This window comes from Lolium rigidum, chromosome 4 (assembly GCF_022539505.1).
Source record: "Lolium rigidum isolate FL_2022 chromosome 4, APGP_CSIRO_Lrig_0.1, whole genome shotgun sequence".
Classification (NCBI taxonomy): Eukaryota; Viridiplantae; Streptophyta; class Magnoliopsida; order Poales; family Poaceae; genus Lolium; species Lolium rigidum.
This window is the reverse complement of record NC_061511.1, coordinates 205553932-205619688: the sequence shown is the minus strand read 5'-3', so window position 1 is coordinate 205619688 and position 65757 is coordinate 205553932. Positions and strand designations below refer to the sequence as shown.

At 45.6% G+C, this 65757-nt stretch overlaps 1 protein-coding gene across 1 annotated transcript; it reads left to right on the top strand.

The window, feature by feature from the left end:
• The first annotated feature begins 17246 nt into the window (after positions 1-17246).
• LOC124650422 lies at positions 17247-18548 on the top strand. The gene is made up of 4 exons (XM_047189951.1): positions 17247-17293; positions 17399-17556; positions 17976-18157; positions 18256-18548. Exons 2-4 carry the CDS (start codon positions 17443-17445, stop codon positions 18395-18397), a joined length of 438 nt encoding a protein of 145 aa, XP_047045907.1. The 5' UTR covers positions 17247-17293; positions 17399-17442; the 3' UTR covers positions 18398-18548.
• The last annotated feature ends 47209 nt before the right edge of the window (positions 18549-65757 follow it).

Below are 65757 nucleotides of genomic sequence, written 5' to 3'. Positions count from 1 at the left end.
CGGGGTATCATCTAGTATATATATATAGAGAGAGAGAGTTGTGAAATCCATGTAATTATCCGGTATATTAGTCCTTGTGTAATTCTCCTGTATGAAACACATGGTGCCCTGGGGACGAAGCAAATCGGAATGGAGGAAGGCGATGGACATAGAGATTGGAGCATCGCGTCGCGTGCGGCCGGCGGTTAGGGTGGTCGCTTGTTGGCTGTCTGTCGACGCGCCGCCGCCGCCAGAGGAGGGGGCACGCTTGAGGCTTTGTGGCAAGACCAGCAGCCGCTCGTGTAGCTGGGCAGAGCGCAACCCGGAGGCTGCCTCCAACTTTGACTAACATTATTTCGCGCGCTAAATGAATGATCCATTACGACATTATTACTTCATTTCCATAACATAAAAACGTTTTGGCAAACAAATTTAGTTTGCAAAAACATTTTACTACATTAATTAAAACAATAAAGGTCATAACGAATTTTCTTAAATCGATTTTCTTAGTCCACTGCCTACTTGATATGTCTCCAACGTATCTATAATTTCTTATGTTCCATGCTTGTTTTATGACAATACCTACATGTTTTATACACATTATATGTCATATTTATGCATTTTCTGGAACTAACCTATTAACAAGATGCCGAAGTGCCGGTTCTCGTTTTCTCGCTGTTTTTGGTTTCGAAATCCTAGTAACGAAATATTCTCGGAATCGGACGAAATCAATGCCCGGGTTCCTATTTTCCCCGGAACCATCCGGAACACCCGAGAGCCGCCGGAGGGGAGCCCTCGGGGCCCCACACCATACCCCGGCGCGGCCGGAGGGGGCCGCGCCGCCCTATGGTGTGGCCCCTCCGAAGCCCTCTGCCGCCGCCTCTTCGCCTATATAAAGCCCCTGGATCGAAAACCCCGATACGTTCGACGAAAACCACGAAACCTTCCGGAGCCGCCGTCATCGCGAAGCCAAGATCCGGGGGACAGGAGTCTCCGTTCCGGCACCCTGCCGGAGCGGGGAAGTGCCCCCGGAAGGCTTCTCCATCGACACCGCCGCCATCTCCACCGCCATCTTCATCACCGCTCGTTGCTCCCATGAGGAGGGAGTAGTTCTCCATCGAGGCTCGGGGCTGTACCGGTAGCTATGTGGTTCATCTCTCTCCTATGTAGTTCAATACAATAATCTCATGAGCTGCCTTACATGATTGAGATTCATATGATGATGCTTGTAATCTAGATGTCGTTATGCTAGTCAAGTGGGTTTTACTTATGTGATCTCCGGAGACTCCTTGTCCCACGTGTGTAAAGGTGACAGTGTGTGCACCGTGTGGGTCTCTTAGGCTATATTTCACGAAGTACTTATTCACTGTTATGAAGAGCGTAGTGAAGTGCTTATTTATATCTCTTTATGATTGCAATGTGCATCGTATCACAATTTATCTATGTGCTACTCTAGTGATGTGTTATTAAAGTAGTTTTATTCCTCCCGCATGTGTGCAAAGGTGACGAGTGTGTGCACCGTGTTAGTACTTGGTTTATGCTATGATCATGATCTCTTGTAGATTGCGAAGTTAACTATTGCTATGATAATATTGATGTGATCTATTCCTCCTACATATGCATGAAGGTGACAAGTGTGCATGCTATGCTAGTACTTGGTTTAGTCTTTTGATCTATCTTACACTAAAGGTTACTTAAACATGAGCATTATTGTGGAGCTTGTTAACTCCGGCATTGAGGGTTCGTGTAATCCTACGCAATGTGTTCATCATCCAACAAAAGTGTAGAGTATGCATTTATCTATTCCGTTATGTGATCAATGTTGAGAGTGTCCACTAGTGAAAGTCTAATCCCTAGGCCTTGTTCCTAAATATCGCTATCGCTACTTGTTTACTTGTTTTATCGCGTTACTACTGCTGCAATACTACCACCATCAACTACACGCCAGCAAGCTATTTTCTGGCACCGTTGCTACTGCTCATACATATTCATACCACCTGTATTTCACTATCTCTTCGCTGAACTAGTGCACCTATTTGGTGTGTTGGGGACACAAGAGACTTCTTGCTTTGTGGTTGCAGGGTTGCATGAGAGGGATATCTTTGACCTCTTCCTCCCTGAGTTCGATAAACCTTGGGTGATCCACTTAAGGGAAAACTTGCTGCTCGTTCTACAAACCTCTACTCTTGGAGGCCCAACACCGTCTACAGGAAAGGAGGGGGAACGTAGACATCAAGCTATTTTCCGGCGCCGTTGCCGGGAGGAAAGGTAAAAGGTACTCACACTCCGGATCTCGGCTACCAAGCTATTTTCGCCGTTGTAAGTACTCGAAGCTATTTCCTTTAGATCCTGCAATTGCATCTTTTTGTTTCTTGTTTACACTAGTAAGGCATAATGGAAAACAACAAAAATATGAGAGATCTTTATGAACTTTATCTTGAATTAGGACATGATGTGTTTGAAGAGAGAATTAAAAAACCCATGGAACTTTATATGCATGCTAATGGGAATGTTATTAATATGAATGCTTTGAACACTATTGTTGCTAATGCTATGGAAAATTCTAAGCTTGGGGAAGCTGGTTTTGATGAGCATGATCTTTTTAGTCCCCCAAGCATTGAGGAGAAAATTTACTTTGATGATACTTTGCCTCCTATTTATGATGATTATAATGATAGTAGTCTTTTGTTACCACCTGTTATGGAGGAGAAATTTGATTATGATTACAATATGCCTCCTATATTTGATAGCTACTTTGTTGAATTTGCTCCCACTACAACTAATAAAATTGATTATGCTTATGTTGGGAGTAGTAATAATTTTATGCATGAGACTCATGATAAGGATGTTTCATTTGATAGTTATATTGTTGAGTTTGCTCATGATGCTACTGAAAGTTATTATGAGAGAGGAAAATATGGTTGTAGAAATTTTCATGTTACTAAAACACCTCTCTATATGCTGAAATTTTTGAAGTTACACTTATTTTATCTTCCTATGCTTGTTACTTTGCTCTTCATGAACTTGTTTATTTACAAGATTCCTATGCATAGGAAGCATGTTAGACTTAAATGTGTTTTGAATTTGCCTCTTGATGCTCTCTTTTGCTTCAACTACTATTTCTTGCGAGTGCATCATTAAAGCTGCTGAGCCCATCTTAATGGCTATAAAGAAAGAACTTCTTGGGAGATAACCCATGTGTTTTTTTACTACAGTACTTTGTTTTATATTTGTGTCTTGGAAGTTGTTTACTACTGTAGCAACCTCTTCTTATCATGTTTTTGTGCCAAGTAAAGTCTCTATGGTAAAGTTGATGCTAGATTTGGATTGCTGCGCATAAACAGCATTGCTGTCTGTCACGAATCTGGGTCTAATTCTCTGCAGGTAACTCAGAAAATTATGCCAATTTACGTGAGTGATCCTCAGATATGTACGCAACTTTCATTAGTTTTGAGTTTTTCCATTTGAGCAAGTCTGGTGCCATTTTAAAATTCGTCTTTACGGACTGTTCTGTTTTTGACAGATTCTGCCTTTTATTTCGCATTGCTTCTTTCGCTGTGTTGGGTGGATTTCTTTGTTCCATTACCTTCCAGTAGCTTTGAGCAATGTCCAGAAGTGTTAAGAATGATTGTGTCACCTCTGAACATGTGAGTTTTTGATTATGCACTAACCCTCTAATGAGTTTGCTTAAAGTTTGGTGTGGAGGAAGTTTTCAAGGGTCAAGAGAGGAGGATGATATACTATGATCAAGAAGAGTGAAGAGTCTAAGCTTGGGGATGCCCCGTGGTTCATCCCTGCATATTTCAAGAAGACTCAAGCATCTAAGCTTGGGGATGCCCAAGGCATCCCCTTCTTCATCGACAACTTATCAGGTTCCTTCTCTTGAAACTATATTTTTATTCGGTCACATCTTATGTACTTTACTTGGAGCGTCTGTTTGTTTTTATTTTTGCTTTGCTTGAATAAGTTCATCCTTGTGTGGGAGAGAGACACGCTCCGCTGGTTCGTATGAACACATGTGTTCTTAGCTTTTAATGTTCATGGCGAAGGTTGCAAACTGCTTCGTTCATTGTTATTCGGTTGGTTAAGGAAATGTTGCATGTGGTAGTGGTATAATGAAACACTTGCATAATCTTGTAGATCATTGAGCTTTGATAACTTGATTCTTTGCAAATGTTTTGAGGTATTTAGATGGTAAAACTTGTTGGTTGAATAAGTTAAAATTAGTAGTGGATTGTTGTCTTTAAGCTTGTGCCGTACTACAAACTCTATTTAAATAGTTGAAGGCGTAGTTGGACTTGATAGCTTTCCATGTCTAAAGGTTTATCGTAATGACTAAGTTGTGCTGAAGGTCGGTAAAATTTTAAATTATGTTCTTAATGTTGAACTCTGCTAGATGTTTGCAATAAGCTTGTGAGTTCTTTTTGACTAATGTTAAGCTACGGTTTTTGGCACTTCCACCATCCATATTTGCTAGCCTCTTCGGTACTGTGCATTGCCTTTTGCTCACATTGAGAATTGTGCATACTTCGCCTGTACATCCAAACCCGTGGGAGGACTTCCTCTTGTTCTCCTGCACATAAGCCCATACATCTCCTCAAAACAGCCACCATACCTACCTACCACAAGCATTTCCATAGCTGTTCCGAGATATATTGCCATGCAACATCCATTTTACATTACATGCCATGTTGTCATTTATTATTTGTATATTGCTTTGCATGATTCTATACGAGCTGACGTGTGGTTTACCCATGTTACGCTAGATCATTGCACATCCTGCTACACTGGCAGAGGCATACAGTTTCATACTTCATGTTTTATTCATTATGAGTTATTTGTACCAAAAAGTGTGTTGTCATATTAGGATGTTGCCCCTAAAAGTGAAAAGAGCCGTGGAGGCCATCAAAAAGAAAAAAAAAAGAGAAAAGAAAAAAAAAGAGAAGAAGAAAGAAAGAAAAAGAAAAAAAAAAAGAAAGAAAGAAAAAGAAAAAAAAAGAGAATAAAGAAAAAGGGGGCAGCATTACTATCTTTTATCCACACTTGTGCTCATGTTTTAGCACCTGCATATTCATAGTCATCATTTGTGCTCATGTTTAGCACCTACACTCCATATGAGAGAGTTTTCATGTTTTACTAGTATAACTATGTGGGGAATTTACACTATAGAACTTGGGTTGTATATTCCAATGATGAGCCTCCTCAAAAGTGCTCTAGGTCTTCGTGAGCAACCAAGTTGGATGCACCCCCACTAGTTCCATTGGAGAGCTTTCATACACATATAGCTCTATGTGCATCCGTTGCATGGCAATCACTACTCCTTGCATAGCTTCGATTATAAGACTTCCTCTTGTCTAGTAATCATTTACAGCTTTGTAAGACTTTCTCTCATTGGCCTTCCAAACCCCCATTAACGTTCTTTATGCCATAACATCCTGGTGCTAATACCAAATGCTTGCGCTCACCGGTTGAGTAGACTTCGAAACAGCTTGATTCATGACGTTCATGTTTATGTTTACTTGACTGAATCCTTCTTATGTTGTGAAAATTTACTTGATGCTTGGAATGAAGGATAGAACTTCTATGCTGAATACTTAACACATCTTTAATGAACTTTGTGCGGTTTCATGTCTTTGAAGCAATAGTTCATGAAAACTTCTAGCTTGTTTAACTCTTGCATTATCATCTCTTATATCAATATAGACATTTGCTTTGAGTGATTTGATCTCAGTTCACATGCTTTACATCATTATTGGATCAAGATTATGTTGGTAGCATGTCACTTAAGAAATTATCTTTGTTATCGTTTTACTCGCTCGGGACGAGCAGAACTAAGCTTGGGGATGCTGATACGTCTCCAACGTATCTATAATTTCTTATGTTCCATGCTTGTTTTATGACAATACCTACATGTTTTATACACATTATATGTCATATTTATGCATTTTCTGGAACTAACCTATTAACAAGATGCCGAAGTGCCGGTTCTCGTTTTCTGCTGTTTTTGGTTTCGAAATCCTAGTAACGAAATATTCTCGGAATCGGACGAAATCAATGCCCGGGTTCCTATTTTCCCCGGAACCATCCAGAACACCCGAGAGCCGCCGAGAGGGAGCCCTGGGGGCCCCACACCATACCCGGCGCGGCCAAGGGGGGGGCCGCGCCGCCCTATGGTGTGGCCCCTCCAGAAGCCCTCCTGCGCCGCCTCTTCGCCTATATAAAGCCCCTGGATCGAAAACCCTGATACGTTCGACGAAAACCACAGAAACCTTCCAGAGCCGCCGTCATCGCGAAGCCAAGATCTGGGGGACAGGAGTCTCTGTTCCGGCACCCTGCCGGAGCGGGGAAGTGCCCCCGGAAGGCTTCTCCATCGACACCGCTGCCATCTCCACCGCCATCTTCATCACCGCTGCTGCTCCCATGAGGAGGGAGTAGTTCTCCATCGAGGCTCGGGGCTGTACCGGTAGCTATGTGGTTCATCTCTCTCCTATGTAGTTCAATACAATAATCTCATGAGCTGCCTTACATGATTGAGATTCATATGATGATGCTTGTAATCTAGATGTCGTTATGCTAGTAAAGTGGGTTTTACTTATGTGATCTCCGGAGACTCCTTGTCCCACGTGTGTAAAGGTGACAGTGTGTGCACCGTGTGGGTCTCTTAGGCTATATTTCACGAAGTACTTATTCACTGTTATGAAGAGCGTAGTGAAGTGCTTATTTATATCTCTTTATGATTGCAATGTGCATCGTATCACAATTTATCTATGTGCTACTCTAGTGATGTGTTATTAAAGTAGTTTTATTCCTCCCTGCATGTGTGCAAAGGTGACGAGTGTGTGCACCGTGTTAGTACTTGGTTTATGCTATGATCATGATATCTTGTAGATTGCGAAGTTAACTATTGCTATGATAATATTGATGTGATCTATTCCTCCTACATATGCATGAAGGTGACGAAGTGTGCATGCTATGCTAGTACTTGGTTTAGTCTTTTGATCTATCTTACACTAAAGGTTACTTAAACATGAGCATTATTGTGGAGCTTGTTAACTCCGGCATTGAGGGTTCGTGTAATCCTACGCAATGTGTTCATCATCCAACAAAAGTGTAGAGTATGCATTTATCTATTCTCGTTATGTGATCAATGTTGAGAGTGTCCACTAGTGAAAGTGTAATCCCTAGGCCTTGTTCCTAAATATCGCTATCGCTACTTGTTTACTCGTTTTACTCGCGTTACTACTGCTGCAATACTACCACCATCAACTACACGCCGACAAGCTATTTTCCGGCACCGTTGCTACTCTGCTCATACATATTCATACCACCTGTATTTCACTATCTCTTCGCTGAACTAGTGCACCTATTTGGTGTATTGGGGACACAAGAGATTTCTTGCTTTGTGGTTGCAGGGTTGCATGAGAGGGATATCTTTGACCTCTTCCTCCCTGAGTTCGATAAACCTTGGGTGATCCACTTAAGGGAAAACTTGCTGCTGTTCTACAAACCTCTACTCTTGGAGGCCCAACACTGTCTACAGGAAAGGAGGGGGAACGTAGACATCACTACTCTAGACCAACAAATTGTTACACCACTATTAAGTAATTCATACATCTAAATAGCAAATGTATGGATGGAGTAGCTTTTTTCCCAGAGAGGTAGATGATATTCCTACTTTTAATAAAGTTGATTTTCAAAGGGCAATTTGCTAGTTTTTTTTTTCTTTTCGATAAAAGGACTATATTAGAACAGCGAAACACCTTTTCGATAAAGGAATGTATTTGTGTCGGGAAGATACCAATTACACCTAGCATCTGCAGCAACACAATACTCTAATTGTTGTACACATGCAAACAACCCGAAAAATAAGAAGGAGCAAAAAGAATAAAAATTCCCACTATAGAGTTCCAAGCCTTGTACCAACAACACAAACATCACCATGATAATATCTGAAGTCCAAGCTCTCCGAAAATGACGAGTTCTTCAAAAGTAATGCTTTCAAGAAAGAAACAGTGCACAACCTCTGTTATCGCATGATCATAGATCTTAAATTTTCACCCTAACACAATATTTAAATGCATAGAATTGGCCTTGGAATCACACGATCTGGAATTTGGAGCCCATTTCCACCGTTTTGGAATGGCCCAAGTATTAGAGCCTTGAAACTTGACCCAATTCCGAGCTCTCCACCCGCGCGTGTAACCTCCGCCTACGAGTTTATGAGCCCGTGACCTTGGAAACGCACGGAAACGCTTCCGCAACTCCGTCTATCACTTCGTCTCAAGAGAGCAGTGAAGCCTCGCTGGCGAGTCTTCCTCACCCTCTCGGTGGTACCTGATGGCGGAGGCTCCGGTAAGCCACTTCCTTCCCTTATCTTTCTCATCCCACCCCCACCTTATCTCCCCATCCCCACCTTCTCTCCCCATCCCCGCCCCTAACCCTAGATGCGACTGGCCTAGAGGGTGGAACGGTTGAGGTAGGGGTCACGACGGTGGGAGGTGGCCTTCTCCCTATCCCCCCTCCTTCTTCTCCATGGTCGTCGCTCGTCTCCTGCCTCGAGGGAACAGGTCGATCCCGGTCACTACTAGACGATTCCGGCAACCGCCCCCACCTGCAACGATGACTGGTGGGCGGACTTCTTCCAGGCGCAGTACGACGCCAACATGGCTAGCACCGACGGCCTCGTCGGCAAGACCAACACGTGGAACATGGAAGAGCGCCTCCGTTTCCGGGGAGTTCCCGGTCGCACCCTCCCGGACGTCGTCGACGGCATCCACAACGGCGCCCCTAGGTTAGAAATGCCGCCTTCTCTGCCGTCATATCTTCATGCTCCGGTGGCAGCTGAGGAGGACGGGCTCATCCCCCTCGCAGTCACCTTCTTCAGGCCCGGCGTGGTCGGTGCCTTCCTTGCACCGCGCTACACACTACACTATGCCGAAGCGCGAGGTCAAGGAGGAGCACGAGTGCGCGGTGTCGCCCGTGATTCGGAGGCGCGGCAGCAGCGGCGGCGGAATCACCATCCGTGAACCAGCGCGGCAGCAATAGAGGCGCCCCAGCGCCCTCCTCGTTTCGAAGCCGGAGGTGAAAGAGGAGCAGGACGACGAGGAGGCAGTTAAGATGGTGGAGTACGTGCATCGGCAGCGTCTCATCGTAAGCAGCGGCGACCCCGAGGACTGCCTAGGGCTAAACACGACGTTCATGGCGTCGTTGAACGACAAGGACACCTAGAGGGGCGGCATCGATGATGCGATCGCCATGTCCATCCGTGATGCCGGAATGCCACTCGTCGATCTTACCAACGACGGTGAATTTGGGGCCAACGGCGCGGTGAAGGACAAGCCCATCGATGAGCCCAACGAGCACGACAAGTAGGACGTCGTCGATGATAACATGTACAACTTCCATTAGTACTACGACCTCTCTTGGGGCCGGAAGTACTACTAATTTCATCGAATTTCGTTCAAATCCATGTAATATATAGCAAGTTTGAATGAATTCGACTGTTTTTTTATTAAATTTTAAAAATACTACATTTCTGTTTGGGAGACACGACTAGGTAACCAAACGTGGCACGAAATAAGCATCCCCGTCAGCTGTCCACTGAGCATTTAAGGTTGTTCGGGTGAATACCAGGTCCGCTAATGCACTCAAAAGTAACCGAATTCTGATCCATGGATGGCGGGCATGCCATCCTCGTCCCACTGAGTATCAGCTAAGAACAACAAGAAATGACAGTGATAAATAACAGGCTGAAAGTCAAATAGCATCTCACAACAACAAACAAGAAATGCCAATGATAAATAAGACTACTCATAATGGGAGTATCATAGCTAGTATCATACACTGCATGCATGCAAAAAGCTGATGTGTCACACCAATTAATGATAAAAGAGATGATAGTAGTATCATAGGTAGATACCGTATCATAGCACGTAGTACTAGAAAAATTAATACCAAATAAATCTTGTACACACATTTGTATTGAGATTCTAAAAATCATTAAATACATGTAACATATGATACTATTACATGATACTATGCATTGTGAAGATAGTATCTTACACTAGTATCATATGCATGATACTACTATATGATACTCTCCATTGTGACTAGTCTAACAGGCTGAAAGCCGAATAGCATCACAGACGACACAATCCTCAACAATCATAAATAACAGGCTGAAAGCCAGATACTAACATCACTGGACGACACGATACCCAGCAATCATAAATAATAGGCTAAAAGCCAAATACTAGCATCACGAGACGACACAATCCACAACAGTCATAAATAACAGGCTGAAAGCCAAATATACCCCTCAACAGAGTCAAATCGCATGATTCTAAGTACTCACTCGTCCATCCAACTGACAAGCGCAGCTATAAACGAAAACCTCAGCCGAATATACCCCTCGCACACACCAACCCACTCTGACCAGTAAAATAATGAGGACAACAAAGACCACAAGGCACTTGTTGATGAGCATCCTCACATGGGTGGTGTTTGTGGGGATGATGAAGCGCGCCTGCCAAATAAGTACATGAGTACATAAATCCTTCTCGTAGTCGCGATATGTGGTATAATCCATGTGAAGATTCCTCTTGAAGATATGTAAGGAGGCCAGTCTGGTGCCCTGCTCCACCAGAAGAAGCCCTTGGATGTGGACGTGCTTCGCCGACCCTCCTTGCAAGGTTCATGAACAGCAAGAGGACCGTCAGTCCTAAACATTACTCCTTTTCCTCTTCGTCTCCTCATCAAGCACGCAAATGTAGATCCTGCCATTGGATGTGGACGTACTTTGCTGAAATGTGAGCGCGTGCTAATTACTGGCCAGTCTGCTTGTATGCAGTCTGCTTGTATGCTGCTAATTTGTATGTGAGTTTGTGCTAATTAATTTTCGGCTCTGTCATCATCAAGCATGCCAATTTAGATGCTGCTGCCCTGCTTTATAAAATTGAATCCTGTTTTTGTGTGCCACTATATGGTAGCTAAAACAAATTATCTTTTAATTCTCTGTTTGTGATACTGCTGACCATAGTCTGCTTGTTAGCACAATGAAACATTAATATCTCCCATTTTATATGCATATATATTAGTTTTGCACATTAAATGTGAATTATGTGAAATCTTTTGACTTTCAGGCAGAGTATGTGCTGATCGAGGAAGCCCGTTATTCCGAGCTGATGAAAGCTGCTAAGTCGGCTAAAGAGGTCGATATGATCGATGTAAGTATGCTCAAAAGTTTCAAGATACTCGCCTACTCAAGGGACAAGCTTCATGTTAAGCTTGGATACTGGGATACCTTCGTCTTGGCAACAAAGGTTCCTTTCTCATTTACTACCAGCAGCCATGGAAATATAACTTTGTACTAAGCTTTTATACTTTCCTACAAATTCTCGCATTTTATAGTAACGAGTATATTTTATAATTTTTATTTTGCATAGTTAACCACTTAGAAATCACTAAATATGTTTTGTTGCACTATTTTCATACCGATATAATGGAAATCATTGAAACATACACATTCTTTATGCTAGATTTAAATTATATTACGTTGTAGCATCCTTGTTACATATTTGCAATGTAAATCATTTAATACACTCGCAGTTTGTGCTAGATTTAATTATATTTTTATGAACTACGTTCACACCTATGTGCTTGGCAAACCCTCACAATAAAAGATACTTGTGCTTGAAAAACTTAAAACAGAAGTATCGAATATGTAAATTTGTATAATTTATAACTAAGGAAGTTAACATGGAAGCATAAGTGTTGAAGATATTTGTGTTTTTATGCGAAAGGGAGATATTTGTGCTTGGGAAATTAAAAATAAAAGTACCAAATATATAAATTTATACAAATTTCGGACTAATGAAATTGACACGAAAACTTAAGAGTAGAAGCAACGTTGCATCAGCTTTCTATAACAAAAATAATTAATAAGGAAAAAGGACAAAGAGATGGGATTTGCACTCTGAACCAAATGAGTCAAGCCAACTGAGCTACTCATTCGTTATGACATGATATTTTACTTTTATTATATGTTCCTTAGAACATTTCATATATCAGTAGATTTCTCAAAATATTTGGGTATTCAACTGAATACCCTTGAATTGAAGTCGTCCTGCCCCTGCGTATAGAGACAACTTCTCTCTTTTCATCTTTTGCAAGCTAGTTTGAGGCGTAGTAGCTAGTAGCTTACAATGCAATGCAAGTCGGCGGGGGTAGGCAGCACTCTCCCCGTAAAGGATTTTTTTTTGGGAGGGACTTAATTTTTAGTCTTTTGCCTCCCAACCCCTCATTATTTCTCTTTTACCCTTTTTAGGCTACTTAAGGCACTGGCTTGGTTCGTTTGTTCCTAGTGCCAAATACGTTAGCGTCATGCACCCCTCCCTATTTAGACTGGAGAACAGCCGATATAAATTCAGTTATTACTAGTTTAAAGGGATTTCGTTGTTTGTTGGACAATGCCTCCTACCAGCAACGAAGCCTGAACAATAAAGTTATCAAGGTGGCATCCCTCAACGTGACCAAGGCGGCTCGAAATCGAAATAAAAAGTCAAGTAGTTAGAAATCATGGCTAAAAGTAATAAAAAAGAAACATTTATTATCAAGAGAGGCTAACATCGGGGACCTATCAACTAGGAGCCTAAATGGCTTGATAGGGAAACGTCAACCAGTTTGAAACAGAGGGCGCAACCGAAGAATAGCGTCAGAGACGCTGCCATCATGGCTCCACAGTACTGGGGGTGCCGAATTGGGTTGACTTGGCACGCGCCGCGCACCTGAAAAGTCATTATCTAGTACGTATCTTACGGCCATGCGAGATGTTTTTCCCAAATCCATCACGCTAAATGGCGTCAAAACCGAGATTTTTTTGCGATCTACCAAGAAAAGAGCAAAAATCGCCGGGATGGTTCATGATCGACCACATTCGGCTCTGAAATTAGTCGCCTATGGCAAAAACAAATTGTAGTGATCCTCCTCGGTTTAATGTAGAGTCAAATAAAATGAGAACTTTGAATCTATGGTCTTGAAGCAAGATGACATAGCTAGGTTTGTTGTCATGTGAGCTCACCAACTTATTTATTAAGGTGCTACGCTGCTCGGCTCATATATCTTAGTCTAAGAGTTCTAATTTTGTGTCTCTAGTTCCTCCTCTTCTATCCCATAAACTATATTATATTCTATTCATTCGATGCCTCCGAAGATATCTAACTCTGAATAGTAGACTCTTCTCCTTCAGGTTCGTCAGTAGTTTCCTCCTCATTCTTATCATACTCTAAGTAAGGATTAAGAAGTAATAGATTGCGTACACTAGCATACTAGTTGTCTGATGTGTATAGCCGTGGATCAGGAGATCCTAGCCATGTGGAGGTTTTTGATAATGGGTTTTAAGAAAAGATAAGTTTTAAATTAAAAGAAACTATGTCTGTTGGTCCCGATGGGTTGTTAGAACTTCACTGAGTCCATTTCCCTTCGCGGTCATAGTTATTTACCTAGGAACGAGGAGTATCATGACACGTGCTCTGCACTCTCGAGATGTGTCTACTTATTCCACAAAACGATTTTACGCCTTGGGACTCAACTGACAGTATGTCCCCGTTCACACAATCCAAAATGGTGTGAGTCGTAATTAAAAGACAAGACAATCACTGCCCTTCTCCGCGACCGTTCATTCCACTCAGTGAAAAAGTTTCAGTTGAGAAACAGATAGCTCGATTTTATGAAGTGTTTTCCTAGGTGTTTTTATTGAGTTTTATTTGGTTTCAATGGTTTTCGCTTTGAACTAACGCAATAAGACAATAGTGTCAGTTGATCCTGGAATGCATGAGACTAATTACCCTACAGAGGTTACTCGCCTACTTGTATCACAATAAGAGGGGTTGTAGTTATATACTTATTTCATTCGTCATTACTCCATGAGGCACACGCACTATCACCATGGACCGAGTCTCTTCCCTTCTAACCTCTTTTTTGCAGGAAATTCCAACCAAACTTCATTGCTTCATTTATGTTATTTACTTTCTATTTTACACTAAATACTTTTTCTAGCAAATAATTTCTCATTTCACCACTTTCACCTCTAATATGTGTGGTCAATTCACTCAAGACTAGTGGCACCTTTGGTGCGATCGAATCGCCTATAAGAAGAAATTTCTTATGCTCTTTTTAAGCTATTTTCTGATGCCATTGCCAGACCATCAAGCTATTTTCTGATGAACCTGCGGTCTTGCAGGCCATCAAGCTATTCTCTGATGTCATTGCCGGATAGCTAAGAGTTTTAAGTGTTGTTTCTTGACACAAGTGTTGGGACCGCCAATGCTCATTGTTCATGATAGAGGGTCGAATCCCTCGGGTAAGACTTATTTGCCAGGACATTTGGAGCGAGTGCCTGATGAAAGACGTCAGGAGTTCATGGAAATTTTTCTGAAACTATTCCGTTGTTCCTTGAAGGGCAAGGCTCTTGCCTGGTTGCGTCACTACCACATAGATATAAAGTGATTGGAACAAGTATGTTGCTTTCTTTTTGCAGTAGTTTACCCTTTACGGGATGATGATGCAAGCTAGGAAGGATATAGAAAATTTCATTCAGAAGATCAAGGGAAAGTTTTGCCCAAACTTGAGGGAGGTTTAAAGATCTCAATAAATGTGTCCCCAGTGATGGCTATTCAGAATATGTTATTTAGCATCTATTATATAATTGTTTGAATGATGATTCTAAATAGTTATTCAAAATATGTTATTTAGCATCTATTATATAATGGTTTGAATGATGATTCTAAATAGTTACTCCATGTAAGTGTCGGATTCGGCTAGCAAAGGAAACTATGCACGTGATGTTGTCGTGTTTCAAGCTAGCAATTTAGATAGGGTCATAATTAACGGGCTTAACGAGCTGCTCCCGAGGCTCGTCAGCTCGCTCGTTTAGCTCATTGATGATATCATGCTAAAATCGATGTTTGGTTATGTTCGTTACTCTAAGAACCGAGCTTAACAAGTCAAGCTGACAAACGCTGATTTAGTTTTTCGACCTTCGAGCTTTAAGTCTAGCCCTACTAGCGACTGAGAAGTTAGGCTGGTGCCAACGTGGTCGATAGCGGGGGCGCTATCGCCCGTGGCGGGGCGGGAGGCGGGCGGGAGTGGGGCGGGAGGGCTGCGCGGGGCGACGGGGCTGGCGCCGGGCGGTACCGCCCGCTGGCGCCCGGCTACCGCCCGCGCTGGGGGCGACAGCGGGGCGAGAGGCGGGGCGGCGCGGTGGCAGAGTGGGGCGAGAGGCGGGGCGAGAGTGAAGGGCTGAGGTGGCGCCCTCTGATTGGTCGTTGGGGTAGCCGTTGGGGTAGCCGTTGGTGGTTCAAAAAATCCGAAAAAACCCCAAAAATTCATCCTCACCCCCTATAAATACCCCCATTTCTTCCACTCTCATTCCACACCTCACTTCATCTCCTCCACTCTCCATTTCCACTCCTCTCAACGCCATGTCTTCGTCTAGCAGTAGTTCGAGCGACGGAATGGAGGGTGAAATGATCGCTGCATTCCAGGCGGAGTATGAGGAGGAGATGCTCAACGAGGAGCCGGAGCCAAGACGGCGGCGACGCCGCCGAGAGTTCATCAGGCGTGATCGTCTGGGTGCCCACGATCGGCTGTTCGAGGACTACTTCGCCGACGACTGCAATTACCCTCCGAGCTACTTTCGGCGAAGGTACCGGATGAGACGATCCCTCTTTCTCGCGCATTGTGGATAGATTGGGTGAATACTCTCCGTATTTCACCCAAAGAAATGATGCTCTCAACCGTGCTGGTTTTTCTCCCCGCAAAAGTGTACTTGCGGCTTTGCGTCCGTTAGCTTATGGAGCCGTCTGCAGATACAATAGATGAGTGGCTTAAGTTAGCTAGACAAACTTCATCAGATTGTCTAGATAGATTACTGTGAAGGCATCATTGACTGTTACGGGGAGACGTTTTGCCGTCGACCCACTCGTCGAGGATACTCGGCGTACGTTAGCGAAAGACGAGGAGCGTGGCTTTCCGGGCATGTTAGGGAGCATCGATTGCATGCATTGGCAGTGGAGGAACTGCCCAGTGGCTCATGCTGGTCAATTCACAAGGGGAGACATCAAGCACCCTACCATAATCTTAGAAGCCGTTGCGTCGTATGACCGTTGGATCTGGCATGACTTTTTTGGAGGGGCCGGGTCCAACAACGACATCAATGTACTCAACCAGTCGCCGTTGTTCACTGATGTGCTTAGGGGAGAAGCACCCGTAGTGAACTTCACGGTGAATGGACACGAGTACAACTATGGTTACTACCTTGCCGACGACATCTACCCCTCCTGGCCGGTGTTCATGAAAGGTGTTACTCTTCCACAAAGTGAAAAGCAGCGAGTGTTCACTGCTGCTCAAGCAGCTTGGCGCAAAGATGTCGAGTGTGCCTTTGGAGTGCTGAAGTCCAGGTTCAACATTCTAGCAGTTCCGGGACGCTCCTACTCGAAGCGTACTCTTGGGTTGATCATGCGTGCATGTGTCATTCTGCACAACATGATCATCGACGATGAGCGTGGTACAAATTTGGAGAACGTCTATGAGACAGTTGAGTCCAATGTCGGCCCTGCAATACACAACCATGCACCATCAAGCCTAGCAGCCAGGATTCAGATGGACAACGAAATGAGGGACTCACCGATGTATACACAGCTCCAGCATGATTTGATTGAGCATGTGTGGAATAATGCCTAGATTATGTAATTTTTTCAATATTTTATGTAATCTTTTCAAATTTTTATGTAATTTTTTTTATGATGTAATCGGTAACAATTTTAGTTCAATAAAATAATTTCCTTGCATTATTTTAAATGTTGTAATCTTAAAAAGAAATGCTGATGTAGAGGAGAGAGAAAAGCTGATGTGGAGGAGAGAAAAGTGAGAGTGGGGACTATAGCCCATGCACTGGCACCGTGAGGTGAGAGTGGGGTGAGAGTGAGGAAAAAAGCTGACGCGGCGGGTGAGAGTGAGGCTATGCATTGGCACCAGCCTTACGCGTTACTTAGCCATGCTTCGCGTGAAGCGTCAAATAAGGTTCACCCACCACACTCTTGTGGGCCGCCCGGGCCAGGTTCATGGGCTAAATGCAACGCGCCCCGCGCGCGCTTTTTGAAGGAAAAAAATGGCAATTTGGCATTTTCAAAGTGTGGAGAACTGGGCCGGGCTGGGCCGGGCCGCTCGCGCATCGACAAGGAAGGAAGGGGAATTTTTCTGCGTATTCATGCCAGAGTCGGACGGCGGCGAGGACGAACCCTAACTCTCATACAAGGTGGTAACGATTCTCGATCGATCTCCCGATTTGGTGGACTCCGAGTGCCGTCGATCGCCTCGCGCGCGCACATATAAGGCTAACCCCTCCCCTCCGTGCCTACAGACACCTACGAACGCAAGGCGCGGCGAGGATCCGTAGAATCAGCCATGTCAGCGGCCCTTCGACACGCGGCGAGGAGGATTGGCGGCCGCGCGCTGCAGCACCCGCCGGTGGAGGTGCAGCGGCGGCTCTTCAGCGCCGGACGAAGCAGCGACGCCAAGGTATGATTTTTTTTCCTTTACTGTTGTTCGCTTGAACCAGAACAAAAGAACTAGCCGGAAAATCTGCGGATTTGTTTTCAGACGGACTGCTTAGTTTAGGGCACACATATGTACACGGATTAAAAATCATCATGTATTAGATTTGTCAGAATTGTACTCCCTCCCCATAAAATAGATGTCTTAGATTTGTCAAAATTTGGAAACAGTGTCTATATACATCCAAATTTTGACAAATCTAATACATCTATGTATGGACAGAGGTAGTAGTTGTATTAGGCAATATTTTAAATTCTACAATCTTATTTTTGTGTCATGTGTTTCACCAGATCTTTAGAATATCCCAACATCCATGAATCTTCTTGTAGTATTTGTTATCTGAATTTTAAACTCATTTTGTGCTAATGCATGAGCTGCTGCAGGGCCTTGCCGTTGACGGGGAAAAGGATTTGGTAGCGAAAGTCAAGAAGATGAAAGAGGAGATGTACAGTGTTCTCTACGAGTGTCAGGAGAAGAAGATTTTTCATGGCACAGCGCGAGAGAATGCTGAGCTGCTGGAGGATCTTTCTGGGCAAGTCGAGCCTAGAACCAATGACTTCCGCTGGTATAGCCTCCAACATCTACACCTTGCACTCTCTTTTTTCCTTTATATCTATGTCAGATTGTATGGTTTTAATTCTTATTATGCCATCTGACATGTAGGCGCACACACCGGATAGGAAAAATGCTCAGTGATTCTATCATGTTGGCAGGGGTGTTTTCTGTCAACTATGTGGTTTTGGATAAGCTCATAGGTCCATACCCGAAAGAAAGGGGTAAGATCGAGCCATCTCTGGAGGCATAGGAAGGGAAACCGCGATGATGTTGGTGCTTTCTATTGTCTGACAACGTCATAATCGTCCAAATCCGGTATATTAGTCCTTGTGTAATTCTCTAGTATGAAACACATGGGCTCATCAGAATAGATATATGAAGAATACTGGGGGAGCAGTTGATTGATTGTTGCAGGGCACTCTGGGTTACAACGACTCTAGCCTATTTATTGGAAACAAAAAGGGGGCGATAGACATCATCTTGGTTGGTAGCTGCGAGAATAGCTTCCTCTCGGCTTCGGACACATCGTGCCTCTGGAGAGAGCACATGACGACTAGTCCTTGCAGGCTTTCTGTACATCCATACAACGTTGGCCATCTTGCTCGCGTGAGCTCCAGCGGTGTGTTCCTTTGGACCAGAGCTTGAACCAACAAATATCTGAAACTATCAGTTCTGTTCCAAGCCGTGCTCTCTGGTGGCTTTCTAACTCGCGAGTCGTTGCCAGCTGTGTTTCAACTTTCAAGCAGTTGTGCTGCTCGGGATTCGGGAACATGTTTGTTTCAAGAATGAGTGCTTGTTCATTATCCTGCCTAAGTTTTGTTTCTAGGGCAGTTGTCAGAAAAATGCTCTGAGATCAACAACTTGAGACCATTGATCACCTAATGGTCCAATAGCCTATTGCTTAGTAAATCTTGTTGAAGCAAAGTCAACGACATCACCATGCTAAATCTGGTTGAAGGAACATAAAAGAGCGTTGCAGGAACAGAAAAGATCACTCTTCAAGAGATCCACTCAGGACAACTTCATGAAGAGATCCACTCCGAGTGAAAAAACAACAACAAAAACAAGTGATGTTGGTAATACAAGTCTTCAAAAGATAGCAATTTTACCCTTTTGTTTCTGTAGTCACTCTGTGTTACTCCTTCAGTCACATAATATAAGATGATACCACAACCAATATGCAATGTAGTAACATCTTATATTATGGGACAGATGGAGTAGCATTTGATTATCAGCATAAAGCTAGAGTAGGCATAGATAGAGCCTAAAGAAACATATACGATAATCCAGCGACACAAGTTGGCTGGATGTGCAGTTAGAAAACGCAGCTTCAGAGGTACAGCAGCATACAAGATAGGCAATCTAGAGCTCACACATTCATTTGTTCAGATGCAATCAAATAGATAGATGGAATAACATACACAGCACCACAGGGATATCAGTCAAGTTCTAGCTGACATAGCATAAATAATCCCAGAGACAGCAGTCAAATTCTAGCCAACACAGAATAAACAATCCCAAGCAGCAAGTTCTAGCTAACAGATGATAAACAATCCCAGAAATTAAGACAAACGATTACGGGAAAACAATCTGATGTTGGTAATCAAGCATGAGCCACCTTCTCTTGTGCAGCAGCCACTTGTTGCTGACTTCTCTTGTTACAAGCATCGTTGAATAAGTGCAGCTCAATCATAACAAGACCAACTAGGAGGGTACCAGTGAGGGGAATGGATGATTTTACCACATCCTGAAACACTTCGAATCTCCGCGTCTTGCGCCTACAGGTGGCAGGTGAAATGAGATTACAAGAATGGATCAACTACTGTCAAGTCAAAACACATCACAGGACTGCATAGGTTTGAGAGTGTACCAACCACTGAGAGTCATTTGGCCTCGGCTTGATTTGCACAGAAAGAATCTTCAGCAGATGTATGTTCTGACGGTCAGTAGTCCCTGACTTGGCTAGCAGATCATACAACTCCTCCTTCTTCAGTAGGATTACCTCCTTTGCTTTGGCCAGGGTTTCAGGTGGTTCACAACGAACATACTGGATAGAAATACAAAACCAGGGTATCACACATGACGCGCTACTAATCACACCAACATTCACGTCGAGACACGGAAAATTGTAGGTTTTGGACGTTTACCCGCTTCGTGGTGCTCATGAACCTTGCAAGACAGGCGCCCGAGGCCTGTGATCGCTGGATCAGGGCACCGGCAGCCGGCGCTCGCTGGAGCAGGGGGCGGACCCAGCAAGCCTCCTCGCACCGGATCGAACAACCGCGGCCATCTCCTCCGGTCTGCAAAATTGAGGGATTTAGGGGAAGCAACACACCGGCGACGGGGGAAAAAGACCGGAGCAAGTATCGACGGCGAGCGTACCTTGCTGATCTGGGTATCCGCAATGCGCGCTCTTAGGGCAGACGCAACACTACAGGGTGAATATCGTAGCAGTTATGCTATTTCCGGCTGAACCTAGCAGTTATAAAATTAAACAAATTTCAAACAACACAAATTTTAGTAGACCAATAATTAATTTATAACATTAAACAAATTATAGAAATAACTACTACTTCTTCTTCTTGGACGGCCCTGAAGCGTCATCGTGTTGGCGACACTTCCTACTCATCACCTCTTCGGATGAATTGCTCGCCGACGCCTCCAACAAGCCCATCTTCCCCTCCGACGAGTCGTCCTTCCGCCTTCGCTTAGGCTTTCTTCTTCTTTGCTGCCTCCTCCACCTCAAGCCGTGCCCACCTAGCATCTTCATCCTCCTCCTCCTCCTCCTGGCCGTCGGCTATGGCATCATGCGCCTCATGGTCGTCGGCATTGGCGTCGCTCAATGGAGTGTTTGAGCTACTCGGCATCGGAGCCCTTTCCCACCAATGCCGCCATCCTGGTGACTTACCCTCGCTATCGTAGTCAGATAGCAACGAAAGGTTGCTCATGGCGTCGACCTCTCGTCGATGGTAGAGATGATGGTGGAAGCCAGTGGGAGATTGGAAGCACGGCTGGTGCGTACGACTTTTATATCAACACGGCCAGAAGCTGAGAAGGCGCCGCATAAATCGAAGAGGGCGGTGGTTGCTCTTCCGTGGTGGTTTCTGTGATGGGGAAGACGCCTCGATCGTCGCGTTTGCCCTTCCGGCGTTTGCTCTTCCGCGGCGGTTACACACCGAGTCTCACCGAGGAATTGGGTTCAACCTAAGTTCTTGGGCCACACCATGAGAATCATTTCGTGCCCAAATATTTTTATACGAGTATAATACTTTTTTTTCGAGAGTACGTAATTGCGTACCTTTGTTTTATAGAAGGCAGAACAAGGTTTACAGAAAGGTCATCAGCGGTCACCGGCTACGAGTATAATACTTAATCATCTTTTTTCCAAGAGGATTCTTTTTTTTTCAATATCTAAAACTACCACGAATTTTGGAGGATGCATAGCACCTACTCTCTACAGTCGAATTTAATCGACGCGGAGGGAGAGCTGCTCGTGCGTGTGCTTAGGCGGGTGGGTGCGCCAATTTATTAGGGCCGGAGGTAGCCTGTACCAAAAATTCACGTGCCCTATATAAACGTGTGAGGTTATACATGCCCTAACCCTAAGGAACCTAGATCCGCGAGGTATACGCTCGCCGTCGATGTTTCCTTTCCTGCCCCGTCGTCGCCCGTGTTGCTTCCCCCTAACCTCTCAATTTTGCAGACCGGAGGAGATCGATGGCCGCGATTGTTCGATCCGGTGCGAGGAGGCTTGCTGGGTCCGCCCTGCTACAGCGAGCGCCGGCGGCCGGTGCCGTGCTCCAGCGATCGCAGGCCTCGTGTGTGGATGCGCTGCGCCGCCCCTTCCTTGCAAGGCTCATGAGCAGCTCTCGAAGCAGGTAAACGTCCAAAACCGACTCTTTTTGTCGTCTCTCGACGGGACGTGAAATGTTGGTGTGATTAGTATCCTCGTTTTCTACGTGTTTCCAGCACGAGGACGAAATCCAGGAGAGGAAGGAGGAGCTGTACGATCTGATATCTCTGACGGAGAATTATCCCCATACTGACTATCACAACAGGCTCCTGCTCCGGGAACTTTCTGCACAAGTCGTGCCTAGACCAGCTGACCCTAAATGGTACAACATCGGAACATACACAGATTGTATGTTCCATTTGCATAGACATGTGTAAATTGATGAAATGCTCTGCTGCTTCCTCCCTTTTTCTGCCACTTTTGTGTTTGACTTCATATATAGTAGCTGATCATTCTAATAATCTCATTTGACCTGCCTGTAGGTGCTTCATGCGTGCAGCAAAACGTTTTAACAATGTGATAAGGTCAGTTGGGATTGTCGTTGGCTTGGTTATAGGTGGTGCTTCTGTTAAAGTGCTGCTCAGCTTGGAGGAGTTCTCACAGCGGATTCTCAAGGAACATAAAGAGGAGAAGAAGGCTGCGAAGGAGAAGCAGGTGGTTTTTTCTTGAGGGAGAACCAAGGATGGCAGATGTCAACCTGTTTCCCAGCACTATGTTATTGTAAGTTGTAACTATGGTACTTTTTATGATCTGTTAGCTAGGACTTGTGTGCAAGTTCATTCGCAAAAAAAAAAAAAAAACTTGTGTGCAAGTTTATCACTGCAGACAATCTTGTTGGTTTAACACTATGATGATTGTTGTTGCTGCGTTCTCGTGATCCTGTGTGAATTGGAATGTCATTCTATCCTTATGTCGTTCTGCAGTTATTAGGTCTATCCTAATCTGTTTGACAAAGAAAATCCTAAGGAACCCTAATTATTCCGAGGAGGTGTACCTCCCTTGCGATCCGAAAGGACGAGGGTGTATGACTTGGAGGCGCTTCAGCTGTAGTGTAAGCGGAGGGTGGCTGGGGCGAGCGGCGAGACATGAGGGGCAGCAACGTCGGGACCGCTCTAGGCTTCCATGGGAGGATTTTTTTTTCTTTTCGATCTCTTCCATTGGAGGATGTTACGGCCGTTATTTCCTTCGTATTCTCCAGGTGTTATGACTTCGAACCAGTATTTTCGGTGGTAGAGTTGCCTAAGACTACTCACAATGGGGAGTAACATAAACTAGTATCATGCATATGATACTAGTTTATGTTACTACTTCCACAATGGGTAGTATCATAGGTGTTGTAACATAAAGAGTTTCATTTATTGTTTTGTGGGATCTATAGTAGTACATCAACCTTGTGATCTCCTTGTGGCATGTACTAATATTTTGATATTCCCCTTAATCAACAATTGAGACATCAAACAGGGAACTCAAATGATTCATATATCTGACCGAGATAATTGAGAGGCATCAAATAGGAACTGAAATGATTCACACCAAACCACCATCCAGATCATGGATTATCCTGAACTGAATAATGCCTGCTGAACAATCCATCCCCTGCTATGCTTCATTACTATTCCCCTTGATCACCCTGTCAAACAGTTGTCAACTTACAATGTAACTAGTGTCTAATTTTCTTGTCTGATCATAATTACGAATATGTTGTTTAGAACTAACCTAATCTTTTTTTTTGTCTGGTCACAATTACACAAGGATGATACTTATAAATATATATAGTTCGAGGTGACCAAGCTGAGCTATGCCAAAATGGTACATGTATTATTCTAAGGATGGTTGAGTTCTTACTATACTGTGCAGTTTACAACTTGACAGTTGAGGCTTGCTGCAAAGCATCAGTTTGTTCTCCTATCTCGGTCCAACTGAAATTCAGATCCTGAGTGACGAGTTGATGAATCCGTACATTGCAAAATCAGTTCACAACATCAATCAGATCTAGTATAGTAAATATACTTTTTGGTGATCTTTGATTAATATTTCATACATCGCTGGACCCCAGCAGAGTTTGGGTACATAACTATTAGAATAACAGGAAGAACTTGCCATTGATTCAAAGATGGGTTAGTGGAGGAGCTCGTCGGGGCGACGGGGTAGAAGTGCGGCGGTGTCGAGGGGTTTGTGGAGGATCTCGTCGGGCGCCAGGGAACTGCTGCGGCGGCGAGCTGGCCGACGGCCGTACAACCTCTATATACTTGCGGGCACCTGATCTCTCCATGGTGGGTGCGGCGCTCCCGGCCGGCGCTGTCGCTGGCAGATGGGATATGGAGGGTGGAGCCGGGAGAAGATGCGGGCATGGAGGTGCCTGGGAACCGGGAAGGAGAGGAGGTGCGGGAGGGAAACGAGCTACAGTAGGTTAGGAAGAGAAGGTTCGGGACGGCGCACTGGATCAATTCCACCATAAAATTCCTCGTTTCAAGCGCTAAGTTACGGTATCTACTCATGTTACCGTAAGTTCCTCTCTCTTCTTTAATTGCACGCCACGTCAGCGATCTTGCCTAGCTGGAGTGTATGATACCGGTTTTGATACCAGCGTTGGGGCTAGTCTAATTATCTAAGCCAAGTTTTTGGACGGCTGCTCCTCTGGCACCTGCCAGGTCTCCATTCCCCAACCACGGCTAGAGCGTGTACAGCTTCTTCCCTCGGCAACTCAACAGCACGGCGGGCACCATAAAAAAAGAACAACTATGGATCCGACGACGACTATCTCGTCGAGAGTTTACGGACGACGGGACCGACAGGCAACTCGATCAAAAAACACGACCATCAACTCATCCTGTCCGTCCGTGAAGCGCAGAAAAAAAAGGTGCAATGGCAACTTAGAGTCCCGTTTTCAGATTCGATTTTCTACAAGTACGATATAAGCAAACCTACCATCTGCAATGTTGGAAAAATATACCATTTTCTATATATGCTGAAATATCATCAAGTGAATTTAGGAGTCGTCTAGCAGTAAACTATACGGCAGTTATAGCAAACTCTCGCAAAACTATCATCCCATCACTCTTCAGTGGCTGTTGGTGTGGTAATCTTACAGGGAAGACTCAAGGTAATAGAAGTACTAATTAAAATATCTGGTACTTCCAGCCAAGCTGTTCCATATCTGCCCTAGACTAGATTCCTTCTGCGAATGTATGATTAAGAAAATGCTTTGTTCAAAGAATGTAAGGATGCACTGCTCTTAGTTGTACATGGTGAGGGAACTGAAACAAGCATCACTGCTCTTCTTTATATTTATTTGCTTAGGGAAACTTTGTGAATGTGAATTGTCCAGCTTAGTTGGTCACAAGAAACTATAGAATGATAGCTTCTTGCTTCATCATTGCGGACAACTCTGAGGAGTCAACAATAAGTGATGTTTGTATATTAGCAGTCTTCAGGAGATGTCAACGTCAGAAACAAAATCCTGAAGACCAAAGCATTTTTACAGTTTCATTTCTCGAGTTGCTGCTGTATGGTGTTACCACTTACCAGCACAGAGCCTACAGATGATAAAACGCAGCTTGAGAGGTACAGGCGTACAGCAAAGTTAGGCAATCGAGAGCTCACAGGTTCAGATGCGATCATATAGATAGATGGCACAACACCACAGAGATAGAAGTCAAGTTCATACAGCTGCCCCTTCTTCATCTGGATTTTGTCGAGAGCTTCAAACAGTAATTGAGGCGGTGCACGACGAGGTAGCTGCACACACACATACAAAACAAGGATAGAATACATGAAGGCGCCACGAACATTCACGTCGAGACAGGAAAAGGTGCGGGTTTTGGACCTGTTTCGTGCTGCTCATGAACCTTGCAGGGAAGGGGTGGTCCGAGGGCTGGACCAGGGCACCAGCTAGCCGCAGCTCGCTGGAGCACAGCGGAAGCAGCAAGCCTCCTTGCACCGGATCGAACAATCGCGGCCATCTGCGAAATTGAGGGATCAGGGGAAGCAACACCGGCGACGAGCGAACGTACCTTGCAGATCTGGGATCCTTAGATTAGTCACAGTGGGGAGTAACATATAGTAGTATCATGCATATGAAGACGACGGCGTCGCAGGTGACAGAGTGTGTGCACCTCCGCTGCGGCCACGGCCACGGCCGCGACCTCGGCCTCGATCAGACATGGTGTCGTCTTTTCAGATGGTGAAGGCTAGGGTTGGGGAGAGAGGTGCTAGGGTTTGTGTGTGAGCACGTTCGTCGCTAGGGTTTGTGTGCTCACGCCATAGTTGGACTTGCAAGAGGCTCGGCATGCAGTCGCTCATGGTGTGAGCACGTTCGTCGACAGGCGAGGCAGTGGAGGGCTGGAGGCCGGCCTGGCCATGTGGAATTCTGTTGACGAGCGGGAAATCTAGAGTGCAGTTGTCGGGGGGAAGACCCCGGGTAGGGCAATGGACGCGGAGCAGCCGGCTAGAGGTTGGCCGGCTCGCGGCAAAGGCCGGCTGAGGAGCAGCCGGCTGGAGCCGTGGCCGGCTGCCTCGGAAGCCGGCTGGCTCTAAGTCCTAGTCGGCCTGGCTACGGCCATCTGCGCTGTGGCTGGGCCGGCTTCTACAAGCCATATCCGACTGGGGTCTATACCTCGGACCGACTCGAGGCTGGCGAGTCTTGCATGAGAAGGAACTTGGTAGGTGGTCCGGGTTCAAAGGTCCACGCTGACCTCCCTTTCCGTAAAGCGCGGGGCACTGTAGAGCAACAGTACCGCGCGGCGGACAGGCCATCATCGCCTACGACGGTCCGTACCGGCTACAGGGCATGATGGCGACAGGGACATCTCCTCGCCATGCCGCTGACTCCCTCTGGCGGACGGGACAGGCCACTACGCCTCAACGGCTCCGTGACGTCAACGCCTCGGGAAGGAGCGGAAGCCGGAGCCGGCCAAGCCGGCCAGTAGACCATAGGGACTTCTATGTAAAGTGCCAGCGCCTATATAAGCTGGGCTACCCCCCTCGTGCGGGGGATGCTCGATCATTCTTACTTCACTCCAGACTTAGCGCTACTCGAGGAGAGAGACCTTCGTCTACCTTAGCCTCCCCGAGCAGCCGGACACAGCTCTAGGAGCACCATTGTATTGTGTGACTACTATATACACTCATAGCAGGAGTAGAGGTGTTACCTCCATCGGAGGGCCTCGAACCTGGGTACGTCGCCGTGTCGCTCGTGCCCATACCCGCATCCGGATACCGCCGTGAGACCACTAGGAACCGCTTCGATTAGCCACCCTATGGCATATGCCGTGACGATACCACGACAGCAGTGGCCCTTGGCGCCATCCTCTGCAAAGGGTTGGCTACCATGTGTGAAAATTGAAAGGAGAGGGAGGCGCGCGGTGTCTGTTATCATCTCTTCCACCACTGTCCCACATCAATCTGACAAGAAAACACCACGGCAGCTACACTATGTTTACCTTATTTTTCATTTTGTTCAATTAGCTCTAGCTGAAAACTTGAGATCTAAAACTGAACAGACTGGCTGATGAGTGCAAAGTTGATCACCAACTTTAGACATGTAATAAACAGGTCGCGGCCCACTCATGGTGGCCTGGAGGATCACCAGAAACTATAGAATGGCAGCCTCCTGCATGATCATTGCGGACAATCTCATGCAGCGATCACTCTTCAGGAGATGCACTCTGAGGAATATAAAATCAACAATACGCAATGATGGTAGTAATATCAGTCTTCAGAAAATGTCGGTCGCCATTTCAAGACTTTCTGCTAGCCAACAAAGTCGTGAAGACAGGAGCATCTTACAGTTTCGTTTCTGTAGTTACTACTCCCATGTGTTCAATTATGAGCTAATATTTAATTATCGGCTTATAGTTGGAGTAGGCATAGATACAAGTTGGCTCAACGTACGTGCAGTATACAAAGATAGGCAAATCCAGAACTCACACTTGCTCAGATGCGATGAATTAGATAGATTGAGTAACGTACACAGCTCCACGTACAGAGATAGCAGTCAAGTTGTAGCAAACATATATAGCATAAGATGGCAGTCAAATTCTAGCTAACATATCCTGAACAATACAGAGAATTAGGACAAGTGCTTGCTGGAGAACAAATTGGTGTTAGCCGTCAAGCATGAGCCACCATCTCCTCTTATGCAGGAGGAGCATCCAGCTGTTGTCTCCTTTTCTTCTTAGCAACACTGACCTTCTCCTTTTTTTCGGCAGCAGCAGCAGCATCCATGTTGTTGCTTCTTCTTCTTCTTCTTCTTCTTCTTCTTGTTAGAAACACTCAACTTATCTTTTGCAGCAGCAGCTTCAAGTTGTAGTTCCTTCCTCTCTTCAGCAATAATATAATCTGTAAAGTACACCTGAAGCGAAGCAAGAACAAGTAGAACGGATCCTGACATAGGAATGCATGATGTTATCAAATCTTGAGCCAGTTCCAGTGCCTTCATCTTGCGCCTAGAGGTAGGAGAAATAAAGTTACAAGAATGATCAGCTACTGTCAAGTCATCAAAACACAAACATGACTGCAGCATATGTACCAACCACTGAAAGTCATATGGTCTCGGCTTGATCTGCACAGAAAGGCACATGAGCAGCTGCCTGTTCTGATGGTCAGCACGCCCCGACTTAGCTACCAGATCATACAGCTCCTCCTTCTTCACCTGGATTTCCTCCAAGGCTTTGGCCAGGGTTTCAGGCGTTTCCAGAGCATGCTGGATACGCTAAAAAAACGAGGATATCATCACATGGCGCGCTACTAATTACTAAACGAAAAAGAGTCGGTTTTGGATCTCTACCTGCATCCTGCTGCTCATCAACCGTGCAAGGAAGGGATCCACACCCGAGGCCTGCGTCCGCCGGAGAAGGGCACCGGCCGCCGGCGCTCGCTGGAGCAGGGCGGATCCAGCAAGCCTCCTCGCACCCGATCGCACAATCGCCGCCATCTCCTCCAGTCTGCAAAATTGAGGGATTAGGGGAAGCAACAACGGCAACGGGGGCAAACGATCGGAGGAAACATAGACGGTGAACGTACGTACCTTGCTGTTCTGGGTTCGTTTGGGTTAGGGTTCCTTCCGCTCCGGCCAAATCCTACGTGCCTAAAAGGCACCGCACATCTCGATCGGGTATTGGGCCTAGCCCATTTACGTTTTCCCTCTTTTTGTTTTTCTGTTTCTATTTTTCTTTTCTTTTTATTTGTTTTTCTGTTTTATTTTTTTAATTCGAAAAGGTTCAGATTTTAATTAGTTTAAAATTAAAAAAATGTTTAAATTTGAAAATAATAAATTTAAACTATTTAAATCTGAAAAATATTCAAATTCGAAAAATGTTACAATTTTGAACAAAATCAAAAATCTGAAAACGAAATTGTTCAACCTCAAAAAAAATGTTTAAGTTCGAAAAATGTTCAAATTTTGAAAATATTTAGATTTCAAAAAATCTAAAATTTTAACTTTCCGGATTTTAAAAAATCAGATTAAAAAAATTCAGCTTTTGGAAAAGTAAAAAAGAAAAATAGAGGAGAAAAAAGATAAAATAAAAAAGGTGGGGGAATGGTGGGATGGCCAGATAATCCGCTGGGGTGTGCGACGCTTGGTCCGTGCCGACCAGGTCGGCATACATCACCCCCCTTCCGCTCACTCTTCCGCCGCGGCCGCTCCCCTACTCGTACATGTGGAATATGGTATTGTGTGAAACGGCAGTCCGCCTATCGCTCCATCTTGTACACTTGCTCTTGGGCTAAATGTTTTATGGGACGGAAGGCCCAGTTATTTCGTTCTTTTTCCCCGTTAGCCCTCTCTTTTTTATCTCAAAAGTTAGTCGTATTTCTTCATTATCTTATCTAAACTTCTATATCAAAATAAAAAAGACGGGAGGGGCTTCTTTTGCACCTTTTTTGACCGTTTGAAATTTTCTTGGAGAAGTAAGTTCAACTCGCTATTCTACATAACTTTAGTGTTCGTAGTTTTTCGTTTTGACATTGTTAGATGAGTGCTTCTTGCTCTCCCTAATATACTATATGGAGTGGTTGATCTACTTGCATACCAATGGCGAAACCAATAACTTTGAACAGAAAAGTTGTGTGAAACGGTGCGGTAAAACTAAACCTTGAAGGAATTTTAAAACAGTTGACCATCAAATTCGTTCAAATAAACTCTAAAGGTAACACGAAACCGTGCTTTAAACACTCAACGAAACTATTAACCGTTCACGGGAATGGAATCACAGCGTCGAGGCACATCTTTTTTATGTACACTTTATCTCGAATCAAACCATAGGTGTTTACATTAGAGTGGATTAAGATAAACTAGTTTGCATAAACACTAGGGTCCAAAGTAGTGCATAAGTAGACCCAAGTCAAATTTCTACTTATACAACTTCTAATGGGCTAAGTTGCACTATTTCCTAAAACCTCATACGAATGACCAAACAAACCCATAGAGCCTGTTTGGTTATTCGCATGGTTTTTGTTCTTTCCGTTTTTGTGATGTGGCCCGCCTGTTGCTGCATGAGTGGAAATCAACTATGGGCTGTTTGTGCACTTAGTTTGGTTCCCAACAATGTTTTTCGGTGCACTTTTGTCCCATTGTTTGATAGTCCGCAGCGGATAAGAATACGGTAGCTGGAGGAAAAAAAGAAGTTTGGTTATGTGATAAAATTGGTTTATGACTACCACTTCAAACTTGGTGATGTTACCACCCTAACGGTTAGGAACACACAAAATACAGAAAACACACTGAATTTGGCACCTAATAGCAGATTACTAAGAAGGTTTCATATACACATGCGTTCACAATCAGGGGTTCAGATCAAAAGCCACAGCATTAGTATTCATCATTGTATCACACAAACTAAGACTAGCTACATTCTTACATAGACAGACATACAAATTAACATTGGCAGGCCGTTAACTAGCCGTGGTTAGGGCAGACGTAGGTCTTGCGGCTGGAGCTGTTGGGTTTGTAGATGTTCATATTTAGGCGAAAAGCATTAATCTTGAACTCCACCATGTCGCCACGCCCCAGGTCTACTTCAATATGACCTCCCGCCGGTTCCTCGCTAGCACCACCGGCCCACCTCGATAAGAGACCTGCACCCACTCGTCGCAACCACCGACACGCTAAGATGGCGATGCAGTGCGGCAGAGGGATCTTGATCCACTCCCTCACGTCTTCCTGGAACGTTAGTGGAACGACGAGCTTGTGCAAGCATTATATCATGTCCATGGCGACATCAGTATTGCTGCGGTATGTCTCTGCAATGCCATGGACATGGTCTAGCTGAGTTGTATACACTTTTTCCAATTCGGACGCACATTGATTTAACATGCACAGGATGTGCAATTCCAAATTGGAAAAAGTGGAATCGAACTTCAATCAAACCAAAACCATGCAAATCTACAATTGCTCTACTATGTATAGGTCAAAAGAAGCAATTTAATGGTCGTATGGACGGAGGAGAGGCAAAAATGATCCGCATGTATCCTCCCTAGAAAACCCTAACATCGCATCGAATATAGAAGATGGACGACTTAAAGTGGACAAATCAGGCACTGTTGCCGCTGATGATGACCTAGCTTGGTCCGCTGAAGCTTTGGGATTCGTCGACGGAATTGGACGCGGCACAGAATGTGGTGCCGCCGGTGAAAAAACCCCTCGAGGTCGCAAGGGTTGTGTCGACGAAAATCAGCGCCTTCCCCGCGGTCGCACTAGAGGTCCCGACCTCCGATGAGACCGCCGTCGGCATAGCCCTTGGCACACATGCCCTCCATCTCACTAGCGACGGATCTCTCAGAGCCTTGGCCAAATCAAAGTTGTTGGCTGTCCCCAACATTTAGATCTGGTTCGCTGCCTAGCATTGCTACACGGATTGAGCGCGCATAGCAAAGGGCTTCCGTGACGGAGGTTGGGGTGGGGTGGAGGAATATCGGACATGGCGGAGGTGAGAGATGGGTTTGTGCGGCGAGGGTAGTGAAGTGGGAAATTAACGTTGCATGTCCCATCTCCTGCATTTCCCAACACGTGCAGAGGAGAGGGCATGTTGCGCTCGTCAAAGGATGCACACGCGACAACACCCGAATCGAGCATGCCTCGTGGGCCAACATTTGAGCTGTTTTAAAAATCGTGGGGTGCGTGAAAACGGTGCGAGCAAGCCAAGCAAAGGGGTGAACTCTTCTTCACGCTGTGGGAAACCTCTTCAAGAGCAACCAAACATACCCATAGTGTTTCACTTCAAGAGCAACCAAACATACCCATAGTGTTTCTTTGAAATGACATGTTCGCGGTCAACTTAAAAGTGACCGTGCACCAATTTTTTTTTGAAGCTTTCACCGGGGGGGAGAGGATCCCCACCTGAATATATTGCATCAAGAACTATTTTGTTGGTTACATAGAGAGAGGTAGTCATGCCACAGGTCGGCGTGTACCCTCATTTCCGCTTTTTTGAAGCGGTGAGACCATAGAGTGAAGTCAGCGATGATGTTGCTAAGAGTCGTCGCCGGTGATTGGTCGATCGCTCTGAAGACCTTGGCGTTTCTGGCATCCCAGATCTTCCAAAGAATGGTGAGGGCGACGGTGTTCCAGATTGAGGAGGGGAGGTTGGGAGGTAGTGGCGAGGACCATATGTCCGAGAAAGAGCCGACGTTTGGAGTAATCGCCATGCGGTTCCATATTGCTGCCGCGGCGGGGCAGTGGAAGAAGAGGTGCGAGCGGTCTTCAATCGGAGCTTGGCAACGCGGGCATTCTTGCGACGTGATGATGTGCTTGTGCATCAAGTTGGCCCTTGTGTTGATCCTATCGCGGTGTAGTAGCCACCCAAAGACTTTGATCTTCTTTGGTACCTTTGAGCTCCAAATGTGTGAGGCGTCCGGGTCCTGTAGTTGGCTTTGGATGTGCATGTAGGCTGCTTTGACAGAGAAAGGCGATCCATCTAGCATCCTTCTCTTGTCCTGTTCGTCATTGAGGTGTACTTCCTGCAGCAGAGTAGAGAGAGAGGCAAGTTGCTGGGTCGCTGCATTGGTTAGTCTACACCGTAGGCCAGCCGATATATCATTCTGCAAGATTTCACATACAAATGCATGGGTTTGTGTATGGTGAGAGTATAGGGCAGGGTATGCAGTGGCTAGGGTTTCTGGGAGGAGCCATTTGTCATGCCAAAAAAGAACTGATTTGCCATTATTTGCAATGCAAGTGGTTATCTGTAAGAGTGTGCCTAGGTGTTTGGCAATAATTTTAGTGAGGTAGGATGGGTTTGAGTTAGCAAAAGGAGTTGTTGTCTGGGATAGTATCCATTGTTTCCAAGGTAAATTTTGAGAGTGTAAGAATTTGAAACAAAATTTCAGCAGAAGACAAACATTCTGTGCTTTTAAATTTTTTGCGCCCAGACCTCCTCGTGTAGTCGGAACACACAGCTTGTCCCATGCAACGAGGCATTGAGATCCCGTACATGTTTCTTCAGCAGTCCAGAAAAAAGCTCGACGGCGAGCGTCGATAGTTTTAAGTACAGAGGCGGGAATGAGGAAGGAGGACATAAAATAAGTTGGTAGGGCATCAAGAACTGCAGAGAGGAGTACGAGCCTGCCCCCTTTAGAAAGGAGGTTGGCGCACCATCCTGCGAGATATCTATCGCAGCTGTCGATGATTGGTTGGAAGGCTGAGGCCGGTAATTTGGTGGCGGCGAGGGGTAGGCCTAGGTATGCCTGGGGGAAAGACGAGATGTGTGTACCTAAGGTGGTGGCGATGGATGTAGCGAGGTTATTGGGAATGTTCATAGGTACTAGCGTTGTAAAGAAAATTTGGGCAGAGTACCACCTCATGCAGCATGCATGTGCATTTTTTGCTCAGCAGCATAACTGTTTTCTGTTTCTTATTTTATAGGGAATATATTCTACTTGGTTCAGGGCTGTACCAGCTGATGCAATGCTGGCACACAAGGTGAGAGGACAAGTTGTTATCATGCACGCTTCAAGCGAATAAGAATATGCTATGTTTCTTCGGACATAAAAACTAGTAGAACACATTACATAAATTTGCAAGAAAAATTTGTTTTTGCAGGCGTACATACAACAACGTCGGCCTCAATGAAAGGGCAGAACTCTAATTGGCCTCCATTCTCGAGGAGTTTAATGCAAACAAGAGCAGACGAACTTTGGCAGGGAAGATTAAGCAACACAATCTAAATTATATTGTACGTAATTGGTACCGTTGGATTCGTATTGAAAAACACTTTCTGACAATAATGCTAATTGTATACCGATATTTTATATACATTTGAAGTAAAAAAAAGAAGGAAAACGGCAGAACAACATACAGACAGAATGGCGTAACATGTAATAACAAGATCACGGCAACAGTTAGCATAGTTGAACTCACAAAGATCGTCCGCCGCGATAAACTTGCAATCAATCAGGTTCTAGCTAACGGATCATACGCATTACAATAAAATAGTGCTGGAGAAGAGGTTGATATCTGCCATCTTTGGTTCACCCTCAGTCAAGAACCTCCTCCTCGCCCTCCTCCTCTGCAGCATCCACTTCTTGTTGCAGCTGTTCCCGCATAAGAGCCAGTGCCATCTCCTCTTGAACTCTTATAGCACCTGTGGCGCGCATCAGAAGAATGGCGAAGACGCCCATGCAGAAGCCTGTGACTATCCCAAGTGGCCTGTAAACAGCACTGCTCCTTTTTTGTGCCCGCACGACGCGCCTATACATAGGCAAGGTCAAATGAGATAACCAGAACGACACGCGCGCGAGCTACTGTCACAAAACAGTGAAAAGGAGGAGGAACAAGCGCGCGTAGCACTTGGGTAATCTATAGATCGATGCATATGTTTTTGAAGTTGTACCATTTAGGGTCGTGCGGCCTCGGCTTGATCTGCGCAGAAAGACACTTGAGCAGCAGCCTGTTGTCTGGGTCGGTGCGGAGATGCCTCTCCGTCAGAGCTATCAGATCGTACAGCTCCTCCTTCTTCGCCAGGATTTCGTCGTCGGGCTGGACGTACGTACACAGGTGAGAAAACGATCGAGGATATCATATGCTCCGTAGTACATGAAGCTCTGCCAGACACGAAAAAAAGAGTCGGCTTTGGACGTTTGTTCACCTTCTTGGTGCTGCTGCTCGTGAACCTTGCTAGGAAGGGGCGGTCCACACCCGAGGCCGCCGGCGCTCGCTGGAGCAGGGCGGACCCAGCAAGCCTCCTCGCACCGGATCGAACAACCGCGGCCATCTTGTCCGGTACTGCAAAACTGAGGGATTAGGGGAAGCAACGCCGGCGACGAGGGGAACACCGATCGGTGGATACAAGTACGGTGCGCGTACCTTGCGGATCTGGGCTGGCTCTTTAGGGTTCGTCGCTCGCTTCGTATGGGGAAAGCTGGGTCGGTGGGCGCTCCAAGCTATACGCTCGCTACCAGGCCCCGACATCCTTGGGCTTGGTCTATCTTCCTTTTCTTTTCTTCTGGAACAAAGGGCCCAGTTTCCTGTATGTGCTTTCTCTTCATTTCTCAGAAAGGACCTCCCTCAAAAACTAAAATCCCAAATAGGGTTAAGAGCACTTTAGTCTCTCGAGTGTTGCAAAAGTCTAAATTCGTCCCCTTAACTCTGTGTTGGTCTAAACTTATCCTGAAACTCTTGGCTAGTTCTTACTTTCGACATTGCCGATGGTTTAAGGAGGTTTAACCGGTTTCTGACTTTTTGTTTGCCACCGTGAAATAGAATTGGCCGGCTGTAATCCTCTGAGGGTGGAGCGGCCGCGGATTGTTTGCATTCGATCGACATCATGCGTGGTCATCTAAAAAAGTAACTTCGTGCGCGTTACTTATTCAACGGAGGAGGAAGAAATCGCATGGCCCTCTAGGGGCGTGTTTGGATGCCCGCAATTCCGTTTCCCGCAACCGACTGCCAAAATTCGTCGATATGGTAGCCCGCGGAGAAGTTTTGGCCCGTACATCACGCTCCTTAAAGTAGCAAAAAAAACTGCTTCATACGCACACTTTATTCAACCGTCTACTGGCGAGTGCAACGTGAGAACGTGGATGCACACGTGAACAAATGCGGGAGTCCGCCCGACGCATCAAGAGCTCGCGCCATATTCCTCTCATCGCCTACTCTCCCCTCTCACTCGGCCTTTCTCACCTGCCATCTCCTCTCCCTCCTCTCTCACCGATGGTTGCACTGCCACCGGTAGATCCAAGACCACCGCGATGATATGGAGGAAGAGCTGGAAATCAAACCTTCATCGACATGTATATATTAATGTTTTTTAGGAAAAAACAAAGAATTGGAATCAAAATGGAGCCCAGAAAGCGAAAAGAGGGGGTGGCACGACTTACATGTGGGACCGCGTGATGCATGTAAAATGCATATATTAACTTTGTCTTTTATTACTCCCTCCGTTCCTTTCTATAGTTCCTATAGATTTTTGGCATTTGTTTCAGAATATAAGTTTGTAGCTTGGCTTTTTTTTAATTACCCCCTCCCGCGTTCAGCTCCCACACAACATGCGTGAGAAAAAATCCATACAAAATTGGAAATAATTAATTGAGATTCCTAATGCATGGCCCAATAATTTCTTAAAATTAGGCAGCAATGTTTTACTTTCCTTAATTGAACTTGGTTGCACATATATGGAGAATCAAGAAGAGAGATTTGTGGGATTTGTTATGGTAAATTAGGAAGATATGGATTTCCCAAATTTTACATTGATCTCAAATCGTTCAGCAAGGAGGTCTTGTGTAAAAAATACTCTTGCGCTAATTTCCGTGCCAAAAAACAATAGGCACTATAGAATGGAACGGAGGGAGTACTATGAATTCCCACCTATTTGCAACATATATGATTATAATATCATGTTATACATTGATTTATGGGGTTTTTCCAATGTACCTCTTTATTTGGTTTATAAATCTACAGAACATGAATTCCCTGTGTTGTGTATTTTTTACTTTTAGAGACCTGAACGGACTCAAATTAAGATGGGATTTTTTTAGGATCATTTTTTCATCAGGAGAAGCAACCGGGGCTCTTGAAGCACACATGGAGAGGCCTGAGGCCCAAAAGAGCATAGGTGGCGCGCCCAACAAGGTAGGGCGCACCACCAGGTTTCTTTTGACCATCAATCGTCTAAATCGCGTGATCTTTTCGCCCACCAATGTATTTCGACCTACAAATCACTATATATATATGGCTCCGAAGATTTGACAAGAGTAGAGTGTCGCAGAAACAAAGGCTGCAACAGCAAAGTTTGGAGGGGAAACTCCGCCGGAGCCGCCGTCGGAGGGATCTCCACCTTCTCCAACGTCCTCCTCATCATCACCATGATCAAGGGGGAGTATTCCACCTCTGGATTACAGGTTCGTGGAAGTAGCTTGATCTATTTCTCTCATGTTCTTCGTAATTCTTAGTACCATATGAGCTAACTGACAAAGGATTAACTTGTCAATGCCTACAGATTGTAGACTAGGGTTTTGCTAGAAGTAGAGGGCAAGTAGATCTCGAAGGTTCCGGCGAAAAGTACTCGATGATTACGAAAACTAGGGTTATGTTGACAGTAGATTCGATCCTTTCTTTGTCCCTCGACTCCCCCTTATATAGGAGGTGGAGCCGAGGGTTTCGTTTTGTACAAGTTACGAGTCGGGACGGTTTCCAACTCATCCCGCGGATTACAAATAACACTTCCTATTACAACTCTAACTTTCCTTAATATATCTTGGGCTCCCGAATCTTCTTATTCTTCGGGTAGTGGGCCTTGATAAACCCCGAGTACTATCTTCGGCAGGCCCATTTGGGATGCCTATGTCGGTAGCCCCGAGATTTTGCTTGAATCGTAGAGTCGGGGAAAATCTCGACCGTTTATTTTTATTCGAGAGCTTTTATTTATACTTCTTCACATAAAATTCTATATTGTACAGGGATAATGGTAGTTGGGGCTAGTTCATCCGACGGATCGGGTACTAGTTAAGCTGCTCTAGTGGCAATCCGCAAAAACCTACTTCAAGATCACGTCCCTGGACATGATCTCGGGATCTCGGTGCAAACTTCGACGAGTGCCGCTTAAGGTCTTACCATTCCGTCGAGTCCCAGTCAAATTTATCGAGTACCTAACGCGTCCGTTAGGATTTTTCTTCGTATACGTTGATACGGATAAAAGTAGCAGAGCGCAGTCTTTGGCGATGCCACGCCCAGCGAGAACGGATCCGGGGTCTTACCTTCGCAAATTTGCGGCATTCAGAAATTGATCGCAACTTTGGCGTTACGAGAATATATTGTCGAGTGCTTTTCGTCTTTGGAATAGCACATTTTATCGAGTCATATTTGATGACTTATTTTGTCTTCCCGATGGGAGTATATGTAGAGTTATCTGTGTAACTCGAAATATACTCACTTCTGTTCCTTTATTTTGATAAAAATTCATCGGGCACGCGAACAGCGTTCCCGATGGGAGTAGCCCCCGAGGCTACATCCAAGGACTTGTGCTTGGGTGTAGGCTCCACAGATTAGTATTCATTGCCGCTATATTTATAATCCTTCTCGATATTTTTATATCTATCGGGTGCGCGACCAGTGCTCCCGATGGGAGTAGCCCCCGAGGCTATGAACAAATGCTTGCATTTGGTCATAGGCTCTCGCCATTTCTATCTTGTCATACTCGAAATTTTCTTCTTTTTTGTTCAAAGTAGCCCCCGAGCGTTTGGGCAAAAACTTGTATTTGATCAAAGGCTCCCGAGATAATCTTGCGTTGTCGATAAACTTTTGAAACCTCATAGTCGAATTTTTCTTTTATCTTGACGACGTCATTGCTGATGATAGCCACGATTTCTATTTTGGAAACTGACCATTACCGCTTGTTTCGCTGCCTTGTGGGTCCCAATTCCTGATCTGACGGACACGTCGTGCAAGTGGGTGACATAGGCACCCCAAATGGGCCTGCCATAGATAGTACCCGGGATTTACCGAAGGCCCACTATCCGAAGAATAAGAAGATTCGGGAGCCCAAGATGTATTAAGGAAAGCTAGAGTTGTAATAGGAAGTATTATTTGTAATCCGGCGGGACGAGTTAGAAACCGTCCCGAACTGCGTAACTTGTACAATACGAAACCCTCGGCTCCACCTCCTATATAAGGGGAGTCGAGGGACAAAGAAAGGATCGAATCTCATCGTCAACATAACCCTAGTTTTCATAATCACCGAGTACTTTTCGCCAAAACCTTCGAGATCTACTTGCCCTCTACTTCTAGCAAAACCCTAGTCTACAATCTGTAGGCATTGACAAGTTAATCCTTTGTCAATTGGCGCCGTCTGTGGGAATTAGAGGCTGCAAGGATCCGATCTCGATGGCACGTTCAAGATCTTCGACTTCATCGACAGCAAGCAACGCGATGGATCGAGGTAACAAGGGAAAAACTGATCTATTCAATTTTATTCCTCACCCGCCCTCCCGTATGGATGCATGTGCCTATCTGGAGGAGCCCATCGTCATGACGTTCGGAGAATTCCGATTTGGCGTCAATAAGGAAGGATCCTACCGTCTCGAAGTTCCGATCTCGTCGGAATTTTCAGCGGTCGACTCCAACTTTTCGTCGACTGAGGAGGAGTTTTCGTCGACATACTTCGTCGACAACAAGGCAAGCGGAAAGCTCGCCAAGATCTTCAGCAACACATCCTTCGAGTCATCTGCGGACTCCTTTATAAGCAGCGACTCCGACAGCGTCGACTGACTTCAACTTCATCGACAAGTCTGCCGCCATCGGAAAGATCTTCACCACTCTATATGATGGTGTCACCAGTCCCGACAAAAATCAATGCACAAAATATCATCGGATCTATGTGGTAGAAGGGCGGGCACATCAGACCCGCAAACATCGGAGGCTTTCGACGATTTGGGAAATCCATACGTCGATCCCGCTGATCTCGGACATGGTCTAGGCACCAAATATCCTGGATCCACAACTCGCGCAAGAGTACGGCTCCCGCAAGCGCGTGGGATAGGGCCGCGAAAGCCATGGATGGTTCAGAACCTATGACCAACACCGCTACTGCACAAGAACTTCAAGCATATCAATATAGACTTGCTCGAGTAAGCGAGAGTTGGAAAAACGAGACGAGCATCCTTGAATAGGAGAAAAGAAGCGACTCGCATCAAGCAGACGCCGAGCAGATTTAAGTCGCCTTTCAGGAAATACGGGAGATAGTCACAGAGAAGCTCGGAGGAGAGCAATGTCTCGGCTGCAAAACATACCTGAAGCAGAAAGAGGAAACATAATCCAAAATCTCGACATGTCCTTTATGTCGATCGACGAAAGGGGAAATATCATCCCAAAAACGCCAGAGGCAGGTTACATGGCAACACAAGCTTATATCTTGGCATCCAGACCACCTGCTGGAGACCCGAGAGAACCATTGTTCAATATGGCGATGGCTGGAGTAGGAGTTATGGGAACAGCGTTTGCAACAACGCCTCCCGAAGAAAATCCTAGGCAAAATAGTCCACGACCCGCTGCAGCAGTTCAAGACCCACCAAGAGCAAGTGGAGCAAGAGACACGAGCGGTCAAGTAAGGGTGGACGAGAGCGCGACAAGAAAGGAGGGACCGTCGGTACTCGCCGAGCTTGCCGACGAAGATATGTGTGGGCTCCCGTGCTTTACGAGAAGAGTGCGAAAAACTCGAGTCCCAAAAGGGTTCAAGTTACCCGAGAATTTCAAGAAGTTCGATGGCCTGCAAGATCCCGAGGATTGGCTCGTGGATTATCTCGAGATGGTGAAACTGGTAGGAGGAACCAGAGCAACAGCTATGCAAAGTATCCAAGTTCACCTGAGTGGTGCCGCAAGATCTTGGATAAAGAAACTCCCCTTGAACTCCATCGATAGTTGGGCGAGCTTTGAGGACATCTTCGTGAAAAACTTCCGGTCCACCTGCAAGAAACCTGCGTCGTTGGAAGAGCTGAGGGCGTGCCGACAGAAACACGACGAGTCAATGAGAAAATATATACAGAGGTGGAACATTATTAAAAACTCGGCAGAGGACATATCTGACGAGAGGGCCATAGATGCGTTCGTGGCAGGAATCCGACGAGCAGATTTCGTCGAGGACTTGGGGAGAACTAATCCCAAGACAATTTCAGCATTGATGGAAATCGCCAACAAGTGGGCAGATGGAGAAGACGCAATATACAACAAGCGACACAGGTCGCCAGAGGAAGATCGTGGTCGAAATTATCAAAATAGAAGGCGATTCTCTCGCCAGTTCTACAACAACGATGCTCCCGGCCATATATCGGCTGGTTTCCGAGGAAATCCTGGAGGAAACAGTCGAGATGATTATCAACGGAGTAACGAGCATCAAGGCGACAATAGAGGTGATTCTCGCGGCAGCAGACAATATAATGGACCAAGGCCCCAGAGACCTTATATGTCCCCCGAGGAAATGATGAACGGACCGTGTCAGATGCACTTTTATCTCGACAGCAACGGCAAGAGGCAGTCAGGACATCTCCAGAAGGATTGCCGCAATTTTCAAGCAATGCTGCGAGCCGCAGGAATCGCAAACGCTCAAGCAAGTAACAGAAATCCTCGGGAGCCAAGGAGCGAGATTCATCTCCCACCCCCTCCCGCAATTACCGAAGAAAATCGACACCAGCTTAGAATTGCGGCAGCACCACAACCACCCCCATATGTCGATCCCAATTCCAATGGCGCAGTTTTGATGATTCAGAAAGCTAGGCCGTCCAACAGGGCGCAGAAGGTCATATCTCGACAAGTGTTTATGGCGGAGAAGATGCCTCCACCAACGATCGAGTATCTAAATTGGTCGGGGCAAGACATAGGCTTCACAATCGCGGATCATCCACAGCAAGTTCCTCGACCGGGACAATCAGCACTTATTCTACCCGCAGTAATTGCTGGGTTCGACGTGTCGCGAGTTTTCATAGATGGCGGCAGCAGTCTAAACCTCATGTATGCAGACACATTGAGGAAGATGAACATATCCCTGGCAAATCTGAAGCCAACTGACACACACTTCCACGGGATTACACCAGATAAGCCAAGTTACCCATTGGGCAAGATCAACCTCGACGTTCAGTTTGGAACCCGAGAAAACTACAGGATAGAAAATTTAGAGTTCGAAGTGGTGGATTTCCCGTCGCAATATCACGCTTTGTTGGGACGACCAGCGTACGCCAGGTTCATGGCAGTGCCGCATTATACATATCTGTTGTGGAGGTTGCCTGGGCCTAAGGGACCTATCACAATCAAAGGAAGCTTTGCACTGTCCGATAAATGCGACAAGGATTTTCATCGACTGTCAGAAACTTTCGGGATGCAAGCAGAATATGCGGCACCTAGGTTCACTGATTATGATGTGCTGCCAGAGGTAGGAAGACCTTCTAAGGAGCCAACTTTCAATATAAATAAAGATTCAAAAGAGGTACAGATCCACCCGACGGATCCAAAGAAAACGACGTCCATTGCCGCAAACATGGATGTCGCATAGGAAAGCGCGCTCGTCGAGTTCCTCGCGTGAGCACTTTGGAAAATCTTCGCATGGTGTCCAGCCGACATGCCAGGAGTACCCAGGGAACTTGCCGAGCACCACCTCAATTTGGATCCTCTCGCACGACCAGTAAAGCAACCTTTGCGGCGTTTCTCGGAGCCTAGCCGCAAAGCCATGTTATCTGAAATAGATCGACTCAAAGATGCCGGGTTCATCAGAGAAATATCTACAGAAGCCACATGGGTAGCTAACCCAGTGATGGTGCCGAAGAAACACACAATAGTCCTTCGCATGTGCGTCGACTTTACGTGTCTCAATAAACATTGTCCCAAGGATCACTTTCCCCTCCCAAGGATCGATCAAATCATCGACTCCACGGCAGGATGCGAACGTCTTTCCTTCCCGGACGCATACTCCGGTTATAACCAGATCAGATTAAAAGAAGAAGATGAAGCCAAAACAGCGTTCATCACACCTTATGGCGTGTTTTGCTACAAAACAATGCCCTTTGGTCCGAAAAACGCGGGAGCAACATATCGACGGATGATGCGAAGTGCCTAGCAACACAGATCGGGAAAAATGTACAAGTCTACATCGACGATGTCGTAATAACATCAAAGAAAGGGTCAACGTTGATTGAAGATTTGAAGGAAACCTTCGACAACCTCGACAAGTTCTGCCTCAAGCTGAACCCGACAAAGTGCTCTTTTGGAGTTCCCGCAGGAGAACTTCTCGGGTTTTTAGTATCAGCAAGGGGGATTGAAGCTAATCCCGAAAAAATACGGGCCATCGTTACTATGAGAAAGCCAACAAAGTTGAAAGAAATACAACGACTAACGGGGCGAGTCGCGGCTTTAAGCGGATTCGTCGCCGGGCTAGGAGAAAAGGCGTTCGCCGTTTTATGCGTTGATCAAGCAAGGGGAAAAATTTCAATGGAACGAGGAAGCAGACAGAGCTTTCGAGAATCTCAAGCGAGCAATTTCGACACCGCCGATATTGGTGGCGCCAAAAGAGAAAGAACCTCTCCTCTTGTACATTGCAGCTACACCTCAAGTAGTAAGTACGGCCTTAGTAGTCGAAAGGGAAGAAGAAGGCAAGCTTCATGGAGTTCAAAGGCCAGTATATTTCATCAGCGAAGTACTGTCGCCGTCAAAACAGCGGTACCCGCAATATCAAAAGCTAGCATATGGAGTATTCACGACGGCAAGAAAATTGCGACACTACTTTTCGGCGCACCCGATAATAGTGGTCAATGAGGCTCCCTTATCAAATATACTTGAACAACCCGGAAGCCACGGGTCGTGTCTCCCTTTGGGGAATAGAACTTTCCCCTCGGGACATCACGTATGAAAAAAGAAAAGCAATAAAGTCGCGAGGTCTTACCAGATTTCATTGCGAGTGGATGGAGCTACAAAACACGGGACCCCCAGTTTATCGAGGACTTGGACCATGAACTTCGACGGGTCCAAGAGATTGGAAGGTGCCGGAGCAGGCGTGATATTAGTTTCACCTGAAGGCGACAAGTTGAAGTATGTTCTGCGGATGACGTTCCCAAACGCATCTAACAATGAAGCAGAATATGAAGCTCTCATACACGGGATGAAGATGGCGAAAGCTTGCGGTGCAACCCGATTGAAAATTTTCGGCGACTCACGGTTGGTAGCACGAGCAAGTAATGAACCAATGCGACGCGATCAACGAGAGTATGATAGCATACAAGGAGGTGTACAATGAGTTGGAGAAGCTATTCGATGGTTGTGAGGTAAACCACATCGAGCGGGATGAGCAACGATGAAGCCGACGTTCTCGCAAACATCGGGTCACAATGCCTTGCAATCCCTCCAGGTGTGTTTTGGGAAGAGATAAGCGAAAGATCAACCAAGCCAGCAAAAACAAAAAAGGAGAAGAAAGAGAAAACCTCGACTGTCACCAAGGACACAGCAGAAGAAGAAGAAGAAGAGCAAGAACTAGTCATGATGGTACAAGTTCCATGGATGCAAGCCTACATATCATACATCCTAAGGAAAGTCATACCCGACGATCCAGTCGAAGCAAGGCGAATAATTAGGCGATCAAAAGCTTTCACTTGTGGTAAAGGGGAAGCTGTACAAACGCAGTATTTCGGGTGTGCTACAACGGTGTGTTACACCCGAAGAAGGAAGGATCATCCTAAAGGACGTGCATGAAGGGATATGCGGACACCATGCAAGCAGCAGAGCCATCGCGGCAAAGGTTTTCAGAGCAGGATTCTATTGGCTCACAGCAATCGAAGATGCAAAGGAAATAGTGCGCACTTGCGACGCGTGTCAAAGATTTGCGGCAAGACCTCACTCTCCTACCGCAGAACTTATGCCAATCCCACTATCTTGGCCCTTTGCTCAATGGGGTCTCGACATGGTGGGAAAACTACACAAAGCTTCGCCGGGAGGTTATGAGTATATGCTTGTTGCTGTCGACAAGTTTACAAAATGGATCGAAGCAAAGCCGATAAATTCACCGGACGGCGCGTCAGCGATTAAGTTCGTGAAAAGCATCGTCTTCAGATTTGGAGTTCCTCACAGTATTGTGACAGACAACGGCAGCAATTTCACGTCCAAGGAGTTCAAAGCATACTGCGCAGAAGTGGGCATTAAATTGAGTTTTGCGTCTGTTGCGCATCCTCAGACCAATGGGCAAGTCGAGAAGGCCAATGGCATCATCTGCAATGGCATCAAGAAACGCCTGCTAGGCCCATTGGAAAAAGCCCGGCATACTTGGCCGGAGGAGTTACAAAGTGTGTTGTGGAGTATCCGAACAACACCAAATACGGCGACACAGGAAACACCGTTCTTTCTGGTTCATGGCGCCGAAGCAGTCCTGCCGATAGAAATAGAGCATGATTCTCCAAGAGTCACAGAATATGACGAAGAAACATCGAGAAAAGCTTTGGAGGATGATGTCGATGCACTCGATGAAGCTCGAGACGAAGTCTCGTCAAGAGTCGCCAAATATCGGCGGGACCTGAAAAACTATCACGGTCGACGATTGCGGCCAAGGTCTTTTCAAGTTGGTGACTTAGTTACTGCGGCTCAACCAAAAAAGTCACGAAAAACTCGAATCACCATGGCTTGGACCCTACATCGTCACGAAGTAATCGAAGGAGGAGCATACGGAATCAAAGACAAGAAGACGAGGGATTGACGAGCCAAATCCCTGGAATGTGGCACGACTCGGGCGTTTCTACGCCTAGGTGTCGAAAATATAGTCCTCCTTTGTAAAGCTTCAATGTCTTGAAACGCCCACGAGTTTTCGGACGCACTCTTTTCCTTTTCGGGGCACCGAGTGGGGCCGGGAAAGGTTTTTAATGAGGCGGGCTCGTGGTGCTGCAATATAATAAAGATAGTGGAATTATATATCTTCTTCTCGACAAGATCAGGGGTTTTCCCCTACATGATACAATATATATATAAACACAGTATCGACAAATACAAAAGAAGCATCCGGCCTTGGTAAAAATACCTCGCCAAAATAAAAAGAGATACAGACAAAACAGTGATCAACAAAAGACTCGGGGGCTTACACCCACAAAAATAGTATACAGTGTATATTATCTTGCCTTGGTTTAAAAACCTCGCATTATACAAATACAGCGAATAGCCACCGAAAATACTCGGGGGCTAGACAAAGATAGAAATATATTGATTGCTTCACAATAGAATCATAATCATGATTTACAAAGGAGAATTATCTACCAAGGGAAAATAATTAGTCCTGATTTAATATATCATCAAGGGTCACTTTGTTCTCTTCAGGAGCAGCGCCAAGAAAATCAGCATAATGACCATCTGCAAAAAAGTCGGCATCCATCCGAAGAAGATCTTCAATCATTTCTTCGGCTATAGGAGAAACCTTCGTGTTAATACGATCGACACCAACTCTTCGGCGTCGTACCTTCTCGTGAACTTTTTCAACAACTTGGGTCAGATCAAGCTTTGAATGGCAGATTTGAAGCATTATAAGGGCAAATCTGGCGCCAGCCACCAGTTGAGCTCTGACAAAGTGGTGGATCCTGTGGGCATCCTTAAACTTCTCCATTAACTCGGGAAGAGTTTTTGGTTGAACGTTCCGAGGAAACATAGAGTTATACACCATAGAGAGGGTCTTGGTACAGAAATCAAGGTACCCGCGAACCTGAAGCGCGCGATCCTGAAATCTCACGATTTGGCGAGTCCGTTCAGGCGTGCCCCAAAAAGTCGACCCATGATCACGCGCAAGCCGAAGAAGAACATTGGAACGAGCCTCGACACGTTCATCTTCAGCAGCAGTATCCAAAAAAGCACCTATTGTTTCTCGCAACAGGTCAGTAGACAATGAGGCAAGCAGCAAAGAAAAATGAAGCGCGACAAAAGATAATCAAACATACCCGCCATATCCAAGCTAGCATCTACTAACAGGCTGGAGCATGGAATTTTCTCGAGACGTAGCTGCGGTGGCTTCGAGCAACGGCCGAGTCCTTTTCGAGCAATGGCAGTTTGTGCTTGTTGGAGTGCAATTTCCTCGGCTTCGGATGACTTACGAGCCTTCTCCATCGGCACAAGTGATTGCTTCTTCACGAGCTGAAGTTGGTGTCGAAGTTCGTCTAATTCTTGCGGCAAGGAATCCTCGGCGGTCGCAGCATCGGCGGGAGTTCTCCTTGGGGGAGAATGCAAAATATTGGAAGAACCGGGAGCTGGCGTATAATTGTCAAAAATTAAGCTGGAAAAAGAAATATTTCGACATCAATCATCGAGCAAAGATAGATTTCTATTCATCTCCATAATATATACATGTCTATTACAAAAGAAGGACCTTCTACAGGGATACTGAAGTAGTTCTCGCCAATAACACTACGGCGACAAAGCCAAAAGAAAGAGGAATGCTAAAAAAGAAAAAGCAGAGGCATTCAACTAGACCTCCGGCTTTGATGAGCTAGGAGTCGAAGATGGCTTGATCCCGATATAAGCCAGGATTTTCCTCGTATTGGGTTTAGCTGCCTTGATCAAAGACCTCCACCTTGATTGTTCTATCTGATCAGTGTCGCCAACTTTCGACCAGTCGATGGGCGCGTAGGCTGTGAGCAACCAAGGCGACGAGTATTCTCCACGGCAACCTTCATATTCTCATGACGCACCCTTAGCCCAAGATCTTCGATGGATTGAAGCACTTGGCGAGGTCAAGGAAAGTTGCGGGTTCCTCTTTCTTGGGGAAGAAATAAGGGAAAAGCCGCGACAACCCCGCTTTAGCCTGATCAATGCCTTCGCGTGCCTCTGATCAATGAACTTCGAGGAGTGAAAGGGCATCAAGAAGAGAATCATTGGCGGGTTCATCAAGTTGAAACTTTTGAGCTGTTCTAGCTGTCAAAAAAGAAACTTATTGAGCAAACAAAAGAGTGCAGAGAAGGAAATACAAAAGATAATGAAGTGGTACTTACCGACAAAGCGGCGACTTTGCGTCGTTAAACGCTTCAGGATCGCCTCCTCGCGAGCAGATTGGGCAGCTATTTGATCGCTCAGGGAAGTTTCAGTAGTGTGAAGCCTCTTTCTGAGATCTTCGACACCAGCAGCGTCAGCCTTGGCTTTATCAGCCTCTGCTCGTGCATCAATAGCATCTGACTCAGCCTTTTTGCGAGCCTTTTCACTTTGATCTAATTGTTGAGCAAGTGTATTGGCACGATCATTGGCTTCCGCCAGTTTTTCTACAATGGAAGATAAATATAGTTACAAATCTCGACAACAAAGAAGGAACAAAAGAACAGAGGCAAAAAGAAGAAGCAGAGCATTACCTTCAGCTTTATTTGCATATTCACGGTACCCAACAAATTGGGCACCGATGCGAAGAAGATCCTTGATCACAGGCTGTTAACCAAAAAGAGAAGACAAAGAGAAAATGGGGGTATGAGAAAAATATAGTGATACGCAGAAGCAAACAAAGAAAACATAAACACTGACAAAAAAAGTAAAGAACTTACATCTTCCATGAGAAGGTTCGAAGAGCTACTCAATTGGAGAGTAGGCTCCGAGACAATCTCCGTCCTTGCCCTTTTCGGTGAAGGGGCTCGGGGGCTCGAAGGAGGAGTAGAAGCGCCGATGTTTTGTTGAGGAGGCGAGGATTCCTCTCCTTCAACTCGTGGCTCTGAAATGACTAGGGTATGTGACATACTCGTTCGAGCAGCCACATCCAAAGCTGGCGTTTCCTCGTCGTCATCACTATTGCAAAAGGGTGGCAGTATAAAAAGCAAGGCAAGCAAAAATTCTTCGAATAGGAAAATAAAAGAGGGAACTTACGAACTGATGATACTCGCAAGATATGGGTCATAAGCTGCCTTTTGCGGTAAAGGAGCAGCTTCTTCGGGTTTAGAAGTCCCGGAATCTTCGACATCACCGCTCTTCCTTTTGTTCTTTGGAGAATCAGCAGGAGGAGGAGATTGGGCCGATGTAGTGTCTTCGGAAAGCGGCATCTTTTCGAGCGGATCCCGCAGATTTTCGAGAATCTGCGGGTTCATTCACAAAAGAGGAGGCCTCTTGGTTATCATTAGAGATAACAGTCCTTTCTTCGACTTCCCCACCTTCAGGTAGAGGAGGAAGTGAAACAAGATTTGGATGATTCTGTCCAAAAAGAGGGAAGGATATCAGAACGAAGCAAACAATGCAAAAAAAGCAAGGCAGTAAAAAATTGCGCGACAATGTTTACCTTAGGAAGTGCATGGGTGGCGCTGTATGGTTTTACGCGACAAGAAGAAGGGATGGAATCTTTTTTGCTGAGGGAGGTGATTTTTCGGACAAGCCTCTCCAGGTCCTTGACTTCCAAATCCACCGACAGACCGATCCACGTCTTCGTTGCCGGTATATTTCCGGAGAGGGAATTTGCGAGCTTGAAGAGGCTGAACTCTACTCTTAAGGAAATACACTATAATCTGGATACACGACAATTCTTTGCCGCGAGTATTTTGCAACTCATGGATGCGAGTCATCAGGGCTTCAGTCGAAGTTCTTTCTTCCTCGGTAGCCTCTGCATCCCAGGAACGGCGACGAAGAATTTTTTCGGCACCATCGAACGGAGGGATGTTGTCCTCTGCACATCCATGGTTTTCTTCCCGAATGTATAGCCACCTCTTGCGCCAACCTTGAACGGAGTCGGGGAGCTTGACGTCGAAGTAATCAGCGAGTGGAACGAATAGAAATAACAACGCCGCCTATATTATAGGCGACATTGGGAGAGCCATTGCGGCGACAGAAGAAAATGCGCTTCCAAAGCGCCCAATTGGGTGAGACGCCAAGGAAGGCTTCACAAAGCGTGATGAAAATAGAAATGTGGAGGATTGAGTTTGGCGTGAGGTGGTGAAGCTGGAGACCGTAGACAAAGAGTAGCCCACGGAGAAAAGGATGGATGGGGGTGGATAAACCACGGATGAGATGGTCGACAAAACTTACCCGGTACCCCATTGGGAAGGCTGGGTAGCTTTCTTAGCTGGGGAAGCAAACCGCTTTGGGTTTCGTGGTGATTCCCAGTTTCTTCAGGAGGTTCAGGTCTTGGTTTGTGATCTTGGACCTCTCCCACTCCGCAGATTCCTAGATCCGCGGCGGCCATGGAAGAATCGGGGAGTGCTTGTGCTCGGTTAAGCGACGCGGTGGCATCAACAATGGCAATGGCGAGCAGCTGCGAAGAGAAGAGCTTTGGCAGCGAGTGGAGCGCAAGGGGAGATTTTGCGAGAGGAGAGCGAGAGAACGGCGCGAGCGGAAGTGCTCGAGGAAGAAGAAGGAGATCTTATATAGAGGTGCGGTGAAGCGACGGAACCGTTGGATGAAGAAAGAATGCGAGGAGATGATTACCACGTGGCAACGAGGGCAAAATAGTATTTCAACATTGACGAGGTTACAGAACGTGCGCCAGGAAAAGCGGAGGACGTGTGTCCCCCACTTGCACGACGTGTCAACGTGGTGTGAACAATGGACCCACAAGGCAGAAAAAAATCCCGATTATTGACAGAGATGAAGAGAATTTGACAAGGGAAAATATGTCGACAAGAAAAATAAAAAGAGAATGGCGACAGGGTTAAATATTCGAATACTCTTGGAGCCTTTGATCAAACACAAGTTTTTGCCCAAATGCTCGGGGGCTACTTTGGAAAAATAGAAAATTTCGAGTATGACAATATAGAAATGGCGAGAGCCTATGACCAAATCCAAGAATTTGTTCATAGCCTCGGGGGCTACTCCCATCGGAAGCGCTGGTCGCGCACCCGATAAATATAAAAATATCGAGAAGGATCATAAATATAGCGGCAAAGGATGCTAATCTGTGAAGCCTACACCCAAGCACAAGTTCTTGGCTGTAGCCTCGGGGGCTACTCCCATCGGGAACGCTGTTCGCGTGCCCGATGAATTTGATCAGAAATAAAGAAAAAGAAGTGAGTATATTTCGAGTTACACAAATAACTCTACATATACTCCCATCGGGAAGACAAAATAAAGTCATAAATATGACTCAATAAAATGTGCTATTCCAAAGGCGAAAAGCACTCGACAATATATTCTCGAACGCCAAAGTTGCGATCAATTTCCGAATGCCGCAAATTTGCGAAGGTAAGACCCCAGATCCGTTCTGCCGGGCGTGGCATCGCCAAAGACTCGCGCTCCGCTACTTTTATCCGTATCAACAGATACGAAGAAAAATCCTAACGGACGCGTTAGGTACCCGATAAATTTGACTCGGGACTCGACGGAATGGTAAGACCTTAAGCGGCACCTGTCGAAGTTTACACCAGTATCCCGAGATCATGTCCGGGGACGTGATCTTGAAGTAGGTTTTTGCGGATTGCCACTAGAGCAGTTAACTAGTACCTGATCCGTCAGATGAACTAGCCCCAACTACCATTATCCCTGTACAATATAGAATTTTAAGTGAAGGAGTATGAATAAAAGCTCTCGAACAAAAATAAACGGGAGAGATTTTCCCTGACTCTACGATTCAAGCAAAATCTCGGGGGCTACTGACATAGGCACCCCAAATGGGCCTGCCATAGATAGTACCCGGGATTTACCGAAGGCCCACTATCCGAAGAATAAGAAGATTCGGGAGCCCAAGATGTATTAAGGAAAGCTAGAGTTGTAATAGGAAGTATTATTTGTAATCTGGCGGGACGAGTTAGAAACCGTCCCGAACTGCGTAACTTGTACAATACGAAACCCTCGGCTCCACCTCCTATATAAGGGGGAGTCGAGGGACAAAGAAAGGATCGAATCTCTCGTCAACATAACCCTAGTTTTCATAATCACCGAGTACTTTTCGCCTAAACCTTCGAGATCTACTTGCCCTCTACTTCTAGCAAAACCCTAGTCTACAATCTGTAGGCATTGAAAAGTTAATCCTTTGTCAGTGGGGGACACATGTTCTCCCTTTTTTCTGGCACACGTTCTGTAACCTCGTCAATGTTAAAATACCATTGTACCCTTTTATCCACGTGGCGATCATCTGCTGCATTCTTTTTTCATCCAACGGTTCCGTCGCTTCACCGCACCTGTATATAAGGTCCCCTTCTTCTTCCTCGAACACTTCCGCTCGCGCCGTTCCCCTGCTTTCCTCTGCAAAATTTCTTCCTGCGCTCCTCATCTCCCAAAGCTCTTCTCTTCGTAGCTACACCTCTCCGCCATTGTTGATGCCACCGCGTCGATTGACCAGGCATAGCACACCTGATTCATCGATGGCTGCCGCGGATCTAGAATCGACCGCTGAAAATTCCGACGAGATCGGGACTTCGAGACGGTAGGATCCTTCCTTGTTGACGCCAAATCGGAATTCTCCGAACGTCATGATGATGGGCTCCTCCAGATAGGCACATGCATCCATACGGGAGGGCGGGTGAGGAATAAAATTGAATAGATCAGTTTTCTCCTTGTTACCTCGATCCATCGCGTTACTTGCTGTCGACGAAGTCGAAGATCTTGAACGTGCCATCGAGATCAGCTCCTTGCAACCTCTAATTCCCACAGACGGCGCCAATTGACAAAGGATTAACTTGTCAATGCCTACAGATTGTAGACTAGGGTTTTGCTAGAAGTGGAGGGCAAGTAGATCTCGAAGGTTCCGGCGAAAAGTACTCGATGATCACGAAAACTAGGGTTATGTTGACAGTAGATTCGATCCTTTCTTTGTCCCTCGACTCCCCCTTATATAGGAGGTGGAGCCGAGGGTTTCGTTTTGTACAAGTTACAGAGTCCGGGACGGTTTCCAACTCATCCCGCCAGATTACAAATAACACTTCCTATTACAACTCTAACTTTCCTTAATATATCTTGGGCTCCCGAATCTTCTTATTCTTCGGGTAGTGGGCCTTCAGTAAACCCCGAGTACTATCTTCGGCAGGCCCATTTGGGATGCCTATGTCACTAACCAACATGATTATGGTCATATTTGTAATTCCTATGTGGTGAATCTTTATTCTGTGATATGATGCTATGAGATTTTACTATACTTTGTGTAAGATGTATTGATAGATGCATATTATGTATCCCCGTTCTTAAGTATTGTTTCTGATCCAACGTGTATGCAAAAATATGTGTGGGATAATGTGTGTATTAGATGGAATAGCATGGTTTTAGTGATTGAATAGTGATAACAAATTCATAGTCTATTATGACTTTGCCTTTTCTTTTGCTATCTCAGTAGGAATAAAGTGAACGCATGTGCTATGTTCATCCCGTGACTAAAGTGGTGATCTTGTTTATATTTGATATTCAAACATCTTGTAAAAGTTTTTATGACTATACTTTGTTAAATCTTAATACAATATTGCTTGAAGTTTATTCCTATCTTGTGGAGTATAAGAGATATGTGTTGCAGCATCTCTATGTTAATTAGGATGCGATACCGATATGATTTCTTATCTTATCCATGTTAGAGTTATGTCTTCATATCTCATTGATGAATTGTTACTGTTCACTACAATTGAAAAGAGAGGATAGTCAAGTGAACCCATGAACCGTGGTCAACTTTTTATCATAAGAAACACCTTTCCGTTGCATTTATCTTATTTTCTGTTTGCTGCAATATTTTAATCTGAAAATATAAAAATATGTACTTATCTTATTTGCACTCAAATCTCCGAAATAAAAAACCTTTAGTGTCTTAACTTAGTTTACTTGTTTAGCTTCAGTTTATTTTATTTACTACTGTGTGTTCTCATTACTTACACAACCCCACAGTGAAGTTGCGGGCGTAATCGAAAAAATAATAATAATAGTCGCGGGCCGCACGCGATCCGTCTCCCCTCGGTTTGTCTGGGTTAGGGCATCTCCAATGGAACGACGTATTTTATTGTCCGCGAGTGTCCGTTTGCGTCGCCTCGCGGACGCAAAAATAACCATTTTTGTCCGCGCGTCCGTTCGCGTCTGGGTGGCTCCGGCGGGTTTGTACTTGTTTTTTTTCCACTTCTCCATTTAAACATAGTTCCTAACGTTACATATTGAAACATGGTTTTACACAAACTCATACATAGTTGGGAACATGGTTTACACAAACTAATACATAGTTTGAACCATGGTTGACCCAAATAAAAAATTGTAAAAAAAAAGAAAACCAATTATGTTAATTCGCCAAGAAAGAACACTCTCCGGCACTCCCAGTCACCCAAACTGGAAAATCCAGCTGGTGACGGTACCCCTGTTGGTTCTTTCGAGGAAGAACAACCAGAAACCTTCACTACTGGCTTCAACTGGCCCGTAGCCATATTCGCTGCAAAGAAACAACACTCTAAGTTCTAACTATCAATGTTCGAGCCGGATTCGTCGGTGTGATAGTGCCTGCGACACGCTGTGTCGTCGAACACCTTGACGATCATCTCGTCGTCCCCCTCGTAGAGGAAGGTGAGCTGGTAGCCGAGCTCGAGCGCGAGGTCGCGGGCAAACTTGTCCCACCCCGTGTGCAGGTACATCTTGCCCTGCCCGTCGAACAAGACCTCGACAGTCCACCGGCAGAAGTTGCAGCTGGCCTCCCATAGCTGCAAGTGCGCCGGCTCGACGCCATCGACGAACTCGGCGAACTTTTCCAAGAGTCGCTTGATGCCGAGTGGGTCGTCGTCGATGCGCAGTTGGAACTCGAAGCAGCGGTCCTCCTGCGAAGACGAGGAGGGTGCAGGCAACGGCGACCGTGGGGCCGTAGCTGCTCCACCACGGCGGCCCCTGCCCCTGCCCCGGCCCCCTGGCGCCCAGGCCCGCAGTCTCGACCGCCTCGTAGGCCTCCAGGATCTGTCATGGACTTCCTCGCGGGCCTGGCTGCGTCGCGGGAAGAGCTAGGTGGCGCTACGGTGGAGCTTGTGGCGGCTAGGGTTTGTTTGGAGAAGTGGATGAGGAAGAAGAACGCGCGCCCTCTCTATATAGGCCGAAGGCAGGCAACGGCCGCGGGACGCGTGACGTCGCCATTACTGCGTTAGCGGAGGTGGGCGGCAGCCGCTTGGCAGCCGAGGCATCGTCATTAACGTGGCGCAGACTGCCGAAGCGACGCCTCGGCGCCAGTGCCTGAGAAAACGCATCGACGCAGGGTCGCTGCCAGGCGAGCTCGTCGAAACGTCCGCCAGACGCGAGCGAACACTTTGCGCGTCCGCGCAGCGTCTACAGAGACGCATATTTGGGCCAGGTTTGTGTCACCGCGGACGACTTGATCACTTTGCGTTGCTCCACTAAAGATGGTATCTTTGCGTCGCTCCACTAAAGGTGGTATCAGAGGAAACTGACGCTCGCCCCGTTGGAGATGCCCTTATGCTCCAATCAGAATCGCGGGCAACAGGGTTCTCGCACAGGGTGGGTCCGAGCGGACGGCAAGCAATCATCAAAACCGGCTCTGGGTCGCCGCGCTATAATTTCCACGCTCTCAGGTCCTCTGTGTTGCGGCTCAATTACTCTACCTCCTCCCACTCCAATAATCCACTCCACTCCGCTGCACAGCTCGTCCGCGGCGGCGGAGCAGGCGTCGGAGATGTCGGGCGTGACGCCGGGCAACAGCAGCGACGGCGGCCGCATGAACGTCAAGATCAAGGGACAGGTCTGCTGCAGGCTCACTCCGATCTATATACATCTCTTCCCTTCAATTCCACGGCTTCTTATTTCTCCATGGAAACTTCGATCTGTCCCGACGTAACCTAACCTCGATGATTTAGGATGGATGAGTTGTAAAGATTTATTTAGGGTGTGTTGCACTTTTAGGATGGTTCTCAAACAAGGTTCTTATTAAGGTTGGTGATATTATAGCATAAACAAGTGATATAATGTATCATAACATACATACACACAAAGGAATGGTGGTTGTATAACAAGTCAAGAGTAGTTGTCAGTTTTAAGTTCTACAGGACATGGTTGATGATTACTTATATTATACTTCAAAAGAATAACTTTTGAAGAACATGTTGATTAAGAAATAGTAAGTATTTCAAATAAGAACTATGGATTCTATGGTTTGATTGACATTTGTACTTCAAAAGAACAACTTTTGAAGAACAGGTTAAATAAGAACAAGAACTACTACAAATAGGAGCTATGACTTCTAGGGTTTACTATTGGATTCATTTAGTTCTCTAATAGGGACTAGTTGGTTCTTAAATAGAATGGTCTATACGTAGCAAGTTTTGGCGGGTTTATTACTATGGTTTCTCATAAGCATCATATCAAAGGATGGTTATCAAGGTGGTTCCATAAGTTAGCTATTAGGGTTTACTATAGCTTCATCTTTGCTTTGCTAAGTAATCACTAATGATTTCTAAGCTAGGTGGCTTATTACTTCTTAAATAGGGTTTAGTTGAATAGGAGCATGTGATGTGCATTACTACACAAGATTGGTATTAGGGTTTATCACTATGGTTCTACTAGGATATGATACTTGAGATTGATTCAATGGTGTGATACTAAGAATGATGGTTAATGGAATAATGGTGATATATGAGAGTAACAAGCTAGGGTTTGCACTTATGGGGCACTGGTGGATCACACAAAGTTTATTCAAGAATAATGGCATGAAATGATGATCTCATATGATTAAGCCTAAATTCAATTTTAGTGGATCATGGCTTGTATTAATTGGTTGCATAATAAGGATCTACCATGGGCCAGAGCCTTAAGGGTGCATGGATGTTAGATTTGGGGGGTTTTCACTTTTCATGCCGATAATTAAAATGTAGCACTATGGCGTCTGTTTGATTAAAATGTAGCATGAAGAGATTTTTTATGATGATGATTGAAATGCACTATGGCGTGAAGATATATTTTTCAACCGTGTATCTAGACCAGTGCACTAGAGCAGCATCCATCGCCATTAATGATAATTAACTGTAGATCGGAAGAGACTGATCTGAAAACACACAAACGAACACGAAAACTGGCCAGATCTTGCAAGATTTGCGGACATAGAACTCCACGCGCCCTCCGGTGATGCTAGATCCACCAACAGAGCGAGGATAGAGGGGAAGACATTATTCTGACTTCAGGTCGTAGCCGCTGTCTAGGCGAGAGGTTTTGCCTTCTTTATTTAGTCTATGTTTTCAGTGTCTTCTTCAATAGGTCGTGGTTTTGGCCGTGGTTTCAACGAAGAACTAATGTTTATTCATGAACATTGAGTACTACTCTTTTTCTTGAAAGAGGCAAGGTCTCGAAGGACCTAGAGTATGTTGCATTAGTCAAAGTGGTGGTACAAGATACATAAAGTGTCACAATAAAAAAGAAATTACAAATAAGTCCCTGGATTTTGCAAAGGGGACCTCTAAGGAACTTGCATGAACGCGATCCAGTCCCTCTGTCACACCGCCGCTCGGGGATGAACTGCGCCGGTGGCCGCCGTCTTCCTCGCTGGGGACATGACCACTTGGGAAGAAGCAGGCGTGAAGCGCCGTCACCACATCATTAGAAATGGGCCTCCGCAGGAGGTTGCTGAGACGCCTCTCTGGCTTCAACTGATGCCATCCTTGGGCATTCGAGATCGATGACCCCCATGTGGTCAACGTGAAACAAATCAGAACCGCAGCATGAGTCTCGCCAACTGCCGAGGCTTCCCTGTCGCCACCGGTGCCCTCTCCCTCGCTGCCACGACCATCCAAGAGGACACCCAGGAAAAAGAGGAGCTTAAGCTGCCAGAGCCAGCGCTTATTGACCGAGCTCGCCACGGCCGCGCTGCTTGTCGCCCACCTCGGACATGAACAGAGAACCACCAGGGTCTGCTCCCTGACTCCGCGCCGCTGCATCAGGAAACACGACCTCCCACCCCGTCTTATTTTCCGAGATGCCTGAGCCGAGGTCGCGCGCCAGCCACCGCCCCCGCTAGTGGAGCCGTGCCGCCGCACCACCCAACAACAGGATGCACCAGATCTGACGGAGAAGAGCTGGTGACCTACTCCAAGACGGCACTATGGAGCCACTACACCTAGCTCTACTATATACACTACCAAGGCTGGAGCCTCGCCTCAGCCACTCCCTGGCGAGGGCCTCAGTCCAGGCCGGAATAGGGGAAACCTCTCCCAATTACTGTTGCGAGGTGAGAGGGGTGAAGGGGGGAGGGATGGCTAGGGCCTCGGTCCGGGCCGGAATAGGGGAAATCTCTCCGAATTACTGTAGCGAGGTGAGAGAGGTGAAGGGGGGGGGGGGAAGAGTTCATTGAACGACAAGTTCAACGCAATGTTGCATTATTCTATACCTACTAATAAAGGAAGGAAGGTTTCTCCCCAAAATTTTCGTCCGTTTTAGATTAGCCTCTAATTTCCGAACTTAATTACGGAGACTGCCACCGCACAGCTAAAATAACGGTTTGTATGTACGAAAAAAAACACCGTACGTCGCCGATCGGTAGAGTAAACCATCTCGTCATCTCGATCTACTATGGTCTGGAAGGTACTCACGCATACACAGGGCCCAAGCCCAATATCACAACGCACATCATGGCCCACAACTAAGGAGATCGATTCTGTACTGGACTGAAACGAGGAAGACGTGATACGTATGGATATTTTGCCCTCAATAATCCCACATCGCTACATTACAACGAGTTAGATCGCTTTAAATACTTCAAGTTCCCTGGAATCAACAAGCCACCTCACTAAGATTTAATTAGAAAGGAATTAAATTAACTTCCTCAAGGGACAATGGAAGAGAAGTTGCTGAGAGGCGGCAGTGGCCGATCAAGGGAGCTAAGGGGACTCCAAGAGATGGAAAGAAAACAATGGAAGTTAGAGCGGGAATGAGCCGGAGTCAGAGAGGAACAAGACCGGCTCGTGGCGGGAGTTGGGCGCGAGGGAGCTGCTGCCAGCAGGCGGTGAAGCACCATAGTGGCCACCGAGAGGGAAGGAGACCGGCCAGGCACATATGGGCACAACGTCGGTCGGCGCGCGAGCGAAGGTCGAGCCGCACGCCCTGCTCCGCATGCGTGTCTCGATCTACTAGCTTAATTATCCCCTCTAATATGGCTGTATGGCATGGAACACTTGCATGCTGTTTATCATATCAGGTCTGAGTTCAGTTCAGCCAGTGAACTAGAATGGTAACCTAATGTACAATTTGTTTTGTGCTGCACCTTAAGATAGTACAAAATTATTATCTACATATAAATGGAGTGATGTTTTGGCTCTTAGGTGCATATGTTCTTTTTTTTACTTTTAAATGCATCTTTGATGTATTTTAGAAAAAATCTAAACAAAACATTCAAGTGTATATCTTTACATGTTAGGTGCAGACAGTCTTCTTATGAAAAATCGGCTTGTCATTTAGGCAGTGTGAAAACATACAAAATTATGTGCTAAAAATAATACTTTTTATGAGGCATGTTTTGTCTTTTGTACATCGACCAGAGGAGCTTTCGGTTTTTCGCGGAATTGTACAAAAGGACAAAGATCATTGAGATGTACATGTTAATATTTTAAAAAAATGGATTTTGTACTTACACACGCATATGTGTGGTTTTTTTGTCATCGTATTTTTATTTTTCGAGATTCGCGATCACTATGGTAGATGAAAAGATTCATTTCTCTCCTTTTTATATCCGAATCTCAAAGCAGAACGAACGGTAAAGGAAACATCCACACCCATGCATGTAAGTATAAATGTATTTTTTAATTTTTTTTTGGAATTTTTTACAACTAGAAGTTTTTTTGGTGGAGGGAGAATATCCACCCGGGGAACCGAATGAAATTTCTGGCATTTAAGACCGTAGCAACGCACGGGCAATTGTACTAGTAAAAACTCATGTTCGGAAAAACAAAAAAGCGGCAGAAACTGCAATCAGAATCGCGGGCCGCACGCGATCCGTCTCCCAGGTCCCAGCACGCTGTGGGTTGGTTATCCTCCAATCAGAATGGCGGGCAACACAGTTCTCGCGCGGGGTGGGTCCGGACGGACGCCAAGCAATCATCAAAACCGGCTCTGGGTCGGGGTCGCCGCGCTATAACTTCCCCTGCCACTCTCTCAGGTCCTCTGTGTTGCAGCTCAATCACTCTACCTCATCCCACTCCACTCCACTCCGCTGCACAGCTCGTCCGCGGCGCGGGAGCGGAGCAGTCGTCGGAGATGTCGGGCGTGACGTCGGGCGGCGGAGGCGGCGACGGCCGCATGAACGTCAAGGTCAAGGGACAGGTCTGCTGCAGGCTCACTCCGATCTACCTACATCTCTTTCCCTTCAATTCCACGGCTTCTTATTTCTCCATGGAAACTTCGATCTGTCCTGTTGAATCCGCTAGTGAGAATCCTGCTGAACTAGACGTCGCTAGCTCCCGCTCGATCTGCCCCCTCGTGGCATCATCACAGCGAAAATCCACCAGTACTAGTCAGAATCATGTTTAACCTGCCGTGATTAGTGGCCTGGCAGACTGATTGACGGGGCGATCGCACATTTCGCTAATTTAATACAGTATCTAGTACTGTAGTAGTATTGTCCAGTAAAACAAAGTGTGAGATTTTCTTCATCAAGCTTGAATGAACAAAAATGCCCGCAAAGAGAAAAAAAGAAAAGCTTGACTGAAAGTGCCGTTTGGGATTTACTGCAAAATGCTCAAGTCCCTTCGCTTTGCAGGACGGCGAGGAGGTTTTCTTCCGCGTCAAGGGAACCACGCGCCTCAAGAAGCTGATGAACGCCTACTGCGACCACAAGTCCATGCGCGCCAACTCCTTCGTGTTCCTCTTTGACGGCCACAGGATCAACGGCGAGCAGACCCCAGGAGACGTACGTCCGTCCGTCGAGCCTTAACACGGCTTCTTCAGAGCACCATTGACGAATCTGTGTTTGTACTCACCGTCATTCGCCTCTGTTTCAGCTCGAGATGGAGGAGGGTGACACCATCGCCGCCATGCTTCCCCAGACCGGAGGCTGACTGCATCTTCTCACCTAGGATGGTCAGCTTTGCCGCAGCCTAATGTCGTCGTCTTATGCTACCTTAGACTAGAAGTAATTTGTGAAGCTGTGGTCAGTCTTGTGCCGTTCGCTGAACGGGATTTAGGACCTTGGATTGTTCTTGTGACTTGACTATCCATCCATCACCCACCTAATATATGTCTCTAACCGTCTTTTTCCCGTTTGAACTGTTTTCGTCGCCATGCACTTGCTAATTTGTCATTGTGCATTTGTGCTGCTGGATTCTTCGGAACCACGTTCTAACAAGCTAGTTGCCAAGTTAGACGGTCAGGGCGTTGCAGACCTTTTTCTTGTCGGGCGCTTGGTTCATAAGGTTTAAAACTTTAAATACTCACCCAAAATAAAACCATTTTTGATTGTGACTAAACGATCAAGCCCGCAAGAGAACTGGACGATATATAGGTTGAATCAATAGCTCCAGCATTTCTCTGAGATGTTAGAAAATGCCAACCCGCCAAATTCAGATGTACAGGTTTCACCAGTTACTGCTGAAGAATGTCCTCCTTCGCTCGTTGGATGAACATGAGAGCTTAACCGCTGAATAATTTCCTCCATTCATAATATGAACTCAACTCAGCTAGAGATAAATACTCTACATTGTTACAAAACCGCGCAAATAAAAGTAGATCAAACAAAGAACAAGAACACAGATTTTTACGTGGAAAACCCAAACGGAAAAAACCACGGAACGCACGGCGGCGTATCACTATAATTGGAGGAGTATTACAGTACACGAGAGGACAGACCCTCTACGTGCTATCAATATGGAGAAACTCTCTCTCTCATCTATTCTATGACTACATGGGACTATATATAGGGGCAAACAACTCTCTTTCTTGGTGGACACGAAATAGAGTTGTACTGTGCTACGTATAGCACGTTTGGCATGCCATAGTCCGTTAGGACTCCTTCCATAGTACAACAGGTAAACAGATTTCGGAACACAATACAACAAACTCCACCTTGAGCCGAAATCCCTTGCAACAGTCATAGATAGCATTTAACTCCTCAACTAAAGTCATCATCACAAGTAAACCTTGTGCCTTGAAACATCCATAGGACTAATAAACTTCTCATGAAGTCACATTGAGCAAATCAAATTGTAGGTCGTCCAAAAACAACACAGCTGTCAACAAAGCAGACGAACGAACTTGGGTCTCCCATAAGATCCAATTAAAGTCTGAGTCTGTGCCACTGACCTCCAAAAACTGAAACTACTCAACCATCAAATGACATAAGTCATCTCATCTCCTGTGGTGCGTGGGTGAGCACATAGCTCAAAACATTGTGAAGAACTCATCTCATGGAATCTGAACGTGCCAAATATAAAGCACAAACCTCGGCAAACAATACTCATGCAAGAGCATCTAGTACGAAGGGCATAACGTACACCAAAAAACTGCCGACTTCAAATGGTTAATGGAAATCTATGACATGGTAAAAAATTGTCCCTGTAGAACAACTGTCGGATGGAACCTTCTCAACATGCAACGGAGTATCAACTCTGCAATAGACCCCTCATGAAAGAGCAAAGACAACTAAATAATGTCGTAGTATCTAACAGAAAACAAATCTCCTTGCACCATAACTGATTCTCATCACGAACTGAATAAAACCTTCACATGCATAACAGCAAAACTCTGGAGAGAAAAAGTATATGCTGGCTACCAACAGGCTTAAATAATCACCTTCTCCGTAATATTTTTCTGATAACTGAATTGTGTTCTTTGTAAAATTGCAGCAATATAATATCTCGAATTTGCATCCATAACGCCTCCCGTGTAAATTTGATTGAATACGAACAATTATAAAACTTACTTGAATTTCCAGCCTTCAAATATGATAACCCAATAAACGAACGAGTCGTCGTAGAACGCCGCAAATAAAACCGCCTTAACGTTGAGCCTAAACTGCAGACAACTCAACAAACTCCACCTTGAACTGAATATCAAAACGATGATCGTCTCAGCGGTAAATCATCGAACATAGGTGGTGTGGATAGAACCGGTATTGGGACCGGGATAAAGCACGGGTCAATGCTCGAGCTGAAAACAAATTGTTCACTTCCATCTGTGCTAGAATAATCCGCATCTTAACTTGACGAAACAAAGCTAGATCAAAAACGACTCTTGATAGAATCTTTAAACATGCGGAGCAAATAACTGGAGTAAATAGCACCTGGTAATTGGGAGCGTAGACATAGCAATTTCAAGATCTAAAAGAACTGATTGCTTCACGTAAGTGCCTTCACGTGAGCTTGCAGCATAGCAGCACTAATCTTCTCGGGACTTATTCTTGGATCGATCTGGTACTCTAAGGTAACTTACGTATAAACCAGACCATCGTCTTTCCTGGCTGGCAACTGAACGCAGTAGACGGAACCGATCCAAACTGATGCTTCCAAACGATCAACGCACCAGCTCCTAGCGCGGAAACCGATCTCGCTTCGGACGTGCTTCAAAATCTATCTGGTACCAGCGGTGATCCACGCGCAGCTCCTCGCACGGAATTAATACCGACTAGAGGGCAGGATAAAGCGATGGATCGGAAAACATACCAGAAAAATTTGCACGCGGACGAAAGCTATCGATCTCGGCGACCTGACGAATTGGTTTGATAAAACTGCATGATGCCGCAACCTGCTGTTGTTGATCCGATCGACGCTGCGACGAGTGCTGCCACGGGAGCGCAGCGGAAAGTCTCCCGGGGCAGCCGATCTTGAAGCCTTCGGCTCTGATACCACTTGTTATAAAAGCGACAAGCAAATAACAAAGAACGAAACAAGAACACACGCAGGGGACACGAGATTTAACGTGGAAAATCCCTTCCAACACAGAAGGGGAAAAACCACGGGCGCCAGCCAGCAAAACTTCACTATATCGGGAGGTGTTTACAAACGCCGTGGGTTATCTTATAATCTGATAAACCCTAGCCGGCGGCTTACAAGATGTATATATAGGCATACTCAGCGGTTGCTTCAAAATTTCAAGCGGTTCAATACTCAGCTTATGTTATGTTTGCATAAATCTTATTCATATATTCAGCGGGAGTGTGGGTTCGTGGTGATGTACTGCTGGCAGAAACTGTCCCATGTTGACACTGAACATTGTTCCCCAGAGGAGACTATTTTTTTCCTTGTCTGATTGCGAGGGAGCACATGTGTGTTTTTGCTTGCACAGTCATGATTCGTCAGAAGAGTTCACACCTATTTCGAAACTGAACCTGCTAAATCTAGCTCGATCCATTTAACTGGCCGGCCAGATCATGCCACATCCACACATTGTATTGTTTACTAACATATGGTCATTAGCTAGAATATCGACATTTTTTTATAAAGGGAACGTCTAGATCTGATGCGACTTAGACTTTAATTAACAAAAGCTCAGTCACGTGATGTCATTTTCAGTTACAACCTAGTTGCAACTCATATGTCAGCATGAATCTTGAAGCAAATCAATTTCTCAGTTACAACTCACTTGCAACTAGAAAAGTCTCGGTTGCAACTCACTTGAAACTATCATATTATTAGTACAAATGATAAGACAAATCCAATAGCTAAAGAGTTGCCTGAGATATATAATAAAAATAAGTTGCCTGATTTCTAGCAAACCTGATATTCATATCAGCTAGGATATCTACATAAACTGGCCTTGCATTCCAGCCAACAGGAGAGGAAATTTCAAAACAAACCAACATCCAAGAATCTATAGCATAGTAGAGATATTATTTTGATTACGCAATGAAGTCCAAGAATGCTTAGATCAACAATCAAATCAACACAAAGGAACGAAATCAAACAAATTAACGTGCCCCAGGGCTGGTTTAAAGTTTCGTGCGGTACAATACTTCTCTGATCTGATTGATTAGAGAGCAGCGTGTGCTCTTGCTTACGTTCTCAGAATTCTTCAGACGAGTTCACACCAAGTTCTGAACCTGAACCTGCTAAATCATTTTGGCTGATCAAATCATACCATATCCACACACACAACACACACTGCTTACCAATAGTAATCAGAGCCACGTACTGCATTGTCTCTTATTCAACTAAGCTAACAACGTCATTATCTAGGATCTATGCATATACTGGCCTTGCATTGCAGCTAACAGGAAAGGGAATTTCACATCAAACAGCATCCAAGAATGTGCATACAAAATTACAGATACATGAATCAAGTTGAGTCAAAGAATGAAAACAAGCTAATAAGTGTGCTTTCTTGCTATGTTTCTTTGACATGGTGTGAATCTTCATTCAACTAGTCCAAGAATGTTTATACAGATAGATGAACTGAGCTAGCACAAGGGAGAAACTCACATGTTCACACTGAACATTGTTGCTTAGAGGAGACTATGCTGGAATTTGCTCGGGCACTTCGTCTTTGTTGTCTCGGTCAATTTTTCTGTCTTCTCTGATCGTGAGAGAGCACACATGTTCTTGCGCTGTCATGATTCATCAGACATGTTCACACTGAGCTCCGAAACTGAACCTAAATCAAGCTAAATCCATTTAACTGACCGAATCATGCCACAACAACACACACACAGGGCTTACCAATAGTAATCAGAGCCACATACTGCATTGTTTTTTATTCAACTCAACTAACGGGACATATTAGTTTGTTTATGCAACCAAGTCCAATAATGTTTATATAAATCCTCGAATCAAGTTGACACAAAGAGTTCACACCCACTAACTGGCTAAACCCAGTCCGAGAATGTGTCAATTCAAACAGCATCCAAGAATGTTTGTATAGATGAATCAAGTTGACACAAAGAGTTCACACTCACTCCTACGACGAGATCACACCCACTCCTGAACCCCGAACAGGCTAAGTCCAGCTCAAGCCAATTGGCTGACCAAATCATGCCACATCCACACACAACACTTGCAGCTAATTGTGCCAATCAAAGACGCTAATATGTATTGCTTCTTATTCAACTCAACTAGGAGAAGGA

What these genes read in the sequence shown, in the direction of transcription:
- LOC124650422 (XM_047189951.1), top strand. Translation starts at nt 17,443, where the DNA reads ATGTCAGCGGCCCTTCGACACGCGGCGAGGAGGATTGGCGGCCGCGCG. An exon ending in GACGAAGCAGCGACGCCAAG is followed by an intron (nt 17,557 to 17,975) that starts GTATGATTTTTT and finishes GAGCTGCTGCAG; the next exon opens with GGCCTTGCCGTTGACGGGGA. An exon ending in AGAACCAATGACTTCCGCTG is followed by an intron (nt 18,158 to 18,255) that starts GTATAGCCTCCA and finishes TCTGACATGTAG; the next exon opens with GCGCACACACCGGATAGGAA.